The 72,089-nt window shown below is 43.5% G+C and overlaps 1 long non-coding RNA gene across 1 annotated transcript; it reads left to right on the forward strand.

Annotated features, from left to right (window-relative positions):
• The first annotated feature begins 10,769 nt into the window (after nt 1-10,769).
• On the forward strand, nt 10,770-23,665 carry LOC109280884 (uncharacterized). The gene is made up of 3 exons (XR_002087342.2): nt 10,770-11,116; nt 17,953-18,138; nt 22,995-23,665. It is a non-coding gene; the product is annotated as an uncharacterized LOC109280884 (long non-coding RNA).
• Nucleotides 23,666-72,089: the final 48,424 nt, after the last annotated feature.

Here is a 72,089-nt window from a genome sequence, read left to right on the forward strand (position 1 = left end):
TATGGCACTGTTAATATCTTCTGATCAAGATTTCCTGATGATTGGACTTCAGTATTACAAAAGTGTTGGCATTTGGATGGCTTAGCAAATAAAACTTCTATTTGCATGTGGATCCCCAACCCAAGTTGAACCTGCTATCCTGAGTGAGATTAATGTACTGAATGAGATTAAGTGAAACCAGCAGCAGATACACTCTAACCTCTCAGCTCAGTTGGCTATCCTTACTCAAAGAAGGACAAACTACTCTTTTCACGGAGATCGATTTGCCTCATCATCTTTAAGGATGCTCCTTTAGCCCAGGAATATATATTTGGCATATTTTGGCTTAGTGAAACATTCGTGTTCATAAGTGTTTATAGCCCATTTCAAAGAGTTCAGCACATGTTCAGACAGCAGTACAGAATTGCTGACAACTGCATTCCAAGTCTATTGTATGGACAGTAATATATGCATATTGGGTCAAATTCCTTATTTGCCTGCACCTTCAATAGTCATTTATTGCCATGCATAAAAACAGAATGGCAGCATTTCACCCACATTTTACATAGATCTAAATGACAATAAACAGTCAAGGCAGCATAGAACGAGGCCTATAACAGATATTGCTGTATTTATCTGTCCACGCTTGTTTTTATTTGCTGTTCTCCAAGTGTTAAAACTGGCTGAAATATCTAAAAGACCACTAATTACCATTCTAAAAAAGAGAGATAATTACTAGGAGTTTCTCTTAAAAGTCATCCTACTTAGAGATGAGTAATCACTCACTACTTGTTTACAAATGGATTTGGTCTCATGCATAATGATGATGACAGATGTTTCTCTGCCCGTCAAAATCAAACTTTCAACGTTTAGTTGATTTCTTTTATGAAAACCATAGTTTTTTTTCTGGTAAAGTTTGCAATGCAATTCCCATAAAACACTCAATTTTGACCCTTTCTCAAAATCCAAAACGGGCAGGGACTCTGTAACCAGTACATAAGAGCTGTGGACAAAGTGGAATGTTCTATCAAAGTTAGAGAAAATTCAACAAGTATTCCTGAGTTTATAGTGTCAAGTTATAAATGTTCCTTTTGTTTAATTATTTGTCAACTTTTTGTAAGCAATAATATAGAAAAGAGGAATGGAATTAATGTTTTTTTGCTCATATCTCACTCCACCCCAGCTCTAGTGAATAGATCTAAAGCTTGATTCATTTAAATCCAATTTTAAAAGTTATTGGCTGCTCCTTTAGCAAAGCCACAACAAACTACAAGAGACCTTCCTTTTTTTTTAAAGCAATCTCTCCTGCATAAAGAATAGAGACAAAACGAAGTTGCTAGGGAGGCTCAAAACAATCACTAGAAAGGATCACCAATGGAAAGGGGAATTTTACTACCAAAGATGAAGTCATTTATACATGCCATCTGTAATTCAGAGATTGATAATTCTCAATTGATGACATCCCAAAATTAGAGGAGTACATCAGTTTCCAGGAGGGGGGGGAGGGGAGGGTTGGCATTCCCTAGCAAGAGAGAGCGAGACAAGAAAAGAAATAAATCTGTTACAAATGTTTTATCTACTCAAGATCTAGCAAACAGGGACAATGTTTTGTTACCTAGAGTCCAATTTTAAAAGTTATTAAGATTTTAATAGGCTTACTGGAATGGCACGTTGGCTCTGACAACCTAATTTAGGCTCACTGGCAGCTCCTGAGATACTGCATTGACTGCTGAAGCTGGCCAGTTAAAGTAAACTCTTTGCATCAGAACAGCCACAAACCAAAATTAAGTCTTCAAAATAAGTGAAGTTAAAGGTTCTATATGAGACTGAAGAGCCTGGATACAGAGGCAGGAGCCAAATAAGCTTCTTGGATCAATCAAGATCATCATTGTAGGGCAGGAAACTCTGGGTAACTATCGTCTGTGAGTAGCCTGGGGCAAGATATTCCCCAATTAGACTTTGAGAGGGCTGTAAGCTGTTTAACACTAGTACTAAAATGGGGGTTAGAGGGAACTATATAACAGAAGCATTTTTGAGTATCATTAGAGCAGTGTATCTACCATCTTGGGAATGGAGCAAGTGAGTGTAGCGAGGGACATTGTCCTTGCCTGCAGAGAGGCCCTCTGCATTCCTTAGCAGGCACAGGAGTGAGGTAGTCTTCAACAATATCTCAGCTACTTTGAAAGACTGATTATTTTTACTGATGTGCTTATTCTGGGAACATCATTTTGATAATTTTAGTCCCACAAAATGAGGCCAAAATAAGACACAAGAAGTTCTGAAAAGCAAGCTATAGGGATGTGCAAAACTGGCCATATTCGATTTGGATTCAGATTCAGCCTGAATTGGGGACAGTGATTTGATTTGTTGATTTGAATTACTGTCCCCAATTCGATTTGGCTGAATCTGAAGATTCAGTGTTGATTTGGAGAGTCAGAGATTGGGCCATAGACACAGCTTTATTTCTTTTTCTACACACCTCGAAGAACCAGGCATGGCTCATGAATGCTGTGATGGTGGGGCAGATAGAGTGTGCCACAGGAGTGTGGGGGGGGGGCTCCCTGCATGCTTGGCGGTCTGCCACTGAGCACACCAGGGGGGCCCCCCGGCTCAGTGGTCGGATAGAGTGTGCCACAGGAGTGGGGGGGGGGGGGGGGGCTCCCTGCATGCTTGGCGGTCTGCCACTGAGCACACCAGGGGGCCCCCCTGGCTCAGTGATTGGCTGCAGGGGGATCCCAGGTGCCCTCCCGCAGACCCAGGAAGCACCAGTTGCCAAGCTGGAGGGGCATGGCAGGGCATGGGAGGGCCCCCCTGCACACTCCCTGGCAGACCCAGAAGTGGACTGGAAGTACTTCTGGTCCACTTTCAGGTCTGCAGCCAAACATGCTGGGGACCCCTCCCCCACACCCATGCTCCTGTGGGATCCTCCACCTGTCCCAGCATCTCAGTTTTCACAAACCGCCTGGTACATTGAGGTCTGTAGAACAAGCATTTAAAGCTGTGTCTATGGCCAAACTGTCAAACCTTTCCGAATCTCTCCAAATCTATTTGAAGGGTTCCAGTTCAATTCAGAGATTAAAGGGTCTCCTGATCGATTCAGGTTTGGAGATCTGGCCACCAAATCAAGCCAAATCTCTGCCAGATTGAATCCTCTACCTAAGCTTCACACAGCCCTACAAGCTATATATAAATAATCTTACATCCCTGGCATGCAGCAATTATATTTTGTGATTATCACTGCTAGTACATGTTGAAGTCACCCATTGTAAAAGTAAGCAAATGAGGCATAAAGAGGGCCTCGAGAGGCAGGAGCAGGCATTACCTGCTTGACATTACCTCTGAAAGATATAGGCAGATGTTCAGGGCATAGAAGAAGAAGGAGGAGAAGACACCTAAGGCCCTGTTACAAAGATTAACAGACTTATTAAATAGGTGGCTAAAGCCAACAGTCACATCCTTGGAGGAAGTGATTGATATGATCGTATTAGAACAGTTCCTTACTGATTTAGAGGAAGGCACACAGAGGTGGGTCAAGTGCCATCATCCCAAGATATCTAGAGAGGTTGTGCGGTTGGTAGAGGATTTTGAGTGTGCACAGGAGGAAAGGGCTCATGAAAAATTGGACAGGCCCAATCATAGTATAAGTGGGAAGATGGGAGAACGCTGGGGAGAGCACGATAGCAAGGGACTCCACCGGCCAACGATGACAGGAGTCACCTGCTTCGATGCAGAAAGAAAGGGCACATGGCTAGGGATTGTCCAAATAGCCTGCACCTGTATAGTTCAGAAATATATATGTGGCACGAAGGGAAGAATGAGTCCACAGTTGCATGGGAACAACCCCCGGTGGAGATGATGGATTGTAGTCTGCAGAGAGTAGCAGAGGGACAACAGCGGGCTAAGCCGTCACTGTTGGTGTAAGTGGCAGGGCATGTGGTCTGGGCAATAATAGATACTGGATGTGATCAAACCATGGTCCAAAAAGGGTTAGTACCCTTTATGTGAAAAGGTGAGGTTGACACCCATACGGATGGTATGTTTGCATGGGTGAGGCTGCATGTACCTAAGGATGAAAGTCCAGCTCACAATAAGAGGGGTCATGTGAGAATGGCCAGTGGGGATAGTTGATGATCTGTTGCACCCTATGATTGTGGGTCAGGACTGGCCAGAGATATATCAATTGTTGGCAAAGGATCAGTAGCAAGCGGGTCCTAGTGAGGGGCTGATAGGCCAGGAAAATGAAGATGGGTCAGACAGGGAGGATGCTGACCTATGGGATATGATTGCATTTGCTGGTGGGGTGCAATTCCGGGAAGCGCAATGGGAAGAACCGGCATTCTGAGCTGCCTGGGAGTCGGAGATTGCCAAAAGGAACCAACAGGTGGTATGTCCAGAATTGTGCAACCAACTGCCATGGTGTGAGGTGAGAAAAGGCATGTTGTATCGGCTTAAAAGGGGACGGCGAGATGATGAAGTGTTAGCCCAGATTATGGTACCACAGGCTTATCACCATAATTTATTGTGACTGGCCCATGCTCACCCACTGGGGGGCATCTGGGTAAAGAGAAAACTATAGCCTGGGTGACATGTAGTTTCTTTTGGCCCGGGTGTTACCAAGATGTAGAATAGTTTTGTAATTGATACCCTGAATGCCAGAGGGTCAGTGTAAAGAAATCCTCTAGAGTGCCCTTGCAAGTTATGCCCATAATTTCTGAACCTTTCACATGCGTAGCCCTGGATGTGATTGGCCCACTCCCCAAAAGTGTGGGAGGGCATCAGTTTATATCAGTGCTGATTGATTATGTAACTAGGTATCCTGAGGCAGTGCCCCGGTCATGAGTTCAAAAGTAGCGGAGGAATTGTTGAATTGGATTTCGAGGGTGGGACTGCCACAGGAGATCATTACTAACCAGGGAATTAATTTTATGTCTCATGTGATGAGGAGATTGTGCCAAGTATTACATATTAGGTGCCTGCATACAGCAATTTACCACCCCCAGATGAATGGTCTGGTGGAGCATTTTAATGGGACATTAAAGGCCATGTTGAGGAGGTGCACCCAGGAGGACCCGAGACGGTGGGATTTGTTGATCCCGCCGTTATTGTTTGCGGTTAGAGAGGCGCCACGGGCATCGTTAGGGTATGCACCATTTGAGCTGGTATACGGGCATACCCCATGGAGCTTATTAGATGTAGTTTATGAAGAGTGGGAAAAGGAGGGGAATGAAGGAACAGCCCCTTCTCGGTACGTGACAAACCTCAGAGAACGACTTATGAAGGTGAACCAGGTGGCAGGTGATCACCTGAGGAAGGCTCAAATGAATCAGAAGCAGCAGTATGACAAAGGGGCCAAAGAAAGAGAGTTTCAGGTGGGGCAGAGGGTATTGGTCCTATTACCCAGTTCAACTAGTAAATTTCTGACTTGCTGGCAGGGGCCGTTCCAGATCGTACGCTGGGTGGGTCCAGTAGATTATGAAGTATTATGGCCAGGACATCGAAGGGATAGGCAGATATTTCATGCTAACCTGTTGAAGTTGTGGCAGGAGCCAGAGGGATTGTTGGCCACCCCTATCCCAGAGAAAGAGGAGTTTGCAAGGGAGTTGGGAGACGTGGGGACAGACAGGTTCAACTTAGAGGCACTAGGTACAAGATCCAGTTTGATGGAGAGGCAACTAGGACAGTTGAGGAAGGTACTAGAGAAATTCTCTGATGTATTAAGTGAAATTCCAGGGAGAACAAGGGATGCAGTGCATGGAATTAAAACACTAGAAGGGGCTATTGTGTGGGAAAGGTGGAGAGGCTACCACACCACCATTATCAGGCAGTGAAGGAGGAAATAGGAAAGATACTTCAACAGGAAATAATTAAGCACTCTAGAAGTCTGTGGAGAAGCCCTATAAGGATGGGTCACTCCATTTGTGTATAGATTTTCGTAAGCTCAATGCTATCACCCAGTTTGATGCTTTTCCCATGCCTTGGGTTGGGGAGTTGCTGGAAAGGATAGGGCAGTCTGAATTTATCTCCACCTTTGATCTATCCAAAGGATATTGGCAGATCACAGTAAGACCAGAAGATCAGGTTAAAACAGCATTTGGAATGCCATGGGGACTCTGAGTTTTGCAGAATGCCCTTTGGCCTAAATGGTGCAGCAGCAACTTTTCAAAGGCTGATGGACTGGTTACTGGCCCCGCATCATGAATATGCTGCTGCTTATATTGGTGATATAGTCATATATACCAAGACCTGGGGGCAACATCTAGCAGTGGTCCAAGCAGTTTTACAGGAGTTTAGGCAATCAGAATTGAGGGTAAACCTGAGGAAATGTATATTAGGACAGCACGAGACAGATTATTTGGGTTTTCGCGTGGGGCAAGGACAAATCAAACCCTTAGTAGATAAGGTGGAGGTGATTAAAAGTTATCAGGTCCCTCAAACCAAAAGACAAATGAGTTTTTCTCAGTTTAGCTGGGTATTATCGGTGATTTATACTGAATTTTGTGGATTTAGTAGTCCCGCTTACCAACATGATCAAGGGGAAGGGGAATGGGCCCATACGGTGGACAGAGCTACAACAGCAAGCCTTTGAGGCAGTCAAGCAGGCTTTATGTAAGGATGTTATACTACACACCCTGGATTTTGCACTGCCCTTTATTCTTCAGGTAGACGCATCAGGACAGTGCTCTCCCAGAGGATTGAGGGGCAGGAAAGACCGATTGCCTACACCAGTAGGAGATTAAACGACCATGAAAGAAGGTACGCTGCAGTAGAGAGTGTCTAGCGGTGAAATGGGAGGTGGAGTACTTTCGATACTACCTGTTGGGGTGGGAATTCACAGTTATAACAGATCACGCACCACTGAAATGGCTGAAATCCTCCAAGACAGACAATGCCTGTATAACAAGATGGGCCTTGGTGTTGCAGCCATTTCAGTTTACAGTTGAATATTGACCAGGTAAAGACAATGTTGTGGCTGTTTTCCTTTCTCGTTGCCACTCGAGCAAGTCTCTCGAAACACAGAACGCATCAAGAGAGCAGGTGATGTCCAAGAAGAAAACCCCCCATATAAACAAAGAAGAGCTCCTGATGGCATCCTAAGGGGGTGGGATATGTGAAGGAGTGAGACAGAACTTACAGCATGGAGGGCCAGCAGGGCTGCAGCTGCAGCTCGGAAAAGAAGGGAAAAATCTACGGTCACAGGTAGAGCCTTGCTACACAAGGGTGAGATCCTGAAAAGACTGTGAACATTCATAGGGGTTTGGGGCAGGCTAGCACACAGCAAAGGATGGACAAAGGCAGCACTTCTCAAACTATCTGATGTGGCAGACCAGCAATTTTTTTTCCAGTGGGCCAGGGACCGGTGCCCGGTTCAGCCGGTGGCAGCAACTGCATGTAACAGCACTACAAATGCGTGACCGGCTGTTTCTTTCTCTTTCCTCACCTCGCACAATGTGATGTCACCTGGAGTGTCGGAACATATGAACTGTGGCGCTATGACATCTCAATGTTATGCTTCTGAAAATATATTTCTTTCTTTCCTGGCAACTCACTGCGGACCGGCGACCGGTGGATTGCGGACCAGCACTGGTCCGCGGACCACCACTTTGAGAAGCACTGGACTAAGGGATTGTTTTGGGGACATTGCCAGAGCCTGGCAAGAAGGCTGAGAAGCAGCCAGGGTTTGGGGTTTTTTGCTGTGATTTCTTTGCTGTCTATTTTGATTTTGTTTTGAGCACGGGCCAAGACCGGCCCCTGGAAGGATGTACCCAAAAGAGGCACTAGGATACCCTGGGGTGCAGAAAAGGTTACAACAGGCAGTACTGCAAACTTTATGATGTGGAAGCACATCATAAAACACCATTTGGAGAGGCTAGGCTGGGGTAACTGGGGGGTTTGGAGCCCCACAGAAGACACAGGGATCAAGACCAGGCAGGATCACCATGGGCATTGCCTCCTGGGAATATATAGGTCATCAAAGTTGTGGCAGGAGAGAAACTTAACATCCACTTCTGGGCAGACCTGGTGATCTACCTGTAGGCAGATGAGCACGGGGCAGTACTAGCAAGCCCTATAATACCTACAGACATCACAGAGATGCAGACCTTGGAGAGTCAGACTGGAGACCCTGGTGCTGGGAGACGCAGCTGAGAAGGTTTTGTAGCATCTGCTCCTTCAGGATTGGAGGGAAAAACACAGGTGCTGGTATTTCAGGCCCAGATGAAGGGCCAGGTGAGAGAGAAACTGCAGAGGATGGTGATAGAAGCTAGAAGCAGCGGGAGCCAGCCAGCAATCTCCTGTGGAGGACAGTGGAGAGGGTCCACAAACTCCAGAGAAAAAGGGGTCAGAAGAGACCTAACAGGACTAGGACAGCCAGCTGGGAGCAGACTGACTCGGTGGAGTCAGAGAGACTGAAGGAGAATGTGAAAGTGAGAGAGCAGCTTCTGCCTTAGGACTGTGAGTCTTAAAGGGGCCATACCCCTTTATTTCCAAGCTCAGTTTTTCCTTTTCTAAACTGATCTTGTTTGATCTTTCCCCCCCTCTGGACTGTGTCAAAAGGGAAGTAGGAAAAGGGATGATGCTCTGTTTATTCATGTGATTAAGATAAGGAAGGACTATGAATTGAATGATTAATTCTGAGAGAAAAAAATGATTTGTTTAGTTCAGCACTGGACTGAATTTCCCTGAGAATCCATTAGTAGGAACTGATAGTCCCATATAAAAGGGCAAATTGACTTTGTGTTCAGTGTTTTCTGAGATCCAGAATGGATTGTTTGGCCCATACCTGTGCAGGAAATTAATTTATACTCACCTTTTTTTTTAAGACTTTAACTAGGTTGAATGAAACCTAATGACTATTGTTATGGAAAGTCAGAGACAAGCTGTCTACAGCTCAGGTTTGCCTGGTTTGCAAATCAAAGGGTGGCTAAGTTAAGCTATAACCTTAATGGACTACTAACAACTTTCTGATCTCAGTAAACTTCAAGACAGACAATCTCCATATAATTGGAGGTTGTAAGGGCGGGGTGGAAAGGGAGGAGGAGCCCCATGAAGAAGACGTACTGGGTGGGGTAAGCACAGAGAGGTAATCCCCAGCCTATGCTAACCTGCCCATGCATATCCAGAAACATCAAAGCATGGTGAATGAGAGGCAAACAGCACTAGCTGGATATTCACAGAACTTCCCAGATCCCCTTACAGCTCACCCCAATAGAAATCTCAGGCCATATAGAGTCCCCACACATGCTTCAGGCTGAAAGGTCATCAATTATAATCCAACAGCCACCTTTCTGCTTCATGCCTAATATTTCAGGAGTCTACTCTTACACCCACATTGTAGTATTTATTTTCTCTGCCTAATATTTTACCACTTCCTCCAGTTAGCTGCTGCCACTAATCCTTGGCTCCTTTGCTAGTGCCTGGTTCTGAGGTTTGCTTGCCATTCAAGATGGTTTCTACTGTAAAACAGATGTCCTTATTATCATCTTGATTTAGTGAAAATTGAGACATGGCATATCCTTAAAATCAGGATCCAATGGTATAACCGTTTCTTCTATATAAGGACTGCCATATTGGATTAGTCCCAAGGTCCCTCAACTCCAGTTTTCCTTCTTTGACAGAATGGTACTTTTTGCTTCAGGGGTGTATAAGGAGCAATTGGACAGTTTTAAAATTACCTGCCCCAGGGAAAATTTCCTCCTTGCCCCTAATATAACTTGACTTGTTCCCTGAAGCACAAGATTTTATATCCCTGTCATAATTATTTCTTACTGTTAAAAGCTCTGGCTATTCTTTCACAATGCTTTCCTGAATCATGCTAAGATTTGGCTTCAACAATTCTTCCTGCTATGTATTCTTACAGCAATATGCTCTTTTCCCTTTTATCCAACTAGTATACATGTTCTTAGTTGTGAAACCTTTGCTTTGTAAGTGAGGTTGGAAGCTGTTTCTATATGCTATTGGTGCCATCACTACAGTGTTTTATTTCAAACAGCATTTTCTTTTTGTGGACTTGGCTGAGTTTTCCCACCTCCACACAAATCCTCCTTGCTGGTAGTGTTAATATTAATGAAGATACAGCACTGTTATTTGCTTTAAGGCTAGGAAAAGGACATGATCCTAATATTCCTGGAATTTAAAGGACCCTTCTTTGCCTGTCATTGCTTTCCTGCATATGGAGGCAGAGGCTTCAACCATCACTTCTGGAACTCCATTTTGCAAGTACAGTTGCATATATTCTCCTGCTTCCATCCCCCTTTCTCAGTAAATTTTATTTATTTCAGCATGAGGTAGCCATGCTCACCTAAGGTTTCAGTGTATTTTTCTATCACGGTAGCTGTCTAACAGGAGGCCTATTATCAGCACGTGTCAGCAGCTGGCAAAGCTATGATATGAGAATCTACAGTGTCAGCTCCAGCCTGCGGCATGCACTTCCACTAGATAAGGCTGACTTTCACTGAAATGGCCAATCTGTGGGATAGCTGCAGTTATTATCACAGAAGGAAGAACTGCAGCCCCAACAACAGCAGGCCAGCACAAACGAAAGACTATCCTTCCTGAAATACTAAGAATGGAGATGTGCAGTTCCCTTGAGATCTGTGCTTCATATCCCTGCTTTGTAAGCCCAACAGGAGAATTAACTAAAGATGTGCCAATGTGTTCAGCAGCACAGAGGGATGGTTCTGCCCTCTTATTCAGGTAGCTGGCACTTGAGCAAACTGCTTTAAGAGCTAAATGCATGTTAGGGTACTAAATTTTGTTGTATCCAACTATCCTACATACGGATTCTACACACCCATCTAAAAAAAATTTCAGCATCTGCAAGTCTCTATGTCCACCTAAAATGCTTTTCAGCACCCGTTTATAATTTTCTCTGCAAGTAAAACTGTTATACAAGGCCATAGAAAAACAGTCATGTCAATGATTTCCAATTGTGTGGTTTCTTATTAACCTAATGAAATTTCCTTTCTCCACATACTTTACAGACCTCCAGCATATTTTACTCCTCTTTTTTTTAAATGCTGAGGCACAGCTCTACACTCCCTTGTTTTTTAACATGCTAGATGATCTGAACATACTGAACCTTGTTTGAAAGACCAGTTATGCCATGCAATTCGGTCATGCCTTCCATGCTGTCTTTAAGGTGAGTTCTATAATAAAAAATGAAACAGAAAATTGCACAAATCAAAATTCCTTGAATGAAATGTATGCAATGACTTAATCAGTTCTAGCACAGCATGCTTAAATGGTCCTAAACTAACTAGTTTGACATAGTAACTACACTAAACTACATCCTAATCAGGCTTTCAGAAGAAAGCCAGGCAAAAAAGCAGTATTCTTGGCACTAATGATGGTTTTTCAACATCTTGCTACTGCCATGAAATCAATTAATGAGAGCTGTTTTAATAGATATTATCAAATTGTCATCTTGCACACCTTTTAAACACGAGACCTGGAAAGCCAATTAATTTTAGCATATCTAAAATACAAAACATGTTGATTCTCACTTTCTATAATGTACACACGGTGTGCATGGAGGAAGTCTTTGCAGCCTCTTTGTATATTTCAGTGAGAAAAGAGAGAATGTGAATTTAATTTATTTTATTATCATCAGCATTGAATAGACATCCCCCCCCCCACACACACACGCACACACTACCACTGCGTAAATGGAATGTGCCATGAGGCAGTAGGTGGTCTCCATTTCAGAATGTTCCAAGCTCACAGCATGGCCACAGCTATGGCAAGATAAAAGGGCTTCAAAGCACTGGAGGATGGAAACTGCTGATGGCCTAGTGGTCCAGCCATGATTTGCAAAATGTCAATGAGTTAATACTAAAGTATTAGAATATGGCTTGTGGGGTTTATGTGCAAAGGAATTTCCATAAATTAAGACCAGGCAAAATAAGACCATAAAATGGACATTTTACATTGATTATTGACCTCTGTTTTGTTCACATAAAATCTCTTGAAACATTGTTACTTTGTCTACTGAATTAGTAATTGGTGTCATCAGTTGGGGGGGGGGGATTATTATACACACACATACACGCTTTCAAACCCCATATAGATTACACACCACAATTAAAATCATTCTCTGTGAGAAGCTGCTATCTATATGCATCAGACTAATTATTTTGTGCTTTTTTACTAAGATAATGGGCACACTGCTGCCAGTGGGCAAATCCTGATCATACATTATATCACACTTCCTAGCAATTTTGATGAAAACTACAGGTGGAGACAGATTATAATGGGAACATCTAATTGAAATTCATCTCCATTTTGCTTCAGATGGAAGACACGCTGCTTGAGCCCTGAAACATATTCAATTTCATTCAAATTGGATGCAGATTTTCAGGCAAAACTAAATTTAAAAAAAAAAAAGTGTTTCAAAGAGTCCTAGAAGAGACCAAAGAGTGCTGCAAATGCTCTAACTGTATTTTTAGATGTCTGTATACTTTGCTTTATTAGTTTTCTCCATTCTTAGTATTTCTAACTCTGAGGCCTCCTTACCAGGACAGGAAAGGAGTAATACAAATCCCACAGAGGTCTATCATTTTGATGGCAGCTTGACATGTTTCACTGACACATTCAGTCACTTTAAATCCTTGTGGATTCACTGGGACATTAACTGTTCAGCCTAGTTCCTTCCAATACATTCCCATCAAAAAATGGACAGTCCGTCGCTCTTTCTCCATTTGAAATCATCGTATGACTTAAAGTTGTTGTTTTGTATTGATGCTGTAACAGTATGACAGGCAGGAAGACTGAAGGCTGCTGGTGAAACAGAAGAACTGGTAGTCAAACAGTTTCTTTTAAAAAAGCTAATAATTAATAATAAAAGAATAGGGAGAGTGATTTGTTGCTCAGACTTGTCCAAAAATTCCCCATACGATTTAATAAATAAACCTTACATTGACCAATGTAAAGTACACCACACTTCACCGATAGTCTAAAGTTATACAGATAAAAACAAACAAAAGCAGTAGGGATTGTCAGATCAGGAAGGTTTGGTGCCAGCACGAATATTAAGTATTAGCTATGATGCCTTTTCTAGTCTTCTTACTTAGCCAGGCAACTCCATTCTATGGTATTTAGATTAAAAACTGACCCCTTAATTAATAGCTAATCCAATCAGATTATAAAACCTCACTGGAATCCTTGTGCCATTAACTTCAGCAGCAGGCCAAGTTTGAGAACAGGTTCCAGATGCTGTTGTATACACCAGTTTATCAGCCACAAATAACATTTTAGCCTTAGTAGATAGGGCTGAGATATACAGGATTATTGTAGGGGAGTTTTATGGGTACTGTTTTTCTTTCAAAACTTCACATTAACAAGTAAAAAGGATTAATAAAAATGATATTTTTCAAAAAACAAAAGGTTGGAACAATCATTTTAAAAACAATTTTGAAATAGATATTTTCTGCCTTTTAAGGAAAATCCACATTTTTTTCTTTTTTTGCCTATTTTATTACTAAAAGGGTGAAGGGGGAATGGGCATTTTACTTATTTTTACTTATTCCCTACTAAAAAGGGTGAGGGAATACAAAAAAAAAAGTGTGTATGTAATGGTATACTTTCCCATTAATCCCTATTTCTACAAAAAAAGGAAAAAATACAGAACTTTTAAAAATAAAATTCAAAAGCTGAAAGTAAATAGCAGTTTTCCCCATTGAAAAAAAACCATGGGATAAAGTAAAGCTTAAAAAGAAATGTATTTCCTCTTTTTATTTTTCTTAATTTCCAGTGGAACATCCTCTCTATTTGTTGGAAGGGAGAGGGGAAGTGAAAGAACAAGCTAGACCAAACATGGGGCTAAAATTTCAGTAAAGGGGGTAAAATTAATACTACTTCCATTAGGTTTGAAGGGGAAAAAATCACCAAAAATGTCTTCTACTGGAACTGTTTACAAACAATCACCTTATCCCCCTCCTCATCCCTTTATTTCAACCAAACCCAATGTAAAGTTAGGATTTATGTTCAATTCTGCTACTGTCTTAAGTAACTGCAGTTGCAAGTGCTTGCATCCAAGATTACTGCCCTACAGAGCACTTAGCAGAATGAATGAAAATTCAGAGATGAAATCTTAGCCAAAGATCTAATCCAGCACCTAGCACTGCAACATGAATTTCTACTTATGATTTTAATGAAATACCTGTGCCAACAAAATAAATATCCATTTATTTGCCCTGTTGTGGTATCTTGACTTTGATTCAGTGTTGACCTTTTTAAGGCTAATTCTCCTCAGATAAATCCACGAGCTCAAATTGCTCCTGGCATCTATACTATTCAATTTTCAGTAGCATGTCTCGGACATTGGTAAGACATACGTCAAAGATGCAGTGGTAGGTGCTTTGATGTGCCTATGGATGAATTGCTGATATAGTTTCATGCAGAGAAGATTTGTCTACGTGGCTCTACCCATTGATGAAAGCATAAGCAGTCAGAAAATGTGCTGACCTGACCATCTGTTCCTTTCTGATAATATGTAATTAAGTAATTTATTTATTTGTCACTTAAGCCCCCTCCCCTCTCCTCACATTAGTCAGGGATGATTATGTTAAATCCAGATGTAGCTAACATATTGCACACTCAAGTGAGCAGTGTGTTTACAGGCACATAACTAGCCTTCTGGCTATCTACCTTCAAAGAGTGTGCTCACAACCAGATTGCCTAAAAACCACACTTAGTATCCTTGTATGGAGCATTTAGGCTGATTTCACATATTGATTAATTAAATCACTCCTAGATTTCATATTTTTCTAAAGGGCAAATATGAACATATATCCTTATTTACCGGAATGAATCACTTTGCAGAAATCAAAGAGACACTGATATAGAGAAATGGCCCTGTACTCCACGCCTAGTTTGCTTCGATTTAAAAATGTATTTGATATGGCTGTCACCTTTCATTCATTGTCATCAGTGCCAGCACTGTGTATTTTATTGGATTTCAACACCCCACCCCACCCAGTGACACACTGCACTGTTTAGCTAGACTGGTCTCACTTCACTTTCTATACTTCCTTTGCATCAGGTGAGGATTACTGATAGGAGACGCTTACTTAGTCTGCACTCTTCCAACCAAGAATCCAACAGCCTCTCTCTACTACCTCTACTCTTTTTTTAAAGAGAGTTTGTATTCAATTGTTAAACAGTCTAAGACTCAGGTGGTCTACTACAAAACAAAACATGGTGATAGAAAAATAAGACTTGATTCAAACAAACAGACAAGAAAAAGAATGGCCTGAATCCCACAGCCTGAGCAGGAGGTGTAACAATTTGGCCAGGTGCCCAGGACAGCTGCCACACACAGGGCAGCAGCAATTTCCAGTTGCCACTGCTGCAATTGTTTTTTTCCCCGCTCACCTAGTCCCCTGCCAAATCAGTACCTGGGGCAGCTTCCCCAGTTGCCCCACCCTTGTTACACGAGTGCTAGGGGTTAACTAGATAGAATTGCCTTAACTTTAGTCACAAATAATCAAAACAAAATACATAATATTTTAAAAAGTCCTTCTGACCCTACTTTGTTTGCCTATCTGTTGGTCACACATTTCTAGGACTCTACCAAGATCTATTCCCTACACAGCCCATTATCTTGTCAGATGTCTAAGTCTTGGTTTATTATTGTACTAGCAATGGTTCTTATTTTTGCACTGAACCTTTGCTTCTTATGACTTTCCTAATATTCCTTTAAAAGTAGGTCCACATAAATGTAGATTTCCAACCCATACTTACAATCTCTATTCTATCTTTGTGACAGTGTGTGTGCACAGTGTGAATGTACAATCAGTACATTTGCAGATGACACCAAGCTGGGTGGACTTGCAGACACTTCAAAAGATAGAAACAAGATCCATAATGAACTTGATAAACTGGGTAAATGGTCTGAATTTAAGTGAATGAAATACAGCAAGGAGAAGTATAATATTCTGTTCATAGGACAGAACAATCATATGCATGATTTGCTCTGGTATTTCTACAGCCATTACTAGAATCTCTTTGAGGTGTCTAAAAGACCTGAATTTATATTTATGAGAGAGACAGTGCGTGTGTAAGCATGCCTGCTTTCTATTTGCTTTTACTATTAAAGCATAAGGTTGGAATCAATTGTATATCCCACTTGTAAAATATGAACAGACATTTCCAAAGCTCAGTAGCTTACTACCACTTGCCTTGTGGACCATAACTGCTCTCAAGTCAAACTATTGCTCCAAGAAGAACACGCATGCCTTCTGTTAACTCACTGGGGACCCTAGATCAAAAGAAAGAATTTAGTCCTAAGAACCAGATTTTTAAATAAATTTCTATGATTCTACCTCCAAGTTCTGTGCATAGTTAATTGCAAGCAGAAAATCTTCATTTCCAGACACAAACACTGGCTGGTAATTTCACATGTAATGGGAACTGGATGTTCCAATCTGTTCCCTAAGCAGGAACATAACAGTCTGCTACAATGGCTTAACTGCCCGAAACCCTTAGTGTCTAGCTACCCTATTTGCAAGGAGAAAAATTCTATTTGTGCACACATAAATGAAGAGTTTGTGAAAATGGTCTGCACTATTTTGGAGGCAAATGTTGAAAGTTAGGCTCTAAAAACGTATGCAAATGGAAAGTTTTAAAGCATCCACCACTGGAAGAAAGCCAATCTTATTTTCAGTACCCTTAAGAAAAGTGTCAAAAGTAAAATACTTTTTCTTTATTTCTCAATTAACAAAGTTTAATCTTGTTATTTTCCCCTAACTAATACCACCATTTATCATCACAGGAATGTGCCTCTTAAGAACAGTGTAAAACTTAAAACCTGCCATATTTCAGATTTTGTTACAAAGCCATAATTGAGTCCTGGCTTATCTAAAATTCCGATGAAGTTTATAACATTTGTTGGGGACCTACATCTCCCTCCAAGGATGCTATGGTTTCAAGTGAATTAAAGGTAACATAGCTAGAGGAATTAGGTAAGAAGGTTTTAAAACATTACCTACAATTTTCTTCATCTTGACACCAAATAACCAATTTTAAGGCCCCTCTTAGAAATCTCATGATTATACCTCTTTCCTTATTGGTTGTATAGAAGTCCTTACATATTAGCTTAAATATCTCATCTCTAATAAAGTAATAAATTAAGTTCCAAAATTCACCTGAGCGTTTCATCCGGTATGCCATTATGCTTAAAAACTTCTATGGAGTGGAAGGATAAAGAAATGAAGTAGCACACTGCTCCCATAAGTGAAAGCTTTGGTACCCAACCTCGGAAAAGGGCAAAAATGTTATTCATATGGACCATAAGAATGAATAAGGGACTGAATGGCCATCACTAGAACATTAAGTAGTCTAATATGAAAACCTTATTGTTATTTTATTGCTTTAATATTTTTATTAGCGTAATTATTTTGGAGATTTGAAATCAGTAAAGAAACCATGACAGCCATATAATTATAGTCCTAAGTAAAGTGTGATTGAAGGTGGATCTGAAGACCTTAGTTCTGCAATGAATTTTAGTTTTCCAAATATTTAGTACACTTTACATTTAATTTTGTTCTGATTTATGACTCAGTCTCCTGGGTGCAACTGTATATAAAAAAACTATTAACTCAGCAGAGGCAATTGTTAGTTTTTTATAATAAAAAATGCATACTGTTTATACCATTATTGCTCAGGAAATTAGGTAACATGCCTTCTAATACCCTGTGCGCAGGGTACTGTAGCAAACCACTTAACGTTCAATAATAGAGTATTGACTAGGTACAGTGATATGTGAGACAGTGCTCCAGTCAGATTAGGCAAGCTCCATGCTGCGTTAGAAAGAGTCCCTGTTGCAATACATTTATTCCACCTTGACAGAAAACTTTTCAGAACAGATTATCTGGAAAGACTTAAGAGGATCAGATTTAACCAAAATATTTTTCCACTTTGTTTTTAATTTATAAATGCTTAATAATAATGTTTGTTTCTTTCCTTCTCTTGCTCTAGGCATAGCATAATGCTGAGTGCTGGAATAAAGCTGTCTTTGAATTAAGACAAAGGAATATAGCATTTTCTCAACAAAAAAAATACCCTCCAGAAATCCAGTATTTTCATATACAAATCATTCTCAACATGCTTATCAGGATTTTGAAAGTCCTTTTGAATGAGGCCCATAGTCTGCAAAGTCACTGGGTATGATCTGCTTGTATGTTACATTATGCAAATGAGTATGCATGTATGCACACATACACAATAATTGGATAGTCCCCATCATTTCCAAATGGCATGTAGGAAATCAATGTATTGAGCCATAGAAGGATCTGATTACTTTCTTTTTTCAAGCAGTAAGCTGTGAACCATTGTTGGTTCAGAGATGACACTAAGCATCAGAAAGAAAATGTCTAAACAGGAAGGTATATGAGATTGCAAACCCCCCTCCTCCCCCAAAAAACAACAATTCCCGCCCCCCCCCCAAAAAAAAACCCACTCCCAAGGATAGTAAAGAAAGTTCCATCACTGAACAAAATACCAAATTATGATTGGATACAACAGTGTAGGAACAATCTAATTACTTAAAAGTTCCTTCATCTATATATTCTAGTACCCCATGTTATTTCTGTAGCTTCCTACAACAATGTCAGCTGCCCTTAAATGTCAGCTTCAACTGAAGGCTCAGATCTTAACACCTATAAAAATTGGCTGTATTTTCAAACTCAGCAGCTCACGCCTAGATTTGTTTGTGCTTCCAATTCTAACATTTGCATGTACAATACTAAGATGCAAAATTATGAGTGAAAATTTCAGTACCTTCAAACTTCCATCTGTCCTAATGCTTATGAGTGAATAATTCAATAAAGCAATATTTTCCAAAATTAACAACACGAAGAGTGAAGATGAGACTCACATCTATAAAGCTGGACTAGTTAAAATCCATTAGGGTCCTTTTACTCCCATTTTACTCCGTAATGAGAATAAAAGATACTGTATCAAATGTGTACAATCAAACTTGGGCAACTTAGAACATAATGATTTGGAAAAGTAAAGTCTTTACCAGGCATAGTTTTGATAAAAAGACCCCAAAAAAGAAACATGAAGTCAAGGCGACAACATTCTTGTGGTATTATTTAAAGGATGCATAAGAAGAGAAAATGGCATCTGCAGGAAAAAGTTATATGGTTTTCTATTGTAGGCATTCAAACTAATACCGCTTCAAAAATATTGTGGTAGCCTAACATATTTGTAGTTCAGGATATTAACTGGACAAATTGTGTAGAGACTGGACAACACAATTTATTAAACCTGTCCTGTTAAGACTAGAAATGAGCATAAGTAAAAAAAAAGAAGCAAAAAGAAAATACAACCCTATCTCATAAACATAGAAAGGTTTAGATCTAGATACAGGCCCTGTCTATAAAAGCTTTACAGCCCGGAGTTCGAATTATTTGCCATCCAATCAAATAGGTATGTCTGATGATTAAGAACTTGTTTTCACCTGATAAAAACCCATGTATCCAAAGAAAAAAATATTTATTTTACTCTACAGCAGTACTTAATGAGTTAATGTTTATTTATCCCATACAATCACCCAAGAAAACAAGTGGAAACAAGCCCCTCCCTCATAACTTTTAAATTAGGCCGGAGAAAGCTCTGTAAAGAAAAGCCCTGCATTGACTGAGCTGATAAGATAATAGATAAATAGATTTTTTTTTGTGCTATGATGTCTCTGGTGCTCAGAAAAAAGCATCTAGGAACCAAAATAAGCAACAAAATGCAAACATTTAAAATATCAAAAAAAGGAATTAATTATCTTTAGTCTATAGGAGAAACCAAGAAGAAAGAAACCAAGATGGTTCTTTACCACTGCACCAACTCAAAGGATCAACTGCCAGATACTGAGACTTTGGAAGTAGACACTGTATGAGAGACAAAGATTTTCTGTGATATTTTTTATTAGACCAACTGTATGGTTAGGAGACATACTGGACAAGCTTGTGGGCATCAAGTGCTCTTCTTTAGACCCCAAGTATACAGTTGGTCCAATAAAAGATATCATAGAAAACTGTTGCCTCCTGTACATTTCCTGGAACATCACTGCTACAGCAACACTCCAACCCTACCACAGTATGGAAGCAGACACTAGGTATAAAAAAGTGTTCACAGGATCTAGCTGAGGTTCAGGCAACTTAGTTTGAGGAGCCTAAACCCGAGTTGCAATCACTGAGTGCAAGTGGTCACCACTTGTGAGGATGGGGTGTGCAGGCATACGGAAGCAAGTAAATCATTGGAAGGGAAGGAGGGATCAGGGGAGGGGACTGTTGCATCCGGGGGGTACTCTCTGGTCCAGAGGTGTGCTGGTTGTGGAGGTGGAAAACACCCTGATCAGGGTTGTTGGGTGGTAAAAAACAGCACAACTCTAGAGCTATGGAAAGTAGCTGGGCGTTCCCAGTCCCAGGACTGTGCTGGAGAAGCATGCCGGCATTCATTAGGCTGAGTTAACCTATTTTGAGTCAGGTTTATGCATGCTGATCTAAAGATAATTCTCATCTGACAAGACTAACTTCAGACTGGGCATACCATTTTTAGGGTGATCTCCATGTAATATTTGTATGCACCCACTGAAATCTCTCCCTAGACAAGGAGCTGACTGAACAATTTTGTTGTAAAATACCTCAAGTTGATAGGGAAAATATCTTTCAGATTCTGGCTATAGACAGAGAGCACATTTGTCACAGGACTGGTTGTGCTGTGACTTGTCCCAGAATGAAGAAGGCAAGGGATGCGCATGTCCACACATCATCCTTTCAAGAGGGTTTAAAGGGGTGGCTGAATGTACAGATGCGCTTCCACTAGCAAGTAGCTACAGAGCGCAGATCGTAGAGTGCTTTGCATGCTATTCAAGTGCCCTTATGCTCTTGTGACTGACACTGCCAAACAAACCACCCACTGGTTGCTCAAATTGTGGGTGGCAAAATTTTTGTTGGAGGGATTTGGGTGTGATTCTTTGAAGGGGGATGCTCATGTGTGCGCTCGCTGCCAAAAAAGGTGCAGTACATAGTTATGTCTGGCTCCTAATCCGCAGCAGCAGCAGCTGCTGCCCTGAAGATGTCTTGCCTGCAGGTTGGCACATTATAGCTGGGCAGATGTGGGAGCCCCTCCAAAACATGGAGCAGCTTTTCTCAGCCAGGCAGACTAGCAATGATTTGTGGGAGTGAAAATCATGTCTACCTGAAATGATGAGCAGTGGTGTGTGAACTTCCACACATTCAGAGGCATCTTCATGGAGATCTGTGCTGAGCTTGACCCACACATACAGCAGCAGACAATGGAGATGTAGGAGCCTTTTTCTGTGGAGAAATATGTTGCCATCACTATATGGGAGCTCGCAATCCTCAGACAGTCTTTGGTCCATGGCAAACCATTTTGGCATGGTGTTGCAAGTTTAGGCTCCAGGGGTGGCCATGATGCCCCCTGGTGACCACACAACCCTTTCCCAGGTCCAGTGTACCCTCCCCTTCTCACTCACTTGCCATGCCTTGGTGTATTTAGCTGATTGGAAGGGTGGCTATTTAATGAGTCTTAGAGTAAGCTGCCATTTCACTGACAGTCAGTAAGTCCCTCCAGGACTCCAGTTTTGACCCTGCCTTCCAGCTAAGTGGGTCCTGTCAGCTCATCTTTCCCCAGAGTGCCTGTAGCCTTAAGGGCTATTCACAGCCTCTGACCTCCCCTACAGCCATGCTCATGCCACTCAGGTGTTGCTGTAGTACCTCCCTTGTTGGAGCCTTGGTCTTCTTGGCCTGTACTTCTTTTCTTTTGCTGGGCCTTCTAGCCCAGGCCCACTGTGTAGGACCTGGCTTCTGAGCAATGCCATGGGCAATGAGCCTACTTTGACTCTGCATGGGCCCCCCAGACCTGCTTGGCTTCCACCTGAGCTAAGCTACCCTCTCTCTCTTGCCTGTTGCCTTCTTTTGGGCCAAAACCCAATCTGTGTCCTGGGCCCCTAACCCCCAGTGGGCTCAGGATACCTACATGCCATGATAGTCCCAAACCCAAACCACCAAATTAAAATGTAACCAAGGAATAAGCACATTGGCTATAACAAACTTAATCCACTATAGGTGCAAACATCAACAGTAGTCTGCTGCCTGGCAATAAGGCTTCCTCTTACCCAGGGTTGTATACCCCTGTAAACCATCGACAACTCACTGGTAGTCCCCAGCACAGCTCAGAAGTGAGCCAGGTATCCTCCGGAAGCTTTCCAGACCAGGAGTTCTTCACTCTGCAGTTTGCTGGGCTAGACTGCCTGATCTGGCTCAGGATCTAGGTTTATAATCGGCCTAAGCCCCACCCCTTCCAGCAGGTGGTGCTCCAGTCCCATAGCTTTCTCATTAGGGCCTGAAGACTGGTTGCCAGGCAGCCTTTGACTGTTGCTCTAGCAGCCCTTTGCTGCCTGAAGTAGTCTCTGTCTCATTGTCTGGCAGCTAGTTCTACAACAGGCAGTCATAGCCTGTTGCCCCAAACTGCCTATTCATTCCCCTGCAGCCAACTCACCCTCGGCAGAGTTCTCCTGACTATCCTGAAGGTGTATCCTTTTTCTCTCACTGTGCATCTCCCTGCCATTCTTTGCTGCCTTCCCTCTGGTAGCTGGTCTGTGGTCAGCTGTCTGAGCTCTGTCAGCTGAAGTTTCTCTCATTACAGTAACATGGAGCCCCAGGCTTTCTGTTACAGATGGGCAAATCAATGACTGGAGAGATATATAATATGACCCAACAGATGATAGCCCTGCACATCATATGCCTTGTATTCCCACCAGAAGTCATGGACAGGTCTGCCAACCTGGGGTTCCCCAAATGCATGGGTACTGCTGACAGCACATATATCACCATCCTTTCCCCTGTGCACCATGGTCATGAATTCATCAACTGGAAGGAACATTCTTGATCATGCTTCTGGCAGTTGTTAACTACCATGGCCACTTCATGCATGTAAATGTTAACTGATCAGGCAGAGTGTACAATGCCAGAATATTTAATAGATCCCTCTTCCCTAAGGTGGTGGAATGGAGAGTTTGCCCCTGGTGTGCCTGAAATACAGGATGAAGAAGTTACTTCACTCCCACTGCTAATCGGGGACCCTGCCTACTCACTGCATCTCTGGTATATGAAGCCTTTCACTGGGTGCCTGGATGCTCACAAGGATTTATTTAACTACCAGCTTAGCAACCGGAAGAATGGGTGTGGAGTGTGCTTTCAGGTACCTCAAGGCTTGCTGGAGGTGCCTGAGGACATGCATGGCAGCCAGCAACTACAATGAGCCCTGGTTTGTGGTCCTTGCATTTGTTCTGTGCAATGTCTGTGAGGCCAAGGGGGAGACCCTGCCAAACAGTGCAAGATTTTGCTAGTCAAGGTACAGCAGCCCATGGCTCCTACAAATGATGTGCAAGTGGATTCTCAAAACATGGTCTCCCATGACAAGAGCAATGTCTGTTCTTTGCCTCCAAGAATCATATTTGTGTAGGTAAGAAACTGTAACCATCATGCTAGAAACAAAGTCACTTTTGTTATAATAAATACTATCCATCTGGACTTACCAAGGAAAGGTGGAACTCAGCATACTGTTTTTTCTACATCTTACACTTGTATTATAATTTAGTTTTATTATGAAATCAAGCTTTCTGATGCCATGAGCCAGATAAACCTGGATAAATTAGTATTACAGTTAACCATTCTGTTACCTTTGCATTTGAATTCTTATGCTTTGTAAACTGAAGCAAGTTAGCTCAATATGAGTTAGCCCAATAAGTAGTGATTGAAACGCCAGATGTATAGAGCCCTCATTGTCTCCTTTTCCTAAGACTATACTGCTTAAGAAGTTCTGTTTGAGATCTTGTATTTTTTGAATAAAAGGTGGGTTTTAAAGACATGGAACAGTGCTAGATGTTAAATTGACTATGCAGAAGAAATTAACATAAATAATTAAAATTAGTGCCTATGTTTATTCAGTACAGACCAAGGAGTGGGTGGGGAAGAGGGTATTGTACCTTGCTGGTCTATAGGAATCTGCAAACAAATAAGCAAATCAATAAAGAGACATGGGCTTTAGAGCAGGATTAGAGAAAGACAGACAGTGCTAATGGGGATGACTGAGCTGAGTTACCAAACAGGCAAGAGGAACCTGCAACAAATGAACATGAAGAGGTTTAAAAAGGCACCATGGAAAGAACATTTAAAAAGACAAAACCATGCAAGTGTAAGGCTGAGGGTTGTTTGTCATATTTTTGACAGTCCAAGTTTCCTGCTTAAAGGAGCTTGTGTACTTCATTGTATTATCAACTAAAGAATTGCAGCACTAAAGCAGCATTTCAGCTTCTGCTTTGTCTCCAGAGAATGTATCTGTCCATAATCACTAACTACAGATAAAAAAAAAAAAGAACTACGCAATAAAATACCATGACAAGGAGCTTGATTCTTTATAGTTTCTCTACAAACAATTTTCAGCAGTTTATACAACCTGTGTTCACCTAATTGGCATGCTCTGTAGTACTTACTAGTACTGCACAGAATCATGGCTCAATATATAAGGCTGTTTTTGAAAAGTAGGTCTAGTTGCACCAGGGCTATTACTGGGTAACAGCAAGCTGATAAGGCCACATAAAAGGTCCATTCATTGACTATTGAACCTGAAACACAGTCCAAGGAAATATCTACCCTCATCCCTCAATATTTGATTCCTTTTTCCTCCTCTTTCATTCTTGACCACAGAACAATATCAAGGTTGCATCAATGGTTCCCTAGTTTGAGGTTATGTTGGTGTACTGAGGCAGTCTTGGAAGTAAATTTACCTCAGAGTCTATATTCAGCACAGCACAATACAATAAAGAGCCATTTCAGACCAGAAAAAGAAATCCAAATGCCATGCTTTCCAACAGAAAACAGGAGACGAGCACGAGGAAAATAATAAGAAAGGGAATGGATTTACCATTTATATTTTTGCAGGTGCCTCCTCATCATTGCTCTGTGTGTCTGAATACCTGCTTGGGAAAAAGACTCCCAAAGTCAATTTCTAGAGTATAGTATTTGATTCTCATATAACACTTTTGAGAGAACAACTGACTTTTGGGAGCTTCTTTTTGTGAAAGCAACAAAAATATATATTAAGGATCCTGTAATAGTTTGCTACGTCCAATGGTTGGCAAATTGTCTGGTAACAGTTTTGACAATATAGAAGGTCGGTAGTGACGTCCAGGCTCAAAAAATTCTGCTTTCAGAAGTCTCTTTTCTCAGCAGTGTTGCTCCTGGTTTTTGCCAAGAATCCTGCTATGGCCAACCACACTAGCAGCCACCCTTTCTTTGTTCTGAAATGCAGATTTTCAACTTTCCAAACTCCAGAGAAGTTGTGGCAAGCTTCAACTGAAATCCACTGCCAGCTAACTCATTGTCCCAAGGTGTTTCTAACTGAATGGGCAAATCATTAAGATTTAACAACCAATATTATTTCTAGTCTGGTCCACATGTAACAGCACTGACAGCTGATAGTGGATGCACTGAGGCCTCCCAAAATACAGCAGTTTCTTCAATTAGAATTCATAGGCCATGCACAGACAAATTTCCCCAATGGCTATAACCAACTTACCCCACCCTGCCTGCAAGAGTATTGTTTCATTCAAAGAAAGTACATTTTTTCCTAGCAACTGTACATACCAGAAAAAGTCTCAGTGTGAAGCAAAGCCATCTGTGCCTTTCAGAGGGAGACTATATTTGTTATAAAAGGACATTGTCAATTTGTAATCTAGTCAAGTTAAAAAAAAGAAAGAAAGATGTAAAAGTAGTTCCATGTACTACACTTGCCCTTGGGTCTTCCTGACAGTGTTCTCTGGTTTTCACAGTTACATTTTCCTATTTCTTTAAATATTCTTTACTCCCATATTGCTGTGTGAGATTCACACAAACAGCATGGGGAACTGACTGATATACAGGGGAAACAGAAACACTGCCTATGCAGAGTGCTATCAAATGGATGAAGTAAACAACACAAAAAAGAAAGAAAAAGATTTTCATTTCTCATCTTTTCCAGATACAATAAGCTCAAGTGCTGCTGGGTAAAGCAGAAGCAGAACTAGTCAGAAAATGGGAAAAATGCAGGAATTTTTTACTTCAGAAAATCTAAATCAAAATATTTTTCTCCAAAAACTAAATTATTTTGATTCTCAAATACTACCATCGTGCCTCATGTACCTATTCTCATCTGCCAGAGTAAGTTAGAAGAGAGATTTATATAACTTCTAAAATCAAGGAAAGGGACTTATCACAGGACTGTTGAATCCAGAGCAACTGTTTTGTCTGTGTACTATTATTCTATACTTAGCGAAGCTGAACAGCACTAATTTTCCTCTATTTTATTCTGGAAAGGAGAAAGGAGACAAAACAACTACACCAGATCAGCTGGTGCATGTTCCTGAACAGTAATCCCTCCCCTGCTGATTTTTAGCATTATTGTTGACTTATCCATGCCATAAATCAGTTTCCATAGTCAGAATATGTTTTTCCCTCTTAGTAAGCCATGAATGTTTGCATCACAGTGAAACCCAATCCATGCCTAGGAGCCCAATCCATGGATTAGAATGGGAAAACTACACCCTAATGAAGGATTTTTACATTAAAACATTTTATTATTCGTTGTTTTATGAAAAAATGAAGTTTTCCACGGGAGACATTTATGAATATTTTAGTCAAAAACCCAGTTGTCCATCAAAACCAGTTTCAACCACAGATTTTTTACCTGCCCAAAATGAAATTTATAAAACTTTCTGGATATAAAACATGCCAGATAGGGTAGAGAATAAGCAGGGCAGAAATGACTGCCTCCCTACTGTTGCCATAGAACTGGTGTGTGATCAATTAAAGAGATGTAATTAAATATTAGATATACATAAGTCAGAAGGACCGAATGAACACCATCTGAGGGTGCTGAAGAAGCTGGCCAATGTTATCATGGAGCCCCTGGCAAAACAGTTCCAAAACTCATGGCATTCTGGAGAGGTCCTTGAGGACTGGAAGAGGGTCAATGTTGTGCCCATCTTCAAGAAGGGGAGGAGGGCAGACCCGGGTAACCCGGGTTAGGCCTATTAGCCTAACTTCTATCCCAGGAAAAATCCTGAAAAAATTCATTAAGGAGTCTAGGTGCAATAGGCTTGCAGAAGATAGGATTCTGAGCGACAGCCAGCATGGCTTCGTCGCGGGCAGGTCTCGTGTTACTAACCTCATTTCCTCTTACGATCAGGTGACTCACCACCTAGATCAAGGAGAACTGGTGGATATTGTATACCTTGACTTCCAAAAAGTCTTTGATCTGGTATCCTACAATGTTCTCATGACAAAATTGGAAGATACCAGACTTAACTGTGAAACAGTTAGGTGGGTACAAAGCTAGCTGTGGGGTAGAACCCAGAGAGTCCTAATGAATGGATCTGTGTCGTGCTGGTGAGAAGTGGGCAGTGGTGTCCTGAAGGGGTTGGTGCTTGATCCTGTACTTTTCAACATCTTCATCAATGATTTGGATGAGGAGGTAAAGAGCTCACTGGCCAAGTTCACAGATGACACCAAGTTATGGGGAAGTGCGGTCATGCTTGAAGATAGGCTACAGATGCAGGCAGATCTAGATAGGCTAGCAAGATAGGCGAGTCAGAACCAGACCAAGTTCAACATTGAGAAACGTAAAGTGCTCCACCTGGGGATGATCAATCCCCTGCACACCTACAGGCTTGGCAACACCAACCTAACCATCTCTATGAATGAAAGAGACTTGGGGATAATAATAGACCACAGCATGAATATGAGCTGGCAGGGGAACTCTGTTGCCAGCAGGGCAAATAATACTTTGGCACGCATCAATCGATGCATCTCCAACAAGACCAAGGAGGTGATTCTTCTGCTCTACTTGGCACTAGTGATACTCCAACTGGAGTACCGTGTCCAGTTCTGGGCGCCACACTTTAACAAGGATGTGGTACAACTTGAGAGAATCCAAAGAAAAGCCACCTGTATGATCAGAGGCTTGCACAACAAGCCATACGAGGAAAGGCTGAGGGACCTGGGGCTTTTCAGCCTGAAAAAGAGAAGGGTGAGAGGGGACTTGGTTGCAGGGGAGTACATCAGGGGTTCGGTGAACAACTGTTCACCAGCGCACCCTTGAGGAGAACCAGGAGTAATGGCCATAAACTCCTGAAAGACTTTCAGGCTCAACATTAGGAAAAACTTCTTCATAGTTAGGGTGTCCAGACTGTGGAATAAGCTCCCTCCAGAGGTAATACAATCACTTTCCCTGGAAATCTTCAAGAGGAGACTGGATAGTCATCTTGCTGGGGTCACCTGACCCCACCTGTCTTTCCTGCCTAGTGAAGGGGCTGGACCTGATGACCTTCTGAGGTCCCTTCCAGCCTTACAATCTATGAAGGCATTTGATTTTAAGAGAAATACTATAGAGGCTAAACCATCCAATAACCATAAGGTAGACTGGATTTCCCTTACTTGTGTTTACTACCAATGTTCATCCAAGAAATCCCATTAAACAAGAAGCCTGGATTAACAGATGCCTATAGACATGCTCATTTATGTACTTATTAGAATATGTCAGAGCAGACTCAATTAATTGGGTTTCTCCACAATCTATTTAGAATGCTCCAGAATTGCCTCACTGTCACGTGTTTTAAGCCCCCATGCATTTCAAAATGGCCAAGGGAGTGCTTTATCTAAACCTTGTCAGAGGTGCTTTAGATAAAGTGTCCCGCAGCCATTTTGAAATGCAAAGGGGCTTAATACACACAACAATAAGCCATTTTAATTAGAGTAGCTGTCTGGGAACTACTCTAATAAAAATCCCAATCCTGAGCACGTGCATTGGCAGCCATGGCAGTATTCAAGTAAGAGGTCCGTCCCGTCCCCGTCCCCCGCCCCATATTTAAGAGTAACACAATCTACCTGTTTTGCCTCACAGCTCCAAGCAGATACTTGCTGAAATTTGTAAGTGATCAGAACTACTTAGGGAACAAGAGTCTTATCAGTCTAAGTAGATCTCCTTCCTGGAAAAGCACTGAAAAGTTCTTTAGCAAAACCAGTCACATGTTTTGGATTGGTGTCACACCCTAAGGGAAAAAATTTGATCACCTGTTTGCGATTAGCCTAATTACTGCTCTCTATGTTTATGCAAACAAGCAGTCTTTGTTGTTCTTTGCTCAATGGAACACAACATGCATAGGCATCAGGCTGCTTGAAGGAAATTTCTCTTTAGGTCAGCTACATTTTTGGCCTACTAGTATTGGCAAGATCCTTCTAGGCTCTAGTGATAGGCAGACAAAACAGTCTGATGAGCTGCCAAAATAAATTAATAGTGATTGAGTTGTCAGTCATCCAGAATTGTGTCAGAAAGGTTATCCAGGAACAAAGGATAATAATATATTTGGCTAGTGGAGGTATACAGCAGCCTCAGTAGAAGAAGTATGATCTCATGTTTATGGCATATGATTTCAGTACTAGGAATAATATCTGGTTTCCTTTCATATCTCTAATTTAATCTTCCTGAATAATTTAGGGCAGAACATTTAACCTTTCTTTGTCTCATCTTTTCTATTGATGAAAAAGGACTAATAATGCTCTATATCTTTACCTCAGGGTATTCTGGGGCTTAGCACACTAACATTTGCAAAAGTACTTCTTATTTTCATATTATCTACCATCTGAGGATGGCAAAGCACTATCATTATTAATGTGCACATTTTTATTGATGTTTTTTGGAGGGTAGCAAACAGTCAAATGGTGAAATATATGATCAGGAATAAGCTAAGAGACAAACAGATGCAATGCGAAAAATGATGTATGATAGCTTTTCTCTTAGTCCTAGCGAGATCCACATTTAGACCATTAACTGCATAAAGAAAACACAATGAAAAAAAATCTCATGAATAAAATTCAAAGATCAGCTTAATTCTGAAGAAGGACCAAGTGAAAAATACTTCTTACCCTGTTATCCAATTTTCCCCTGAGTATTCAGAGAGCTATCTTCTTACTTGGCTGAGGTTTTGTGTATAGTGAAGTATGGCTCTAATGTACTAAGGCTCACCTTCCAGCCCAGAGGCTGAATCCAACCTACACAGCCACATTAACCAGCCTGTGGGGCTCCCCACAGGTCTGAATATTTGGCATCACAGAAGCAGTAGAAGAGTTAATTACTCCCAAAGCCACAGCCAAAGCCCCTTCTCCCTGCCCCCCCCCCCCCCTGCCAAATTTCTGGGCCCAGGGAGAGCCCCCAGATCCACAGGCAGGATCCAGCCCATGGATAGGCCCCACACCACTCATCTGGCCTGCGAAGCCAGAAAGGTTGAGCACCACTGTTCTAAGTCATGCTGGAAAACACCTGTCACACTTGTGTGATGGTACCAAGGCCCCATTAATCAATTCTGAGCATTGGCCTTCAGAGGAAATCTCTTTCCTCTTAACATTCTTGGGTCTAATAAAATGGGGTTGGGGAGTGAGGTTGTATTAAATAAACTGTGTGTTATGCTAATGTAGATCAGGAACACCAGTGCTGAAGCAACAAGAATGATGCCAGCATAAAACTGATCTACGTAAGGTCACAATTAGTTCTAATATTTTAGGAAGAAAGGGACTTCCCAGTACAAATGAAAACAGCATGTCACAAAAGAGGGATAATTCTATTTCACATTATATAATATAGTTTTGTTTTGAACTGTTCCAGTCCAGCAACACAAAACTATTTTGCACAACAAGATAGTCCCATGTAGGTGACTTTGGTAGAGCAGCCTGGAGTCTTTGAGGTGAGCCACTGACATTAGCAAAATGAAAGAGAGGGAAAAACACCTGAAGTTGCTTTCTTGGCTCCCCCTTCTCCTTGCTGCCAGGAATCACAGGGAGCACTGAGACACAGATGGATTACTGCACTGAAAAGACTATTGGTGATTTTATTGATGAGCCTCTCAAATCATCACTAAAACAAAATAAGCTGTTCGTTTCCCAGCTGGAGTCAAATGGACTGATGAGTGTTGTCTCAACCTCAGCTGATGATAAACGAGGCTATCCATCCCATTCAGGTCCTTGACCCAAATTCACAGTTAGTCCAGTGACCCAGCCAAAGCCTTTGAGAGAGAAAAGAAAAGACTGTCTAATGAAGCTTGTCACCACTCTTACTATTGCTCCTTGTCACTGTAGCTGTAATTGATTTGCCAAAGAGCTATTTTTCAATAATCAACAGAGCAGCGAAGTCACTTCATAAAAAGTTAAACTCTTTCCCTCACCCCCTCCATCTTTCTCTCCTGCTAATATACCCAGAAGACTACAAAAATACCCCTCTAAAATTTTTCTCTTTTATTATAGGGAGACAAATGGAGATACCATAAATAAATAAATACTTTACTTACATTGCTTAATTTGTTATTTGTAGACATTAGCCTAACTGATGTCATGGCCTCAGTGTTACACCCCGTTACAATACAATTCAAAAGAAAACCCCTGCCTTGAAAATCTTACTGTCTTATTTTGTAAAATAATCTTCAGAAAGCAGAATCTGGCAAAGATTGATTAAAGTAGGAGTCCTGCCAGAAATCTGTCTGCCACATAGCCCTAAACTTTAAGTACATCAATAGAACCTTGACACATATGCCTAAATTAGGGTGCATCTACACATGCAATTAATACACCCAAATTTTCTGCACAGAAAATTCAGACACATTAAAATATACCTGGATGTATGTAAGTGGGAGCAAATGGAGCCTGACAGGAGCAGCCTAGTCCAGGGGTGCTCCTGCCTTGCTCTGCCTGCCTGCAGCAGCCAGGGAGAGCTTCAGGCTCTGGCTGCAGCTGCCTAGATTCAAGCTCTGACCTGGCAGGGAGCATGGGGTGGGGGAAGGGGTCAGGCCTGGGCTCCAGGATGTTGAGCAGAAGCTGTCCCTGGCTCCAGCTTCTCCTCTGCCCCTAAGCCAAGAGCCAGTTGTGGCCCCCCACTGCCTGGGCTGACCCAGGAGCATTTGCTCCTGGGTCAGCATCTACACAAGTGTTCAGGTGATCTCATGTAAAGCTCCATTGGCTGGTACTAGTATGTGTCTGTACTAGCAAACAGCATATTACATTAATCTACTGTGCAGTAATTGCCACACATGTATAGACCATGATGCTTTATTGAACATTAGATTAGTCTAATGTGCAGTAAAGCACATTTGTAGATGTGCCCTTTAAGTACGTGAGTAGAACCGTGACAGTAAAAAGAATAGCCCTCTGAATGGCATTGTGAGTGTGCACAAGATACTGCCTTGAGTGGAATAACTCATATGCTTAAAGTATATTTGCAAATCTTTGCAGGTTCAGAGCCAAGAGGTCCTATTTTAAAAGGTAGTTCAGCATCTGTAGAAGCACAGAGCTTCTTTTCAAATGTGGCTTATCAGTTTGGCATTTCTTTCATTCAAGTTGCTTTTAAAAATCTCACTAGGTCCCATCTTAGTACCTTATTAGGACCACCTATAGGACTTTGAAAAGTGACTTCTTGAGGTTACAAAGTAAGACTGAAATATTTTAATTGAACCTACATCCTCAGAGCCTCAGTACCTCAACTTAAAATGACCTTTCCTAGAAGAAGGGCTTTTTTCCTTACATATTTTATTACCTTGGGCTCTTAAAACTGACAGACTTGCTATAATCTACTTCAGTTTTTGTTTGTGGTGTTTGCTTACTGTATGTCCTACTGATGTAGACTGTTCAATTTCTAGTCAATTCCACTTCCGTTTTTTATGTGAATTAAAGCCTTGCTTGTCTGCAACTCTGAAAAGGTAGGTTTACATTTCTCTCTCTCTCTCTCTCTCTCTCTATTAACATTTTAATATTTTACATGATTTATTTATTAATAATTTAAAAAATCATGGGCCAGATTTAAAAATAAACAAATCCAACAACAACATTTGGATTGGGTAACAGCTACATGCACAAATGGATTATAGAGTCTCTCCCTCCCATGTAGTCATTTGTGTATGTAAATATTGTAATTGCAAGGAAAGCAGGGCTCATGTTTTTTATCAAAACCTGCATTTTTTATCTTAACCTTTCTTTCACAATCATTCTAACTAAACCAGAAACATTAAGTTTGACACCTGTCTATGTGATCAAAAAATTGAAAGCAACTTATTACATCTAACTGGTATTAAGACTCAAGCCACATACTGTTATCATCTACATAGCCACCCAAGCAGAAACAAACAGATATACCTTATAGAGGTGTTGTGAAATTAATTAGTTAATAACTGTAAAATACTCCAAAGGTATAAAGCTGAGCTTCATAAATTTTAAGTGCTGTAATGTTATATATGTAGAAATGAAGGAGAGATTGATAGAAATTCTACTAGATTCTGTGTGCTTGAAAAGTAATTACAGCTGCAGTGCAAGTTATTTTCTTGGTTAATATAACAATCCATGCCTGAGCCCATCAAATCATTGTTTCCAAAGGGTGAATATTGAGTGGAACTAACAGCTCACAGCAATGGAACTGTTCTCCAGAGAACATAGCACATATCACTACCCCAATAAGGAATAAAGCTCAAACAAACAGCACAAGTAAAGCACCGGGAACTGGGGTCCCACACTTCTTTGTCCTAACTTTTATCCATAGGTCCAGGGAACCAAGAGAGCAAGGGAACCAAGAAAAGCAGAAGATGGTAAAGAAGAAATAGGAAAAAGTCTTAAAGTGATATTTCCAAAAACCCCCCATAAATTTTATTTATGTCTTTTTGGGCACGTCTACACATGCCATTAGGGGGCAGCAATAAGCTGCAGAGCTAATTGCTCCCAGGAAGCTCCCAGGGACGTTTCTGCATGTGCACCTAGACTGCAGCACATTGAGCCATGTTGCAGCAGCCCTGCCTGGCAGGGAACCCGGGGGGTCAGCCTGCCAGGCAGGGGCTGCTCTGACAGGGCTTATTGTGCTGTGTAGGGGCTGGCTGGGGCATGAGAGTGCTTTGGTGGGGCTAGCTAGCAGCATTGAAGCACCCTCATGCCCCAGTCAGCTGGTCAGAGTCAGAGTCTACATGTATGCTGTTGTACATGAAAAAAACTCCACAGCAGAAGTTCATTAGATTTGTGTGCCCTAATAGGGGTGCACATGTAGACATTGAGACATTTACTGTGCAGTTAGTCAACTGTGCAGTAAATGTCTCATGTAGACAGTCCCTTTATTGTTGCTGTTCCATTGCCTTATCAGACATAAATGGCAATTTAATCTATCTGAGAAGTACAATCATAAACCAGTTATACTCAGAGATCTTTCTGTCACACCTTAGGGAATTTTGTACATTGTAAGAGTTCATGGCCAAGTTCTGAATGCAAGCCCACCAGCTTCATAGACTATTTCCACTGGAGATGCAAATCTACTCCAGATTCAAAAACATGTAAATCATGGGATTCAAATCCAAAACGCAAAGCTTAAGTGGCAGAGACAAAACACTCTGAAGACTTTCAGCATCACACATCAGCTATTAAAATTCATCACTTTGAAGAAATAAGTGGGGCAAAGAGGAATAAAATAAAAATTCTAAGACATATGTTAATGTAGCCTTTGGACTGCACACTTAAACACCAATATTCTGGAAACACACAGTTAAGGTTAAACACTCATCTTTGACTCTTCCCACTAGAATATTATATCCCAGGGCTACTCAGCTGAGCACATTTTTGGGGATAGGGGGGCAGTTGTGTTTTTTGAGTCATATGTTTAAGCAGTCATATTAATCATTTTGCTTAACTTGTAGTGTATTCTCTAACTTTACATAAACATTTTCCTATTAAAATCAGATTAGAAAAGTAAAATCTATATCAAAATTTTGTGCACTAAACCCTAACTGTACACCCTTAGAATTTGACTGATCTCTAAAAAGCAACTCTGTAGACAATAAATATTGTACAATGTGTACTCAGAGAAAAAAAGTCACTCCCTCCTTATCTGCAGGCTCTTAAACACTCCTGTCCAAGCACTGGGAACATACAGAAACAAAGTTTAGAGGCAACAACAGGCTTCATGTGTCTCAAGACCAAGCAAAACAATGATCTTGCTAAGAATACACAGGTCCATCAAGCAGCTACCTCTGCATCTTAACAACTGCAAGTATCATGAGAGTGTAAGTTCTGAGGCAGCATGTATCAGCCTCAGCATGAGAGATGCCTCTGATGCTACAATGGAAAATATAAATATTACATGTTGCACAAGGGAGAAAAAAAGAATGTCTCATGATGGGCACTTGTTTCTGCTTTTTCTAGCCCCAGGCTAAGGTAGGCAGTTGAGTAGAAATAATAGCCCTTTAAGTCTCATCACTTGATTGTATCATCTACCATGAATGGCAGTGGGGCAGGAGAGGCTTATGTTGGAAGAAGAGAAGGGGGGGTGGGGGGACGGTGAGGATTATCCATCAATGGAACTAGTCAAACATGTAGCAGGTTGATAGCCTACCTCCACCATCAGAGAGCCCTTCTGGGTTGTGATGGCTAGAGAATGATATTTAGAAATTTGCTTTTATAAATTGACTTGCATTAAAACAATGATCCAAGGGATCAGCAACCGTTAATGGGTTTCTAAAGCCTATTTGTGGTGAAGATTCATGTTCTCATCTAATGGTCCAAAGTTAGCAGACAGACAGCTACATACATCCTGGGAAATTGAAAACATGTGGTAACAAAATCTGCACTTTGTTCCCTTAGAACCCATAACAAGATGGGAACATGCAAAATTAGCATCAGGTCACAGTGACCAGCTGTAACTCGATGAAAATCCCTGGTTTTGGTGGAATGACCAAATTAGGATATCAGGAATAACCAAATTAAGATGTATGCATGTGATGTGTTTGAGAAAGAAGGGATTAGGCTGGCAGGACAGAATGTGATGACTACATGATGACTACAGGGAAACTAATCAATGATACATGGAAATGCAGAGTCAACAGGAGAACAATAATACAAAAGGAGGAATCCCTGGGCAACAGTTTTGGGTGAGGCATTAACCCCCCATCTCTGCTGATGTCCTGATTCAAACAAGAACCACAAGGTGTCACTCTCATACCAGCTGGACGTACTGTCTCCTTGTGAAACCCTAGGACTGGTAAATGAGTAGGACTGTTTAGTCATTTTGCTGGCATTAATCTTACTTGCTATCACTATGTATCTATAAAATTCTCATCTTATCAAATGGAGATGTCATGGTCAGTCAAATTTAAAAAGGCTGTGCCTGTCCAGAACAAGGTATCAGGACTGGTTTGCATATCCAGTGGCAACAGATTGCAAAGATCAGTTATAGACAAATTATGTCAGATTGGCCCCTGAACATTGTAACACTCAGAAACTGCATACGCACACTCAAATAATCTGAGAGAATTCTCCCAGGTTAGTTCTCCTGGTAGATACACTTTCCTACAGCCACATGTACAGATATTTGAATGCTCAGTCCTTGAAGAATGGAGAGTTTTCAGGGCTGACACTGTGCAGCCAGGGGGTTGGACCCTGTGCACACATCTCAGTGTGCTCTGCAGACTTCCTTAGTCTTCCTGATAATAGATGGCAGTAGTGCATAGGGCAGCCCTAATTGGTTGACCCAGACTGCACATGGTCCGGCTGTGTTTCCCTGCACCAACATGTATAGCAACAAAGTCCAGTGAGTAACGCACTGTCTCCCTCAGGGAGAAGGGGATGATGCTGGAAGACTGTTCTCTTAGGAAAGAAGCCGCATCATGTACAGACATTTGGTCTCTCAAAAGAACTCTCCACGGAGTGATTTAACCCTGGTTGTTCCTGGGTTATTTTTCTCCTGGGATAGTCAATTTAGCCCTGGGAGAAAAAGTCTGGACATGTAGACACTCACAGTTTTCCCTGAGAGAGCAGCAACAATCCCAGGAGAATTTGAATATCTGTACAAGGCCTTGGATTGTTACAGTGGGGAACTGTAACAGGGGAAAAGACCTCCATCACTTTAGAAGGGAAGAGCAGCTGGATGCTGTAGCAGAGGAAAGTGACTGGCCATCAACACCAAGTGAAAACCCCTGTGTATGGCTAGGGAACCACAGGACAGGAAGGGATGGGCAGGGGCAATGTGTAGGGAGTGCACACGAGTGAACATGCATCCCCTACAAAAAGGCACTGCCACTCGCAAGTGTAGATAAGACAAGAGGTTGACACTCGCCACCCCACCGGCAGCACTGCTGGCAGCATCTGCGGGTGGTCTGCAATCCCTGCTGGCCAGCACCACTGCTGCTGACAGTGGCTGCAGATGGTCATCAGCCCTTGGTTGGCACTTGCCAGCCCTCCCCCACTGCCACTGACAGTGCTGACAGTGGCTGCAGAAGCTCCCCCACTTACCAACGCCAGCCTCCTGCTGCTCCTGCCACTGCCGTGCCCCACCCCACTGCCGTGGGGGGCATGAGCTGTTCATGGGGATGGGGCTTCAAGCACATAAACCCAGCACCTAAGATACTCAAGGATGCTGGGGTAAGATGGCTCGAAGGAAGGTGCGGCTTGCAGGCAATATTAACCCTGAGTGAGGGAGACAGTTTGTGAAGAGGCTTGCTTTCTGACTTTTTTGTTATGTTTTGAGCTTGATACTAGAGGACCAGGTTGTGGCTATGTGGGTGATGTGGATTCGCTGGAAGGGTTCTTGGTGGGGCACTCTGCAATAGGCAGCTTAGCTGGAGTCAGGGACCCACAGGACTAAGGGGTGAGTAAGTTAAGTCAAGGCTGGGAAGACTGAGGCCACAAGGCATGAGAACAATCTGGCTGGGGTCAAGGACCCAGAGGGCTATGGGCTGATATAGCAGGTGGTCCAGACTGGGGCTAGGGGCCCAGAGGGCTGAGGGCAGATATAGTGAAAGCAGAGCAGCCTGGGGTCAGGGGCCCATAGGGCTAAGGGCTGAGTAAGATAGGCCAAGGCTATAGGAAGAACAGTCTGGCCTAGGGTCGGGGACCCAGAGGACTGAGGGCTGAGGCCCCGAGCATGTGACAAACACCAGATGGGAATGGGGCCTTGGAACCAAGTCCAGGGTAGTGGACCAGCTGCACAGCCAGAATAAAAGGGCTGAGGCTGGGAAGACTGAGGCCCACACAGACGTTCAAGGCCTGAGGGCCAAAAGCTGCACTGGGGCCAGGAGTTCCCCTCCAAACAAACACTGTGTAATGTCTGAGAGGCATGGGCATGGCTATAGGGAAGGATGGAAGCCACAAATATAGCCCATACGGGACCTGGTGCCCTGAGGCACAGATAGGGCCAGGGGGGCCTAACATAATACCTGAGGGTCAAGACTGGGGCCAGCTGGGTACAAGAAGTACCAGCCAGCCAAAGTGGACAAGGGCTCAGTCAGGGACCCTGGAGCAGCCTCCCTTAACATCACAATAATCCCATCAAGACATGGCAGGTGAAGAAAAGGGAGAGTAGCTCAAGGAGCTGAAGTAGGGAGGTAGGAGCCATATGGCCACCAAGAGGCACTATGACCACCCCTGGGGCATGGTCCTTCAACAGGGAGATGATGCCTTTTTCCCCACCTAAGTAAGAAAATCTAAATGAAAGATAGCATCTCAGCTGTTGATTTCTGACTTCATTTATAGTAGTCCTAAATTAGTGTTCCAAGGAGATTGAATTCTGCATATGATAACAACATTTCAATAGCTACAAAATATTTAACACCCAAAAACTGAAACTGGCTAGAGTGGCTATAATACTGAAATATTTACACTAATTTTTGTGTAACTAAATATCCCCCAGTGCCTTCTAAATTGTTTATCATTTTTCCTTGCCTGCTATCTCAGGTCACCAAATTTGGTGTAGTTGAGAACAAACTTTGAAAAGTCACATATTATTAAAGATTGTTTCCATGTTCTGCTGCACTGATCTTTCATCAACACCATGGCCAATGTAGGAAATATTCTCCTGGAGCTGAGAAGAGGACAGCAGAGATTCAACTCATGAAAAAGTAATGGGCAGAAGACAATCTCTCTGAGATTACTTTCCATAAAATTGAATTGGCGACATCTGCTCAATCTACTGTAGATAAACAGTGAACTATTTTCCATCTCATTAACTCAGAGGATGAGATATTAAATAAACCCTGGGGGCCTCATGCTTTGTTATCACACTTAAGGCTTGTCCCAGACTCACTGCATTATTTCTTCTGTGCAAGACAAACTAAAAATCACGTTTTTTTTATAGAGCAAACACTTGCCCATTTAAATTCCTGGATGACCTAAAACAAAAAAGACTCAGCTTAATCTGACTGTGTTTCTAATTACTAGCCTAAATTATTAACCATGTCCTCAGCAGTGATGTATGGTACATGTAAATCTCCAAACGGGATGCTAATAGAATTATCTAATTCTATTAAACCACAAACAACTAGCCATTAAATATTTATTAGCAAGCTTGCATTCACTTAAGATAGATTGGAGTGTCAGCAAACCACTTTGCTAACTCCTTCTGCATTTCAGTCTTCTATGCTAGGGTTTCAAATAAGCTAATCAGAATCACATTTATCGATTACGTACCAATTAGTTGGCTAATCAAAATCAATAAAAATAAAAAGATTTTAAAAGAATTTAAAAATAGACTATGGATCTTTTGGAAAAACGCACTCTGATTAAATAAGCAAGGTTTTTAAATCCTAGTTTACTTGATTATGTAAAGCTTTAGGTTTACTCTATCATAGGGCAAAGTTGTACATGTTAAGTAATTACATTTTCTTTTCTGCGCCCATGAACTGTGTTACTAATAACAGTGAAGAAGTGTTTTAAATCACTTGTGAGATGCAATTCAATTTTATGTTCTCAGTACAGTGTGGGGTTGGCTTTACTTTATGAAAAAAATAACAAGTCTAACATGACAATGGAGCAGATTGCAAAAAAAGGAAAGGGAGAGTGTTTTTATAAATTGTTCTATCACACACAGTATTGACTACTGACCTCAGTAGGTTCAGAGGTCATCAGTTATATGCTGAATAGGTAAAGAAAACAAGAAAGTGCAGTGGTTCTCCCTGTAATGGATAAGGGGATTTTATGTAAGGTCTGTTCTACACTAGAAAGCATATTGTTCCATGACTTTCCTTGAGTCCATACCACAATCTAGTTCCTCTCAACAAAAACTAGGTTTTCAGTTGTTAAAGATAAATGATTAGTCCTGTATGGCCCTTTTCCCATCAGCAAAATACCATTGTGGATGCTGCATCAGTAAGGAATCCTCTACCTGCAATTCCATAACGCCCCTTGTTCCTACAGTGCCAATTTTGAACTCTGCTAACCAGTGGTCACAGGCTAGGTTATAGATGTTACACTTACTACACATTAAGTGTACAGAAAATGCTGTAAAGCTACAACAGAACAGATGTTCACAGCACTTAAATTGCTTTAAAAATGGCAGACCGCATGTTAAGTTAACCTTTGATGGATATGCTATCAAAATAAAGCACTTTAGGTACAGCATTTTCTTTTAACATTTGTGCCACATCCATCATGCATTAAGCTAGGTTGCATTTGCCAGCATCCCAGGGTCCCCTCGCAAGACAGAATGCTCTCCTTGGGTGAAGTTTATCTGCTCCGCCCACGTTGGGCCAGCCTTGTCCCTTGGGCTGTCAGTGACAGCCTCTGATACTGGCCAGCTGTGAGTCACTGCCTGACCAGGGAGGTGGGTGGGAAGAGGGGATTATGTCCCTGCAGCTGGTCCAGATCCATCACAGTCTAGCTACGGGGGGCTCCTTCCCCCAACTGTAGCCAGCAACAGCAGTGTGAGCTCCCGGCACCACTTTTTGCTGTGGTGGGAACTCTGGCCAGGGTGGAAAAGGACTCCCCCATCCCCACCCCGCTACAGGGTAAACCAGTCGAGCCCTCCACTGCTCCAGCCACCAAGCTGGAGGGGGCCCACCTAGCAGGGGATCTCTGTTTCTACCCTCCACAGAGGGAATTGGTGAGGTTTTATTCACCAAGGCGCCCCCAGGGGTTACAAGAAATAATGGCCACAAGCTAGCAGAGAGCAGATTTAGACTAGACATTAGGAAGAACTTCTTCACAGTTAGAGTGACCAAGGTCTGAAACGGGCTCCCAAGGGAGGTGGTGCTCTCCCTTACCCTGGGGGTCTTCAAGAGGAGGTTAGATAAGCATCTAGCTGGGGTCATCTGAACCCAGCACTCTTTCCTGCCTATGCAGGGGGTCGGACTCGATGATCTATTGAGGTCCCTTCCGACCCTAGCATCTATGAATCTATGAAAAACCCTGCCCCCAAGAGTTCCTGGTGCAGCAAAAAGAAGCACAGGGAACTTATGCTGCCACTGCTGGCTGCAGGGGGGGACGGGAGCTCCCCCCCCACCCCGCATTGTTGGCTGGAATTGGAGGAGGCAGGTCGCACAGGCCAGGTCCACAAGGCAGGTGGTGTTCCTTCCCCACTCTTCCCCCACAGACACTGCTGACAATCCCCAGCTGGTGGGTGGACGGGGCAGGAGGGTCTACTCCATAAGCCTCATGGGAGATTGTATGGGAGCATACCTTGCCTGCTGGTCTTGGCCAGTACAAGCAGGCACAGAGCCCTCTCCCAATGACCAGCACATGTCCACTGAACTGCAGCACACTCTAACTTACAGCATTTCAAGTAAAGTGTGATAGAGTGCTTTCCACCAAGGGCTTTTTGAACTTCTGTACTTAGCCACAATGATTGGAAACCCACCATACCCTTGCTGCCTACACACACGTACACTTTAACATCCCCAACACCTTTTGTAAATGTCTCTTTCCCTGATAGCGCACGTTTGCAAACAGACTGTTATATCTGCATGCAATAAGAAAAAGAAACCTTGCACTGCTGCTTGGATCCAAAAAAAGAGAGAGACAGAGAAAGAGTCCTAGATGTCCTAAGTGACAATAAGAGCCTGGATATGGCACAAAAGTGTCTGTGTGGATGTTGACAAGGGAACCTGACAGCTTGGGATTAATGCTGCATTTTGCAGCAGTCCTCTTAGAGACCATGAGAACCCATTAGAAAAGATGGGGCTGCCACTCATACCTGTCACTTCCATAACAAGCTCCAGGCCCTACTTGATATAGATTACCACCATACAAATGACCTCACAAGACCGTGGAATGAATCTTAACAGAGCCCAACAGTGAAAAGCTAATAATGTTGGTCTGCCTATCTGTTTATTAACAGCCTTAGTTGAAGTACCCTTGACAGGAGTCTCCTCTGCATCTGCTGAACATCTGGACTTTCACCAGAAAAAGAAAGAAGCAGCGGGAGAAGGATGGTACATTGGAGGCTTAAAGTAGAAAAAAAAATGAGGACTGGAAGTACTGCATGTGGGAAGACAGGCAGAAGAACTAAGAAGCACATCAAGAATCACGCTGAGATTATGTACTGCTCAGGCAACAAACAAAAGTGCTAAAGACCTCTGCATCTCAGGAATTATTGTGCTCCATGGACACCCCAGTGTTCAAGGGACATTATACCCTGCTCCCAACAGAGTATCAACACAGCCTGTAACCTTATCCTTAGGATTCCGTATCAGTGAAGAACAGGGAAAACTGTGACAAATGTGCAATTGTGTGATTAATGGAAGAACAACAGTTTGCCGTTTTAATAACTTCAATAGACTCTAATACGGTTTCCTGGGTCTAACGGGTTGATTGGGAGCTCTCCATATATCATTAAAAAGAGATATATCTTTATAGATATATATCTATATAGAGACATAGATATAGATATAGATATAGATATAAAGATTCTACAGTTACTGTTGTACAAAGTTCACCCATGTTTTTTATTACTGCTTACTAAAACTAAGATTTGTTGTTTCTTTCAACTCAAAATCCAGTAAACTTGGTATAACAAAAGAAAAAAGTTACAGCCTAAATCAGCAAGTCATATCAAATATCTAGCAAGAATTTTTAAATAATTTCAAATCCATAATCAAGCAAAGTGCAGCTCAGTGTAATACTATGACACACAAATTGCTTGGGCATGGTCTCTCTTGGCCGTACAGAATCCGCTCAATGTACTTTTGTATTTGCCTTGTGCCCTTTCCACACTGGTGGAACTCCATCTATTACACCACTGCAGTCTGCAAAGCTCATTGTTTCAAATCCCTCCACTTCTTTCATGTCACCTAGAGCAGCTACCTTAGAGGTGCTTAATGGTAGCTGCCTCTTTGTAGATAGTCAACTCTAAAATGAATGCCAATCAACTTGTAGTTTCCCATGAGTGGTCAGCACCAATTTTTTCACTGTAAAAACAGATCTCATTCTGGTAACTGTATCTGGAGGCTCTGCAGCTGCTGCTGCTGATCATCCCAGATCTGCATCACAATCTGATTCCACCACTCAGTGCTCATTTCACAAATCCAGAAAATCTCCTCCGACACATGCAGTCAGTCGGTAAATGTTTTCAATATCTCAAATGCCCGAAGACTTTCATGCATTGTTCTATCACGCATTTCTCCTCTTAACTTTCCCACCAGTAGATTTATGACTCTGAAGATCTGTTTTCTCCCAAATGCTTTGGTACTGAATAATAACGACTTTCTTCAAGCAAGAAATAGATACCCTGTCATACCTCCTGGAGTCAAGCCTCATGATCACAGTAGACTGCAGCACAGAGCCTGGTCTGAGAGATGAAGAATCATTTGATTTTACCCACAGACCAAATGACAGCTAGAGGCCTCAAAAAGACCAGGAAAAAAGTCAGAGATGCAATTAACCTGGCATTTGTGACACCCTTCCTAATATTCTTGGAGAACGTCTTGTAACGAATGTGTTCTCTAACACACACTATTTCTTCATTTTCATTCCTCATTAACATTTGCTACCATCTCTTCTTCAATCTCTCCACATTCCTGTCTCCTATATTACTTAACTCTACATTCATGTATTTCCTTTTCTTCTTCCTTTTTAATGTGCTTTCTTTATATATCCTGTCAAACATAGGCCATTATATTCCATTAGTGGTTTTATGCTAGGACCCCTCTTAGGGCTGGATGTCAATAAGAGCAGAGGGGTATAGGTCTGGGGAGAAGTAGAGTTGCCTGAAGTTGTAAGCCTACGTATGTGACTGTGAGGAAAACTTACCAGAATCAGGAGAGAGGCAGCAGGACACCGCACCGACAGCTGATCGTGATGAAAGCTGCTGCGGTCAAAGATCAAAGGAAAAACCCACGGCGGAGCCAGGAGGAGCTGGGAATGGCTCCCACGCTTTATAAAAGCATGCCAAGGGCAATTGGCTGGGTGGGCAGCTGAAGCCGGCAGATAAGACCCAGCCGGAAGGAAGCTGGGGGGACTGGAAAGAGAGCCCCCAGCTGGCCCAGAGGGGTCAGAACAGCCAGAGGATCTGGAGGAGGAGGCTTGGTGGCTCCCTTGGGAAGGGAACGTGAAGGGAATGCTGGGCCAGCAAGGGCCCAAGGAGGCACTGGCAGACCTGGCATGGACCAGAGCTGGTAGCGACAGTAACTGGGATGTCAACAAATGCAACAAGGATGAGACCCTGACCCAAATGGCCGGTGGCAGGTACCAAACTTGGGGGGTCAGCAACGCGTCAAGGGAGGCAGGAGCTCAGATAGAACCCGGCTCCATGTAAGCCAAAGAGCAAAGAGGAGCTGCAGAGGGCGCTCAGCACTAGCTTCACCGGTGGCCAACAACCGCAGCCCCAGGGAACTGAGCACCAGGGAGAGCCCGAACATCGACCCCGACAGGCAACATCATGGTTGGCATTAGGCAGAGTGTAAGGGAGGTGGAGCCCCAAGAAGAGGCAGTCGCGAAAACAGCCAAGGGAAAGGACCAGGGGGGCAGGACCAGATATCACACTCCCAATTGGAAACTTCTTATCATCAAAGACATGGCAGGTGAGACTCCTGGGGATCTGACCCGAGGCCACTCCTGGTAGCCTGGCCGTACAGCCCAAGGAACCACGGAGAGGTTCTTAAAGAACCCAAACACACGACACTCGGGAGAAAGGCACGGGAAGTTACAGTGACCTGATTCCTTTAAGGATCATTACAAAAAAAAGGAAAGGAAGGATGATGGCCTAAAGAAACACCCACCACAATAGACGTATTCATGTGTACAAACACACTCTAGCTCTGCTCCATATCCCATCCTGGATTAGGCCAGTCCCCAGATCAGGAAACATCACTTTAGTGTGGTAGTTTAAAAAATATTCAGGTAATTCTTTCCCATATTCTTCAGCAGGAGAAAAGCTACATCAACAATGATTCCTCCTAAAAATCCCACCCACTAGATGATAGCACAGATCCTGGTTTTCTCTGTTTAAAAATTGCAAATTCTCTAATAAAAAAATCTCTGATTAAAAAATCCAAAATCCACATTTCTCTGAAATTAAAATGAAACACATAAATACACATATATAAATACATTGTTTTATTGCTATATTTACCATTTTTAAGTAATCTGGAAGCCTACCAGTGCCTCAATCATTATAATAAAATACATGCTAAATACCAACATATGTTGGTGTTTGATTTTGTTTGTTTTTTTATCATGGAAAATCAGAGCTCCCTCTGATCCCTTTGCTCACCAGGATGCGGGTCCAGCTGTGGCTGTCCCCCAGCTGCCCTGTCAGTGCCCCTCACTCCTGACCCGTTGCCCCCCACCCCAGTCCCCAGCCCTGCCAATGTATGATGAAGAGGGTGGGTGTGAACTCTGCCAGCCTGCAAGAGGAAACCTGCAGTCTCCCAGGTTTTTCTCCTTTAAAGGAGAAAATCCGTGGTTTTTTTCTGTTTTCCCACAGCAAACAGAAAACCCAGATCCCTGGTGATAAGACTGAGAAAACCTTACATCACTCCAGACAAATCATAAATACAAAATCAAAGTTAAGAGAACAAATGAAAGCAAGCTGGAGTTCAGACTCAGCACTTCTAAGACCTACTCCTGGTCCTGTGTGAGCAGAACATTGAGAAGATTAGCTGTTCTGACTAGCACTGTGTGAGAGTTGCATGCCCAGTGAATAAACCAGCATGTTGTTGGCTTCCCCCCCAGTTCTTTCTAGGTTTGAAAATGTTGGGCATTTGCCTAGTGTTCTGGCAATCTTTATAGTTGAAATCCAGTTTTCCCCACCTGCAAAAATTCCTTTTTGCCTGTGAGGAAAAAAAAATTAATTTGGGTAATGAGTGCTGCTTGACTATATAGTTTCATCTTGGAGAGACCATCAGCTGGAAGATGACTCAGAAGCGGTGGTCCCTCTAAGCAACTAAGTTAGTTCAGTCAGATCTTGACATGAAAGTACCCCGCTCACAGCTCTTCAAATACTTCAGTGTTGCTCCCTCTAGACACTTGATTCCAAATCCTCAGGTCAATTGCCAAAACCCTCATGTCATACTCCAACATGAGGCAATCATGTTGGTGAGCTAATCATACTTTATACCCTGTCCACAAATGGGTGGTAACAAGAGGGATTGTTTTAGGCTGGAATTAAACTAAGGAAGCAGATCAGTAGGGGCACAGGTTACTGATGGGTATTCGATTTTAGATACAGTTCCTTTGTAACAGGGAACGTAGGCCCAATTCTGCATTGCATTGCACTGCACTTTGTTGTCATTAGGCCCTGTTCAAACAGAGTGCAAAATCAGTATAAATATTTTGCAGATGATAATGGCAGCAATTTGCAACCGCTACGCACAGTTGTAATTGGCCTTGGAGGCTGCAAGGAAGTGGAGATTCAGGCCTGAGAAGATTTAACAGGTGAACAAAACAAGCAGAAATTGACCTTAAGTTTTGTGCAACTGTCACTATTTTAGCCCTTTGCTTAGAAGCATCACAGCTGCAAAACATTTAGATAAAGACAAACAATTACAGTGCACTACCACTGGAGGAGCTTAAATAATTTAAGGCTCATATTGGCTCCGATTTGTTTTATTCCATCTTTTCTCAAGAACCAGATGCTGCCCATTTTAACACCCCTTAATTTCAGCACAAGGAGTTAGATTTCTCCTTTCATCTAATTGTATAAAGAGTACATATGCCTCCATGAAAATGCAGGACGATTGCCTCCTGAATAGGATGATAGGGGGGTTTCTCCATGTTTGTGTGTTTGAGTCTTGGAAAATGTCCCTTTTCTGATCTCCCAGTAAGATCTTCAGAACTCATAAACCATCTGTGTTGGCTTGTATAGGGCCATTGGCAAGTCTGCAGCAAACTGTAATGTCATTATACAAATTAAACTAAAGCATTTAGGTAGAAAAACATGTTGTAAATGTAAACTGAGTAACGTGTGTGCGGAACAGTGTAGAATGTCATCACCTACAGTGTGCGCTCCTTGAGCCTTTTATTTGTTTTAAGGTCCTATATACATGTTAGAAATACAAAAGGTTACAGGATCAGTTGGTCCTCCAATGTGAAACTGCTCCCTAAAGAATATATTCCATTTAAAACCTGTTGCTGTCCATAATTATTTGGCCATGGAATTTGCTGTGGTATATGCTCTTCAATACAGAATACAGGAATTGGCTGTATATAAGTATATAATCTTGAATGATATTTAGATGTGTGTGTGCCTGTGTGTGCATACACACACACATTTATAACATTTTTAATTGTGCAAAAAAAGAACAACCCCCCCACCATGAAAATGTGAACCAAGGGTCAATTTTTTGCAGTGTTGTTTTGCAGTGGCAAATTTTTTGCAGTTTTTGATCCTCTCCTTATTAGGGAAGGTGTTCGTAAACACCCTACCAGGACTAGCAGTAATTGAGTTCCACTACAGTTAATGCTGAAATTCCTGGATCACTTCTCTGTGTTGCTACCATTTCTTACTGTGCTAAGCAGTTATCCTGAGAAAGCTTGGGTAACACATTGATAAAAGCAAAAAAGACTCCTCTACAAAAGCACTCCCATAATCAACAATACTGGAAGAAGGTGGGATAGCACATGAGAGAGAATTTGAGAAAATCCAGAAGGTAGACAACTTTGTATTCAACTGGCTAGCAAGATATTCAGACCTTTTTTTGTCTGGACATTCTTTCTGTTTGTTTGTGGCTTCCTTTAAACAGGCCCCTTCTCCCATCATTCACAAGTATAAATGTGTCCTATTCAAGCATTTTTAACTTCATTATGTATTTCATGTACTTATGTTTAAGCTAGAAAATGGCAGCTTTGATTTGCTTCTTTTGTATTAAACATTCCAAAGCCTATACTCACTGCAAGAGAGGATTCACTGATTGTTTGAAATAGTTGTTCGTAAGTGATGCATCTTAATATCTTCTGTCTCTACAATTTTGTTTGAGAACTAACTCTAAAACTGTTGGGTATATTCTTTGTTCTTTTGTTTTCTATTCAGTGCTTAGAAGAGAGAGAAGTCTGATTGAGAATCACAAAAGAAATCTCAGGTTCTGGGTAGTTTTTTTTACCAGTGAGTATTCATAGAGTAATTCAAAGTGGAACTTGGCACAATGAACCAAAAACTATTTGCCCTCTTTTCAGTCTTTGGGAAAACCTGCCTACCCTTACTGGTTTATGGAGCTTTGCAGTTACTTTCACCTGCGACTCTCATATTTTATAATATACTTAAAGGTTTTACTTGCACAAAAGGAAAGAAATTCAAAGTTAATGACTTATCTTCTGAGTATTTGCAAGACCTGCAAACCCTCTCCACAGGAATGCATGAAAAGGCTGCTTTTAGCTTGCCTTCACTATAGATACAGACAAAATGCACCCAGTGTGCTGCTCAAAGCATCAGGTAGAACTTAAGACATTGCTGATATCATGGAAAGCTAATAGATAATGGCAGGAGAAACCTTGCAAAGTGAAGGTGGCAAAAGAGTTAAAGATGATATTATGCAAGTTAATTCTTCCTTCCTTCCTTCCACAAAATAGACACGTTAAGTAGAGTGCATCACCTTAGACAATAGAAGAGACAATTACTTTGCAAATAAAATTTCCTATGTTAAAATATATTTGTCTAACAGTATCTATATCAACTCCTTCACCCTAGGATCAAAGTACCAATATGCCAGCATATTGCTTTTAAACATAATGAGGTTCAAAACAACAGTCCCATTCTCCAATACTTATTTCTTTTGTACATCTCAATTTAATTGCAGAATACAGGGGTGATGCATAGGGGGTGCACGTGCACCCCTGAGTGTGGCGGTGCACCCCCTACAAAAAGGCACTGCTAACACTGTTGGTGGCACTTGTGGGCAGTTACCACTTGCCACCCCACCATCGACACCACCGGCGGTGTCAGTGGGCAGTCCATGATCACTGCTGGCCATCACTGATGCTGCTGGCAGAATCTGCAGGTGGTCGCTGACCCCTGGTCAGTGCTTGCCACCCCCTCCCCCCACCACCAACAGCGCTGGTGGCATCTGCAGGAGCTCCTGCTTACCAAAGCCATGCTCCTGCCACCGCATTCCCACCACCAGCCGCTGGGGGTGTTTATTGTTCGTGGCAAAATAAATTTGATTTTGGAACTCCTAAAAGATCCTATCCAAAGAAGTGAAAAGAAAAAACCCTGACTTTTGGCGTAGACACCATATATGGGTTTACACAGGGCTAAGGGCCATTTACATATAACAATGACAACTGAGACACAGAGAGATCATTAGAAATTAACATTTCTAATAAAGGAAAGGTGTTGGAAAGCAGAAGGAATATTAGGGCCTGATTTTTAGTCATGCCAAGCATCTACAGGGAACTATACACAAGCAGCAAAGCTGCTCTGACACACTGTAATTACAGAGCGTCAGAGCAGACTTGATTAATTGTATCTGCTGGAGCGCGGTAATTACTGCACTCCAGCAGCCTCCAGCATCTCATTTGACAAGCTTTAGTTAAAGCTCCCCTGCTGCCATTTTGAAGTGCAGGGATGCTGATACACGAGACCTGCTCCGGGTGCTCTAATTAGACCGGGTCTTGGAGCTGCTCCATTTAAAACACACCACCCCCCACTCCTGGAGCACATGTATAATCACTCATAATTCTAACTGAAATTAATGGGAGCCACAGTTGTTCAGCACATCTGAAAAAATTGGGTCTTGACTTCACTACTACCCAACAAGGCCCCCAAAATCTGTCATGATTCCCATTTCCTCTTCCAGGTAGGCTCATATATCCTTTAGCCTTCTTTTAACATCATTTCTTGGGAGAAATAACAAAGCAAACACAACTATAGATGCCATCTCCCTTTACAAAGCAAAGGGACTTGAGCACTCAAATACAGTGTTCTGTCGTCATTCATTTTCCCATTATTCCAGTCTCTCACCATATTTCTCAATGTATCTGTTTGTTGTTTTATTTATAGATCTCACTTGCTTCTGAAAAGGATATTTTATAAGGCAGTATTAAAGCTGTAACACAATTCAAAAGAAGCAAGGAATGAGGACATCTAAAGATAAAAGTTATTCTGACCTCGTTGTGATTAGTTATTCACTCAGTCCCCACCTTTGTAAAACAACTCACAAATAACAAGGAATGTTTCCTTTCTTATAACAGGAACATAGTGAAGGCAACTTAATAAATTAAAGAAATGATCATAAAAATTAATAATAATCACCATTACTCTATTGTATAGTGCTAGAAAGCTCTCAAACATTGCACATAAAGCCATCAGTTATATGAAACTTCCATGAAGTTCAAGCAAAACAATAAAACAGAAAAGGTCATTGTGTAACTGCAGACATGTCAAGAATAAGAGCAGTAAGTGTCAGCCATTGATTGCACAAATCTAGGTCTTAAAATATCAAGACAAATAAGGACTGTTGAGTTTAAATCTTTTTCAGTGGATCCCTGACAACTCATAGTTCAAAAGACCTCTTAACAAATGGGCATCTAAAGGCACAGACTCTTTACTTCTTGCATCCTCCACACTTTCATTACCTTCAGTAAAGCTTTGGGGATAAGGAAACACAGGCCTTTATGGAAGTGTCCACACATGCAAGCACGTGTGCTTCCAGCAGCTCAAAAAGAAGTGGTGCAAATTTGAGCTGGGACTTTTTGCTTCAGCACATGCGCTCAGACATGCACTTTGGTGTGGAGCAAATTGTGCCACTTGGGACAAAATAACCCTGCCTGGCTCCTTCCAGATCTGCAGCCAGGAGGAGCTAGAGCCCAGGGCCAGCACCTGTGATGTCCCCAGCAGTATAAAAAGTTGCCCTGCCCTGGGCCCAGCAGTGTAAAAAGCCACCCTGGCAAGTAGCTCAGGGCTACTAGCTCTCAGGCTGAAGCAGTCCTGAGAGTTCCCTGCACCCTCTACCCACTGCAGCAGTCTGGCAGTGGGAGCTGCTGCCTGGCTGTGACCTGCTGCACACCTACCAGACCTGGATAGGGACTACACAGCCAGTAGAGGCATCTGCCCATCTGGGCCAGCTGCCAGTGGACTGTGGGTGCAGGGTTGGCCTCTGTGCAGCACTACTGCCACGTGTGCCCCCTGCCCAGCCATCTGGGTAGCTATCACCCGGAAGATGTTCTGGGTGTGGTGGTCCGCTTTGAACTGTCAAAGCATGTTCTCCTGGCCCCATTTGGCCAGGAGGTCAGCCACAGCCAGCTGGATCCAAGGTGTCAGCTGTGAGCAGGCAGGGTCCTGCCACTGGCCTCCCTAGCAGGAATTCTGGTGTTCTCTATTAGAAAACTGAAAAATCCCTGATAAAAAATCCCAAAGTCACTCTGTAAAATACCCCCAAATCCATGTTCCTCCACAGATAAAACAAAAGACCACTATACAGAGAGAGAGAGAGTGAGACAGAGACAGCGATCAGTTTGACAATGTTTTATTGATATATCTACAATATTAAAGCAAGTCTCTTATCATAATAAGAAAGTGAACTCTAAATACATGTTTCATGAATTCATGAATACATATTTTGCTGCCCTCCCACAGAGGCTTCGGCCCCCACACAAGGGGTACGGCCCCCTAACGGGCAAAATGGCCCCTGCAGAGGCTACCATTCCCCCCTGCAAGGCCCACATGCCCCACCCCAGCCCCTCGATTGCTGCCTCACCTGGCCCCACCCCCCACCAGCTGCTGCAGGCCCCCCAATGGCTGCCCCACCCCCTGCTCCCCCAGAACCCCCAATGGCTGCCCCACCCAGCCTCAGCCCCCAACTTGCACCCCCAGGCCCCCATGGACACCCCCACAACCCCAGGTACCATCACTTAAAAAAAAACAAACAGAAAAAATGGAAAAAAAAAAGCCTCTGTTTACCTTAGAAGCAAGGGTAGGGGGGCTCCAGGGCCTCCTGGCAGAGCCCCCGGGTATCACAGGACACCGGGGGCAGGAGGGCCCAGGCTGTGGCTGCTGGAGCTGTCCCTCTGCCCGGCAGTGTGCGGGCGGGGCCCCAGTCAGCCAGACAGCAGCTCCAACTGCTGGTAAGTGCTGGGGGGGTAGATTATGGGTGGGGGGCAGGGATGGGGGGGGCTTGGGAGGATGGACCCAGGCAGGGCAGGGGTCTGGAACCTCAGGGGGTCTGGCAAGGGGAGGGGCAGGGCAGAAAAGTGATCAGTGGCCTCAGGGGGGCTGGCAAGGGAAGGGGCCAGACAAGGCAGGGGTTGGGGATGGCCAGGGCAGGGGTTGGGGGCTGGGGGAGTGGGTGGGGCTGTTGGGGGCCCCCATGGTCCCCTCCCCCCTCCTTCAGCCCCCCCGGCCCCCTACTCACCGGCACTGGAGCCCTGGCTGGCCTCGTGTTTCAGCACCAGAGCGAGGGGCCAACCACAGAGATGCTCTGGCAGCCAGAGCATCTCTGTGCAGGACCCAGCCTCCAGTTGCCTCAGGGCTCTGCTTTTTTAAACTTCAATTTTTTTTAGATCCCTGGATATCAGTGTGGGGGTGGGGGGAGCACAAACTCATGTAGCAACATCCATGATTCATTCAAAATCTCTTGGTATTGTAAGACTGGTTACTGAGATCTTCAAAAGATAGAAGCACTGTCTTAAATAATTTAATTTAAACCAAAGGAATCCCTTACTTGTGTTTAAAAAGTGGCAGGTTTTCTTTTATTGCTGAGAGAAGCTGTAATAAGATAAGAGCTTATCTGTTGAAATCACTGGATAGAGTTCCAATTGACTTCATGGGTACTGGATAAAACTACCAAGGAGTTTTCACCTTAACATTACACATTAGCTATGTCATTAAGGACTGGAAATGGCCTCGCTATGTCAGCTCTTATACAGATTCTATAAGTTATACCCATCGCTGCAAATACATCCACACAAAAGATCCTTTTCACTTGAGTAGGTCCTTCAACAAAAATGTCAACTGAGCAAGCATGCAAACTACCCTGTTCCTCTGAGGTGGCCTATCCATTACAAAGAACTGAAAGGAAGCTAGTCCAGTCACTTGGTATGCTACTTCTGTTTTGCAGGTGGAGGGATTCAGTCTCATAGGATCTTACTTCCAGTTCCTCTGGCACCTTCCACAGATATTAAATTGTTCATTAAATTCCTCCAGGTGATTAGTAAACCTGTTGACAGTAGAAAATTCAAATACCTATATATGAGCCCCAGATAGTACTTCATTGACAACTGGCAACCTTTGAAGCAAGTCTGACTGATGCCAGGTTATTGTTTAGCTGCATCAGAGCCTGAATCCAAACACTATTTCATTGTTGTACACAGTTCTACAGAGAGCCAAGAAGAAATAAAGGAATCTATGCAAAAATATTTAGTGGGAAGTTATTAGCACTGAAGCTCCTGTCTCACACACTGAAAGGCTAAGTACAGATGTTGAAAAAGCCCCTGGCAGTGGCACTCTGTCACATTTTACTTGAGGTGCTATAAGTTTGAGCAGAAAGGAACCAAACAGGTATTAGCCATTTGGTGGGGGGCCGGGGGGATAGTTCAGTGCTTGCCTGCACTGGCCAAGGCCAGCTGGCAAGGGGTGCTCCCACATGCTGCTGGAGCCAGTCCTAGCCCCTCCCCTCCCCACCCCCCCGCCCAAGTTGGCAGCTGGCAACAACATCTGGGTAGGATGAAGGTGGGATATACAGTCCCTTACCATGAGGTCTGCACCACAGTTTTCTGGGTGAGGTCTCTGGGCAGGGGTCAGGCTGGGTCTAAAGGGAGTCCCCCTGCTGCACAGACCTGGCATGCACAGGCCCTCTGAGATCCCAGCCAGTAATCTGGGGGGTGCCCTCATGTTGAGGACACTCCCTTCTCCTCCCCCCCGCCCCCCTTCCCCAGCCTCTTGACAGCTACAGAAAGAAGGTGCAGCATGAGAGTGCCTGGCTGCTTTTTATCACACCGGGAACTGGTGTGGGGGAGGAAAGGAGCCTTTGCCATGTGGATCTGGCCTGGCCCCCATCAAACCTAAGCCTGCAAGCTTAGGGGAGGGGAATCCACGTGGCAGAGAGGCTCTATTCCCCCAGCCCCCTCCTGGCTGTGCAGGAAGGAGACAGTCTTTCTAGTCTCCACTCTGTGACAGCCTGGGGTGGGTCTGAGCCGGTGTTAGGAAGCTGTTGAGCAAAGAGCTCCTGGGATGGCAGCAGAATGTGACCTACATTGAAGTGCAGTGGATACAGTTCAGATGTTCAAAGAATTGCTCTAACCTAAAGTGTTTTAGCCTAATACTACATCCATAGAGGGTTAACTTATAGTGGGATTCACCATTTTTAAAATGGTTTAAGTGCTATAAACATCTGTTCTGTTATGGCTTTAAAGTGCTTTGTGCATGCTTAATGTGCATTAAGTGTAACATCTGTACCTAGCTACACACATGCCCTATATAGGTCTAAAAAGTGCACCCTTATTCCTAGCATAAGTTTAAAGAGGAGACTTCCGTGATGAACTCTATATAGTGAAATGTAATCAAACTAAAATCAGCAGTTGATTTGTCTTGAGTAAAGAAAGGGAGAGTGTGTAGTATCTTTAATATATGGATGGCTGGGTAGACTAAATGACTGTCGCACAGAAGGCTTATCTGTAAACACTGCAGCAAGGCTTAAGATTTTTACCACAATAAATGACTGGTTTCAATCAAATGCTACTAAAACGTAAGGCATGGCCCACAGGAGTAATTACCAGTCTCTTGACTGAAACAAAGGGCAATTACAACCAGCTGAAGTATGCTCCCAACGGTTGAGCACTTGATTATAGAGAGCTGGAGCAATCAGCAAGCAAAATACACTTTTTTTTTTGCCTACATGATCCCTGTTTGATACTGTATGGGGAGGGCTCATTTACAGACTAACTTAATGCAAAGCCTAATTTTCACTTGTAAAACATGCACTGCAGATTCCTTAAGATGCTGAAATTATCCACTGTTGAGTATGAGCCAGATGACTAGTGAGAAATACATGAAGAAGTTAGTGTGCACTGAACTTGGGTGTGAATTTATAGCACATTGCTTATCTACAGTAATTCAGGGTGAAGATACTTTTAGTGTATATCTTCATGCAAGGTAGCTTACACCTTTAAAAATGGTGTAAGCTACCTTGTACTTTGCTCTCACTGGCTGGATCCAGATGTGCAGGTGCATGCGGTTTGTGCAATCACGTGTTGCACATTAAACCATGTGTAGCACTGCTAATTAGCCGTGCTGGGGCAAAAATTGCTACCAGGATTTCCTGGCAGAAAAAAACCCCCAAACAACTCTGATAATAAACTGGCACAAAGCACACCATAGCACTGTGTCCTGGAACAAATGCGGAGACAAGGAAGCAGGCAGCTCTGGGCAGCTCTGCTCCCCTGTCTTCACATGCCTCAATGTAGGGGCTCACATGCCTCAATGTGGATTCCCTGCGCTGGGGCACATAGAGGCCCCATCTTGAGGCATGCTACACCCCAGCCAGCTGCAGAGCCCACTGCCCTGTCTCAAGGCATGTTGAGCCCTAGCCAGCTGCTTCATGGCTGGCTGGGGTGCAGTGTGCCTTGAGAGGGGGGCTCCATCTGCCTCAGTGCAGGAGCACTGCAGCAAAGTCCCTGTGTTGAGGCAAGCAGAGACAAGAGAGCAGCCAGCCTAGGGCTATCTGCTCCCTATCCCAAGACGCACTACATCCCAGCCAGCCAGGGGACTTCTCAGCATGCAGAGATGGGGGAGCAGCCAGTTCTGGACTACCTGCTCCCCCATCTCCATGTGTCACTCCCCAGCTGGCTGGGGCACAGGGTGCCTGAGTGTGGGGGCTGCCTGCCAACTATCCCACAATGAAGCACCCTGTGCCCCAGGCAGCCCCTCTCCCCCCCCCCCCCCCACCTGCAGCACATGGAGCAGCAGAACAATGTGTTTGACTGCAAATCGCATGAGCGGGGTGTGTACTACAGCACAAAGTAACAGAACATATTTGTGCTGCTACTATTTGTGCTACTGCAAATGCACACTCCTGCTCATGTGGACGTGATCACTAAGAGTATTTGCCCACACTAAGTATAGAATAGCTAGTTCCCCAACATCAGACTCCAGCTTACCACACACTAGTTTCTTCACGTTGATAACCTTTAAAATGAATTCTGTAATCTGCCTTATCATGCAAGTTCCAAAGCTACAGGTCCACTACTTGTATATGCAAAAACAATGGGCTGACTCCAAGCCAGTGCTTCGTTCCATTGCTGCATTTTCCTCCTTATTCTCATGAGTCAAAAGCAGGGGTCAGTAACCTATCACCCATGAGCCAGATTCAGTCTATGAAGGGATGAGATTCAGCCCATAGACGTGGGACACCTTCTCTACACTGCACCATATATTCCTCTGCTTCATACTGCTGATCTCCTCCAGTGTCCAGCATCCCACTCTGTGCCCAGCAGTCTTGTCTTGCCTCACTACCATCCCATGCCTCTGAATTTGTGATTCCCCATCACCACTGTGGGTTGAAATCAGTGGCAATCTGTGGCAAAGGTAATCAGAGTCCAGAGTGGGAGGGCCGGGGTGGAGGCTATCTGTAGCCTGAAGCGACAGCTGGGTCCAAAGAGGAGTTCTGCAATTCTTAAGTTGAGAAGAATGATGAAATAGAAAGGTGGCAGACAGGAAAAGCTGTTAGGAGTGTAACAGCCCCCTGCCTGATTCATCTGCTGGCAGCATGGACACCCAGAGCCCACGTGGCTAAGCTGGCACCACATCAGCTGGAAGTGCACTCCTGATTGGCCTGGAGTCCCGGGTGATGGACCAAAAGCACACTGGAGATGATAGCATGGAGGAATGGCAGTTTAGTGACCAGAAATAGCCCTGGCCATTCTTACCCCCAGCAGAGCCCTGAACGCTATCTGTACTGCAGGGAAAGGCGAGGCAGAGCAGGCTGTGTGTCCCACAAGGGATAGACAGCTGGCTGCAGCCCAAGCAGCAGATGGGGAGACAGCTGCATCCCACCCAGGGAAGGCTCAGAGAGAAGTGGGGGGCACAGTGCCTGCCCAGAGCAATGGGGAGATGCTGCCAGCAAGCCCCACAGCAGAAGGCACCAAGCCAGGTCCAACCTGTGGCACAGCAGGGGCTGAGCACTCACCTGAGGACACCCACTTGAGGATCCTAGCTCAGCAGTTCTGGCTACAAGTAGCCAGGAGCTTCCCACAGGGAGTAAAGGCTCCCCAAAGCAGTGCCCATACCACACAAGCCCACCGGTGAAGCCTGTGGACCAGGGATTCACCTACAGGTTGGTAGGAGAGAGCACAGGCCTCGTGGGAATGAAAACATAGCCACCCTGAGGTGAAGCCAGACTTGGCCCAGTGGCAACAGGAAAGGTCTGCACAGAGAGGGCTCCTTCATGAGGGGCCCAAGTGACCCAACAAGGAAAGCAAGGGGGCGTAAGGCCCAAAGTAGCATGCACCCCAAAAAGTGGGAAGATGCTCAGGGCAGTGAGGTACCAGTGTCCTGCCTGGCCACCAAGCCAAGCCAAGCCAAGCCATTTTGAGTTCATCTTATCAGTTTAGTTGATGTAGCAGCATTAAAAATGGACCCACCTGAAGGGATAGAAAGGGATGCCCTGCAGAGGGCCAGATTGCAGACAGACAGAGTTGGTCCCTGTACGGACACCATTTTCCCTGAGGGTGAGTGAAGCTGCTTTGGAGGCAGCCCTCTTAGAAGTGGGAATGGTGATGTAACCATTGGTTACATGGTTTTGAAGGAGAGACATTAGCAAAAGCCCGGGAAGAGCCCTGGCCTGGGATTGGCTGAGAGGCTTGTATAAAAGAGGGAAGCAGTTTTTCTAGGAGGGAGAACAAAGCGGGGAGAGAGTGCGGGAGAGACAGGCTGGAGCCTAGGAAAAGGATTTCCACATGGCCGCCCCTTGGAGAGCCCCTGGCAGCACCCTGCAGAAGTAGCAGCAGAAGCAGCAGCAGAAGCTGCACCAAGAGTGCTGCACTGTGTCTGTTCTCCCTCCTTTCCCCCTCCGACCCTGCTGGAGCAGGACAAGAGAGGAGATGCCTGTGAGGCGACTCTGAGCCTGGGAAGACCCTCCTGCAAGCCCCTGTGTGATTGGGTGAGCACAGCAGGGGAAGGGGATGCAGGGCCAGGGGGAGACTGCTGGAGACTGCCCTGGTTTTTCCCTCCATGAGTGAGAAGGCACCGGGGAGAGGCAGGCTCAGGGTGCTGGAGGGAGCCCTGGGCTAGAGGGGCAGGGACTGCTCCAGCCACCAGAAGCCCCAGGGCAGGCAGGGTCCAGGAAGGGGCTGCATTTGCTGGGTACTGTGAGGCTGTGCTGGGCAGGGGAAATTGTTACAACCTGCATCCCAGACAATGCCCCCTTCTGTGCCAGGGGCAGGGGTCTGAACAGAAATCAACTCTCTTGCAGGGACTGCCTGCTGCATGGAGACCCCAAGAGCTCATGCAAGGGATGCCAGCAGCAGGGACCCATCCATGGCTCCTGTGCCAGGGACACAGATGCAGCCCTGCTCTCTGAGACACCCAGCCAGGGGCAGTGCACATAGGGTCCTCAGTACACAGTGTAAAAATTATAGACTGTGTAAATAAGTTTTTGATAGTTTATTAGTTGGAGTATCAATGTATTTATTTATTGGTTCCTTATTTATTGTGGATAATTGGTATACCTTCCCCTAGTGTAATGTGTATCCAAGAAGCATTAACCCTTAAGCCACCATTGCCAGGTCATGCAGTGTAACATTTGTTTTATTGCATTGGTTATATGTTACCCTGTAAATAATTAAATTCTGTAAATAGTTTTATAACAGTCTGCAAGGTTGTTTAATTGTAAGGGGAGGCTCTCTGCTCAGGGACTTTGCAGTAGCTATCCAGGGAGCTGGGTGGGGCCACCTGCTACTGGGTACCCCAGCATCCCACTATTCAGGTGAGGGTGCAGATAGTGTCATGCCCAGGTTTACATTAATATTCTTATTTAGCCCTACATTAGCACTAGTGCGGGGGGGGGGGGAGGAGGAATGGACCCCTAAGGATACCAGACACATCCTAACACTGTGGGATGCTCCATGTGGTGAATGCCTCTGATATCACAACAGTGGCAAATATCACCTGAGTGGAAATGGGCAGGGTATCAGGGAGGAGGAGCCCCGCAGAAGACACATGACTATAGTCACATCCGGCCCAAAGGAAAACACTGGATTACTTCCAGGTGAGTACAGGGTCATCTCAGAACATCAAGTTGTGAAGGGTGAGCAGATCAGGTGTGACACAGCCAGGCACAAAGGGCATGCCGAGACACTGAGGCAGTGGTTCTGGGTGTGAGCCTGTCGCAAGGAGAAAGAGAGAAGAGTTAATGTGGAAACAGTGCAGGACAAGGACACCAGAGAAAGAAGCTGAAAACAGGAAAAAGGTAGAGCAGGGGTGGGAAAAATATGGCCCAGGAGCCAGATCCAGCCTGCCAGACCATTCCATCTGGCCCATGGGATCCCTAAAAAAATAAAAATTAATTATTATCTGTCCCTGGCTGCCTGTCAAAGATGACAAGCCAGCGCCAGTAGCAACTAGTGGGAGCCAGCAACAGGATCTTGGGGCAGCAGGACTCAGCAACAGCAGCAGCAAGGCCCGCCCAGCTCTGCCCCACCCCCAGCCTCCAAACAGGAGCCTCTGCCTAGCAGAGGCTTCTGGCCTGGCAACCCTGGGGCTGTTCCCCATCTCCCTCCACCCAAAACTGAAACTCAGCTAAGAACACAGGGGCAGGAGAGGGAGGCAGGGGAGAACACTGGGCCATTGCCCCAGTCCTTGGGGCTGAGCTGGGCTGGCCTCTGCTGAGTTCTGCAGTCTGACAATGCAGTCGGGAACCATGTGGTGCTGTAGTGGGTGTGGGATGGGAGAAGCAGTGGAGAAGGGCAAGGAAGTGGGGAAATGGCAGCAGGCTGGGAGCAAGCATGAGTGCAGTGACAGCTAGGTAGAAGCATGGGGCCAGCACCTGTGCCCTGGGGCTAGGACCGGTAGGGCCCCAGGGCAGGGCAGCAGAAGCATGCGGCCTGGGATGGCAGGGACTCTATGGAACTGGACCAGCTTCTCCCTCTCCTTGATGGCACAGTCCAGCCTGGCTCCATAGAGATGCTGCCAGCCCAGGCCCTGTGCTCCTGCTGCCCCATCCTGGGCCCCTGCTGGCCCTTGGGCACTGGCGTGGGCCCCATGATCCTACCCAGCTGTTGCCATGCTTATGCCCTCCCACCCACTCTCTACCACTCTCTCCCCACCTGCTACTACTATTTCCACACTTTTCTGCCCACCACTGCGGCTTCTCTCCACCCCCCACCCCACCCACTGGCCACTCTGGCACCAGGTGGTTCCCAGCTCCCAGAGGGGAGTTCATAAAGAAAGGAAGGTAAAAAACGTATGGAAATAAGGACGTGGGAAGGGTTGAGGGCAAAAAAGACAAAGTTAGACAATGGGTCTAACTCACCACTGTTTTGTTCCAAATTTTAGGCTGATTTCAGTAACATAACACCAACAAACAAATGGAGCAGCCCAGTGGTGCCTCAGGCCAAGTGCTTTTAAATAATTATAAAGAAACAAAAAGGAAATATATTGTGCCCAAGTTGGGAGGGAAAGGGACCATTCTTTTGAGATGTGGGAGGCTGAACTTTAAGGTAAGAATTTGGACTGTGGACTCTCATTTCTCAAGCAAGTCTTCCAACCACGGGCTGTGAGGTGTTTAAAATATCAGTCAGGCAGTGTTCAGATACCAGTCAGCACTCTTATTTCACATAAAGTTCCCTGGTCAATGCCTCATGATCTGTTGCCAGATTGCATTAATGTCATTGTTTATATTATCATGCCAAGGAAGTCTAGGCTGTCCTTAAATCTCCCTGAGTTAGAGCTGTTAGAGCTATTCTACTTTAAATAAAATACAATCTCCAGTCTAATGATTAGAACACCTACATGAAGTGGTGGGATACGTGGATTCCAACCCTTGCTTCCAGTACATTTACATTATTTATACAGAGTGGAACAATGTCCACAGGAAAAATTAAGAACATGTATAAGTACATATGTATAAAAATGTGTACATAAGCACACACGTGCACATACACACCAATACAGTGTAGTTGTTAAGACATTTTCCTGAGAGGTGGCTCAAATAGTCTTAGGCAGAGGCAGAAATCAAGCTCCTGTATATGGGTTAAATTCTCTTATCCTTGATCTATTGGACAAAGGAGGGATAACTACATCACAACTTTTGGCAGTTTTGTGATCCTTGCCTTCCAACATTTTTTCTAATACTATACATTAGAATACTTTTGAAACAACTTCATTATTTTAGTGAGTTTACCATTTACCAAATATTCATCCATGTTTTGTGCCAAGAGCAGGAATCCCATGTTTGCTAATGTGGCAATTTGATGAATCTGAAGGTGGCTGGTATGGCATGTTGGAATATATTTCCCTTTACTTCCCTTCCATCCTCTATACAATCCTTGTTTTATAACTCTTTACAGGCAAGATGCTGACCACAGCATCTATCTAATCGAGTCAGGTGAGCTATACCAATTTACACTGCCCGAGTACCTGGCTCTATATTTTACTGAAATGTACATAATGCTTAGGTTTTAATTGGAGGACTTTGTAAGTTAAAAAGAGGTTTACAACTTATTTTTTGATTTGGTCTTCACAACTTCTAGCACCAGATATCTAGCTAATTAAATAGCTAGCCTGTATCAGATCAAAGTGGAGGCTTGCAAAAACAGTCAACCTTTCACAACCTTTAATATTTAAGGTATTCTCTGTAAATCCTAATGTTGTCTCAGCTGTTTTAGTTACACTCCTTCTACTAGAAATGATAGAGACAAAAAATCAAGAAAAGGAATGTGAAATTACGAAAAAACAGCTAAGAGTGAAACTATATTTTATTGAATTTCATTTTCATTCCTCCTCAGATCCAGTGTCACCCAAAACAGAAGCCACTCAATCCAAAGTTGATTAACATATTTCATGACCATGGTTAATTGTTAGGTGTCAGTGGAGATCCTGATTCCAACAAAATGAGATGAAGCAGTCATCTAAAACAAAATGTTCTGCAGTAGAACCTGGACAGTTTGTACTCAGATGATTCACAACCCACTTCATTTGCAGCAGGTTGGAGAGTCATAGATAAGCTAAGCTGTGTGGTGCTTTAAATGTAGTCTCCACTTATAAGCACAGATCTCTTTCAATCAGCTTGAACACCTCAGCAGTTCTGCACAGTCCTGGATATATGACCCAGTTGGTTTAGAAACCCTCATCTTTGCCATGGCTAAGGCACTCAACAAGACAAATTATCTGGGCTGTGTCCAGTACTTTTCAAAATCTTTATTAATGATTTGGATATGGGGGTGAAGAGCTCACTTGCCAAGTTCACAGACAACATCAACTTATGGGGAAGTGTGGTCACGCTTGAAGATAAGCTACAGTTACAGGTGGATCTAGACAACAAGCTAACAAGTTGGGCAGATCGGAATCTGATGAAGTCCAATGTTGGGAAATGTAAAGTGCTTCACATCGGGATGAGCAACCCCCAACACACCTACAGGATTGGCGGCACCAAACTGACCAGCACACCAAATGAAAGGGACCTGGGGGTAATAATAGACCATGGTATGAATATGAGCCGGCAGTGCAATGTGTAGCCAGTAGGGCAAATAATACTCTAGCATGCATCAATTGATGCATCTTGAGCAAAACCAAGGGGGTGATTCTGCAGCTCTACTCAGCACTGGTGAGACTGCAGCCAGAGTACTGCATCCAGCTCTGGGCACCACACTTTAACAAGGATGTGGACAAACTTGAGAGAGTCCAAAGAAGAGCCCCCATATGATCAGAGTCTCAAAGGCAAGCCATATGAAGAAAGGCTAAGGGATCTGAGACTCTTCAGCCTAAGGAAAAGAAGGCTGAGGGGACCTGGTAGCAGCTTACCACTACACTAGGGGAGTACATCAAGGGCTTGGTAAGCAACTGTTCACCACGGCACCTGAGGGGAAAATGAGGAGTAATGGCGCAAACTTCTGGAAGATTGATTCAGGCTCAACATTAGGAAAATGTTCTTCTTCACAGTCAGGGTGTCCAGACTGTGGAATAAGTTTCCTCCAGAGGTGGTGCAGTCATGTACCCTGAAAATCTTCAAGAGGAGACTAGACAGTCACCTTGCTGGGGTCATCTGACCCTCAGTTATCTTTCCTGCTTGGTGCAGGGGACTAGATTCAATAATCTTCTGAGGTCCCTTCCAGCCTTACAATCTATAAATCTATGAAACCCTTGAAAGGACCTCTTTGCACTCCCAGGGTGCTGGGGCACCCTAATTGAGAATCAGTGCAGCACCCTGGTTGAGACTCACTGCATTAGACCTTTTAGTTGGGTGGGACAGTTTTTGCATATTCAAGAAGATTAGATGATTTAAATAAATAACTGAACTCTAGGTGTTTATCTGAGTTCAATCTACCTTGACCCCTTTTAGACTTTCTTAACACACATTTCTGACATTTTTTATTTCAACAAATTATTTGATAAGTAATACACCTGATTGAATTTTCCTTTATATAACACAACATGCCCCCACCCCTGGCATAGTGATTGGAAAGGAATGACTGCAACAGAAGCATAACTGTCTACTGGCTGAGCTCAGGGACCAGAATAGTTAGCTTGAAATCAGTAAGTTTTCCCAGCTCGTTTTTCAGTTCAAGTACTAAATGGGGAAAAAAATGCCTGCCAGTAGATTAATATAGGTTAGATTTAGTTGGTACACAGGTTAAACAGTTCTGAAGTTGCCTAATATTGTATTCTTCCATTAAGGATGATATTTGCAATAACTCTGAGGTCAATCCAACTTGCTTTCTCAGGAAAACTTTTCAGTGAAGCCTGAAGAATATGAACATATACTGCTCTCAGCTGAACTTCTGAAAACACTTTCCGTTGATTCAGCTGATGATTCAGTCTGCTTCCAGACTCCTTCACTCTTGTTTCCTACTTCAAAGTCTTCCCCATCAACCTTTTAACTCCAGCTTGTTCCAAACATCCACCTTCTCTGCAGTTCTTGCATTCTTGAAAAATTTCCCTCCACCTTCAAAATGACCTACTTTTGCATTTAACCAGTATGGTCCTAATGTCATGGATGTATTGTTACACAAGTTGTATATCATTTTCACAAGTTTGTCAAATCAGCATAAGGAAGCCTTAAGGGTGTTTATAAATGTGCTCTGGGAGTGGGGAGGGAGGGCGCATTATTAGAACAGCTCCGAGAGCCTCTCCAATTAAAGTGTCTCGTGTATCAGCATCCCCATGCTTCAAAATGACAGCAGGGGCTTTATCTCAGGCTCATCAAATGGGCTTTAGATAAAGTGTCCCATTCCCCCCTCCCACCTCCCTCCACACACTTACATGAGATGCAGGAGGCTGCTGGAGTCCAGTAATTGCCAAACTCCAGCAGACTCAATTAATCGAGCCTGCTCCAACGCGCTGGAATTACAGCTTGTTGGAGCAGCCTCCCTGTTTGTGTATAGGCATCCTTAGACATTAAAAGTGCACTTTTAAAACATTTTCTTTTTTAAGTGCTAGAGGAGGTGTCAGTTTAACCAAACTTAAACTGCACTGAGATTTAAAGTGTCTAGTCCCAAGAGTATATGCAGTATAGGCAAAAACACTATAAACCTCCAGATATGACATATAGCTGTACCTCAGGTTTAAGAGGAACAGAGCATCAGAAGCTAATTAAACTTCTGTGTTTGCTTAGTTTTGGGGCTCTTTGCTGAGATTGCTAATAAACAAAATACTTGTCACTGATCCAGAGTTGCAACTGAATGAAATGTGCCTTTCTTTTCTGACTGGAAAAGGATTAAAAAGGCAACTTGTTTAGGACTATCTCATGCTTTGTAAGCCATGTCATAGTTTCAGTGACACAGCCCTGGCTTCTAGGAATTAACAGAGATTCCCTGTAACTTTCCTGGCTCAAGTGTTTGGCCCCCTCACAATTCACCTATTGTCTTCTTCATCCCTACTCACCAACCTGAAAATGCTCTTCTAAGAGGTTCCACATGTGCTGTGTATGCAAGAAACTGAACTGTGATTTTCTTATAAGAAGGAAAATAGAAACCGTTAGCTCCTTGCATCCAGAAAAGGGGGATTAGTTACTATAGTACAATTCAAGGAAGAAAAAATGTCTGTGTTTGTTGCCATAAAACAGAACAATGCACACAGGAGTCCAACATCACATGCAATTAGTATCATCACTAATACTAATTAATCACTTCTGACACTGGATCTGCCAAACCTCCCTCCTGCAAAAGCACCACCATTTACATTGCCAACTGTTGCTAGCTAGAACACTCTAAAGATTTAATGGCTTATCCACAGCAAAAGGCTTTGGGCCTGAAACAGCAAAGTATTTTCCTTACCCTCTGCCTCTCTTTCATAAAGTACAAAGACAAGCAGTCATTAACCAAAACCGAAAACATTCTTCATAATTCCAATAAATGGGTGCATTTTCTTTGTCTTCTCTGATACAGAAAAAATTTGCAAACAGAGTAACACCTAGTTAGAATATCAGAACAAGATGCAACAAGAAAGTGGAAGCTGAGTGCTAAGTACTGTGAGCTTTAGATAGCCAGTCTTCTGTTGGCAACAGGGGTGATGCGTAGGGGGTGCACACAGGCGCACGTGCACCCCCTGAGCGTGGCAGTGCACCACCTACAAAAAGACACCACCAACACTGCTGGTGGTGCCTGGTGGCAGTCACCGGTTGCCACCCCCCGCCTGCCCGCCCACCACTGACAGCACTGGCAGCATCTGCAGAAGCTCCCGTTTACCACCGCCACACTCCTGCCGCCACTGCCATGCTTCCGTCACTGCTGCCCTGCCCACCAGCTACCAAGGGCATGCATCATTCATGGTTGGCAAATCATGTCTACTTTGCAGACTAGAGCATGGTATAGACATCTTTGAACTAGCCTTCCAGCACAGAGCTCTGCATGAACCCATATTACATTACCAGAAGGATATGTATAATGCTGTCACAGCTAAACTGTTTCCCATGCCCAAAAAGGCTTGTTTAAAATGGTCTCTGCTATCTCTATGCTGCACTCCAGCATACACATATTTTAAGTCACAGACTTAGGAGCGGGGGTCACAGAACTGGCCCAAATCCTTAATTTCTCTTCTATTTGCAATTCCAAAAAAGTTTTCAACTTAGAGAAAAAGTAGAAAATGATCCTTCTGAAATAATTAAAGTGGTTCCATTTGCTTCTTCCAACATGAGCAGAACAGTTGGATGTCCCACCCTAAACTGTCCCAAGGAGAGTTTCCTAAGATGTGGGGCAGCTTGAGAAATCCCTGAGTCAAGCTACCATGGATGGAGTGACCATGAGCCCCTGGCAGTACTGGACACATCAGGATTCCATAGTTGGGTCCTGGCTGGTTGGTCAAAAGTCCTGGGCTGGAGTCCAGCGGGGAGGGCGAACAGCATGGCATACCAAGTGGGCAGCCAAGCAAGCACTGCTGCTCTCATGCAGGAGCAAGGACATACCACATGCAGGCAGGGTGGCACCTGCTCCAGTCCACCTGCCTTGCTCTTGGACAGGAGCAGCAGTGCCTGCCACCTCCCTGCTGGATTCCAGCCTGGGACCCAGCTACAGAATACTGGAGTGTCCAGCACTACCTGGGACATATATGATCACCCTGACCATGGACCAGAGGACCTAAAACCTTGAGAACCCCAGCATGAATCAGGACTTTCTGGCCTTCTGAGCTGTCAGCTGCCTCCAGGCAGGCTGCTGAGCAGCTGGAGAAATACAGAGGCTTTCTGGTGCTGCAAAAGTGTTACCAACATTGGGATGGTCTCATAGAACAGTGTTCTTCATAAGCACTTCCCTTTCAATAAATCAGCATTTCCCAAGGAAAGCCTGTTTGTAAAGCACAGCAAGATCTTCAGAGGGGAAAAAGGATTAAATGAGTTTTTTTTATATCAACATCCAAAGAAGAAAGAAGCTAAATGTGTGATAGGGGATTAGAAAAATCAGCTGTAAAGTACATTCCAATGTCTGATCAAGGATCATACTTAGTGCAAAGAATTCTGGGGCCCAAGGCTCAGAGTACTTGTCCAAGGAGAGAGTACACATATTTGATTGCTGGTACTGCTGCTGATCCAGATGAAGGGCGAGGAAGAACAGCACAGACTTGGATGGTAAAGCAGTGAGTGCTCCTTCTGTGGACAACAGAGCAAGATTGGGGAGGAGAAGGACAAATGTACAGAACTCCTAGGGGATTACTGAAACAGCCTAAACTTAAACCCTTTGATCTCTCAGATTCTTATAGCTGCTATATGGCACAAACACTGTGCTTAGGATTGCAAGTGAAAATAAAAAAAAAATTTCATCCACATAAAAACATATCTGCACATCCAGCTGTATAATTACAGCTGAGATTTTCAAACCCACCCAAGGATTTAGAGATACAACACCTTCTGAAATCAATGGGCTGCTTTGAAATTCTCAGCTGATGTGTTTCAGATCATATGAGCAAACAAGTTAAAACTATATTCAATATTTAAAGAATAGCAAGAATTTTGTTGCTGAAAGACCAACCAAAGACCTAATTCCTGTTTCTTTAATGCTTTCACTTTCAACCTCCCCCTTTTGTTTCCTGTCTCTCTTCCTAGGCTTTATTTTTTAATCTAGTTCCCTCATCAATTTTTGTTCCAAAAGGGGAGATTACTTCTTAAGCAATATTTAGCACACTGGTTGTGATTATCAGTTAAACCATTCCCAAACCTCCTAGCTTTTCTCTGCAACTAACCTTGCACAATACCTCTGAAACAGCTGCAACTACTAAAGTTGATTTTTTATACAGGGAAAAAACAAGTTCAAATATTTGGATTGCATTGTAATCAGGTCACCGTGGTTTTAATTTATTTTCATAACTTGAGAACAACACTAAAAATAAAACACCATAAACAACAAAGAAGAATGTTGCCTTTATAATTTTATTTTTTTTTATTAAAAGGTTTTTCACTGTGATTTTTTGATGCTACCAGATAGTTAGAAATATATAGCCTGACCAAAATATACACACAGTACACTTACATATTACCACCATTTATACATTTCATGTGATATATACTGGATTAATCAAACAGTACAAAAATATTAATTAAGGTCAAAATGAAGTTGGAAGAACAATATCCAGAGAGGAAGGGAAAAAAATCAGAGAGAAAATGAATTATTTCACCTAAAAGCAATTATATTTTGAAGACAGAAGCAGACATTTTCTGGAACAACTGTCAAGATGTTACAAAAAGATTAAAGGGTTTTTTTTCCCTTTGCATTTAAAACCTGTTTCTAGGACTCAAGGAAAAAAAAAAATCCTGCTGTTCAGTTTGTGATGCTTAATAAGATTTCTTGATAGGCACTCTTCCATTGGAAAGAAAGAAGTAAAAAAAATGGAGGCAAGAGTGCAAGCAAGTTCACTCATAACTTTGATCTGGTATCATTCACATTCAGTGTTATGGTAGAGTCAGAAAGACTGTTTTTGCTGGAGGTTGTGCTCCCTACAATATCTATTGTCAACAGAAAATAAATACTTTTTTTGTGAAGCTTTCATAGGTTGCACGCTACTGTTAGGCTTAAAGCCTTAGAGAGAGTAATTTGCTTGAAACAAAACACTGAAAAGTTTTGATCAAGAAGAAGAAAGGCTGGTCCCTTTCCAGTCAGAACAACTTCATGTGCTGTAAAAAAAACCCTCAAATAAAACTGCGGCTTTTTATTTTTTTAAATTAATTTCACCTGAAAAGTGAGTGCATTTTAGGAGAGAGAATTATCCACTTACTTGAGTCATCCATATTTATTTCAATTGTTATAATTATAAGTGGAAGTAATGGTTGAGGCCAGGAATATTTTGACTGATTCTTAGTCCATCTTTGTGGTCAGCCCGGTAAGAGACAGAAGCAAAAATGTGGGTTTAAGATTGATTGAACTCATTGTTATGGGGTTATAAACAGAGTGCAGCATGATCCAGCTGTGGCCCTATTCTCTACTATGTACCAGTGGAGAGGCTACTATTGACTCTTCCAGCAGCTCTGCCTAGTTAAAGTGGCACCCAACACTGCCATAGCCCCAGTTTTGCTACTTTAAGACACTCCTAGCAGAAAGAAATATGGTTACTCAGTCCCATAGACCAAAAGGAGAATGCTCATGGAAGTAAGCACTACCTGTTGTGTGTAGACAAAATGAGAGGCCTGTGTGCACGACACTTTAAAGAGGGCCAAATGCTTTTGCACTGCTTTAATGGTGTCGGTGTTTGCATACATCACCAGTGTATTGCATATTAATTCCACCAGCTGTAGGAAATTTGGTGTAATGCACCTTAAATGACTTGGAGCACAGCAAACTAAAATTCCTTTGAGGAGCCACTACAGCCACAGAGCAAAGCACAGGGCTCTGTGCAGCTCCACAGCTCTGAAGGAAGCCCTGCAGGCAGCCTGGCAGCAACCCAGGAAAGCAGCTCTGCCCAAGAAAAGCAGCGAGCCTAATTTTTTTCCCTCCTGCCTGGAGCCTGCCTGCCTGAGTTGTGCAGAGGCCTGGTGCTTCCCTCTGTAGTTATGGTGGCCCCTGGGACTGCCCAAGCCGGGTGCCTGAGGGTGGGTGTCGCCTGGGGGGGGCATGCCGCCACAGAGGGAAGCACCAGCCCCCAACCCGCAGCTCAGGGACCGCTCCGCCTGCCGGCAGCTTGCTCTCCCCTCCCTGCCAAAAAGGCAGGCAAGTCAGTGGGGCGTGTGCATGACACAGGGGTTTAATCAGCCCTAAATTGAAGCAGTGTTTTTTAAAACCCACCGCTTCAATTTAGGGCCCCTGTTTCATCTACACATGCTCTTTTTTTGCTACTAAATAGTTTCAGGATTGGATGCATAGAGATCATGCACACAGGGCTGAATAATTACACTTATTAGCTAGCTTGAGATAATGGCTACAGTACCTTGATTTGTGTCACTTTGATCCTCCCTTTGAATTCCACGTGCCAGCTTATCATGGCACAGGACACCATGAAGGGTAATAACATAACCCATCAAGGCAGACTAAACATAACAGTAAAAGACTGGGGTAATAAATCATCTATGGGCTGAGTTTGAACCCTAGCATGGACCAGTGAATTTTAGATGGAAAAGAATTCAAGAATCCAGCAGAAGTGCACAAGGAGGCAGGACCACAACAATCAACCCGATAGAGTGGAAATACCTGGCTAATTAATCTAAGCAAAGAGAAAAATGGACAAAGGTTTGGAGAACATAACAAAGAAAACAATACCTAACAAGTATCCTCTATTCCAGGGCTGTCCAACTGGAAGCCTGTGAGGGGTTAGTTTGTGGCATCTGAGCTCCCACATAGCTGAGGCTCCCTGCATTGTTCCACCTGCAGCAGATGCAGCTAAAGGCTCTGGGTTCCCCACTCCCTCTGACTTCTGCATCCTGCCCCATCCCAGAGGGCAGGGTGGAGTAGCATGGCACAGCCCATGGTGCCAGGGAAACCCATGGCATGGGATGCCAGTCTGGTGTGATGCAGCAGTGGAGACTGCACCCTGGGAGCTGAAGATGGGGCTAGGGTAACTGTGCCCATGTGCCCAAGAACCTGGTGCAGTAGGTAATACCCATGTGTTTGGTGATGGGAAGCACCCATGTGCCCACTGCAGCCAAAAGGGATGTACCCAGGGAGCCTGCAGCCTGCACTGCTGCTGCCCTCGTAGCATGTGATATGACCCATGGGGCATGTAGCCCCAGGCCACTAAGTTGGACAGCCCTGTTCTAACAGGTTCACCCACTACTTAGAACTGGCCTGTTGCACAGGCTTCAGCTTCTCCAATCACAACATATTTCATAAGAACAATAGTAAGAAAACAAATACAATACTGAATATGCATGATGTACTGTTGTTATTTTAAAGGTTTGTTTTCTTTTCCAGGAAACAGCTCAGCTGAAAGCACTGAAGTGAATTACTAATTATATCTCCCACCACCCTGTCCAATTCATTGAGCTTGACTGTGTTTTAGTTCTCATGCAGGTGTACATTTAGAGCATATTTTAATACCCAAACACAAATTAGAGCGATTTTATTTTTTGAAATGTTTTCCAGTCACCCAGCCCTATCAGCTACCATGTTTATCCTGTCACTTCTTCTAAGTCTCTTCTAAATTTGAGATCAGAGAGAGAGAGTTGCATGCAGCAAAATGGTGATTCTAGAATGCTGCCATACAACTACAGATACATGTATGACTGTTAAGAAAGAACGAGGGCAAAAATAAAGGGTAGCTGGAAGGAAGGAATGGTCAGGGCACTGGCAGTAGCATAGAGAATCTCTGAAAACAGCACACTGCTGAATCATTGACCTTGAAATCAAATGAGGTGAGCAGTAACCAAATATTACTACTATATAATGCCTGTTTTGTGACCATAGTACTTCAAAGCAAACACTGGGAAGAAATTACACCCAAGCCTTTATTGCCCTTGGCTGTCCACCTTGATCTGACTTCAGAACTAATGTAATCAAACGACCCCCCACCCCTCCCCAACTCTGAAGTTTCTGTTGTTGCATCATTGATTCTGAAACTTGTGTCCAGAGCCACCACTACAATAAAACTGGAAAATGTAATGAGTAATCCATTTTTCTGGCAAAACTCATTTGTCCATTTCAACACTTTCCTGTAACTGGTTTCTCATCTTGATTTTATCACCTTTTTTGCAGCCTAATTCTAAGAGCACAAAAGGACTCCTTTATATTACTGGTAGGGAAACTTCCCTGTTGTCTGTGCAATCTCTCCTTTGCTTATTCAGGGGGAAG

The sequence above is a fragment of the Alligator mississippiensis genome, chromosome 9 (assembly GCF_030867095.1).
Source record: "Alligator mississippiensis isolate rAllMis1 chromosome 9, rAllMis1, whole genome shotgun sequence".
Classification (NCBI taxonomy): Eukaryota; Metazoa; Chordata; order Crocodylia; family Alligatoridae; genus Alligator; species Alligator mississippiensis.